This window comes from Ruditapes philippinarum, unplaced genomic scaffold (assembly GCF_026571515.1).
Source record: "Ruditapes philippinarum isolate M1 unplaced genomic scaffold, ASM2657151v2 ctg4648_1_1_1_1, whole genome shotgun sequence".
In the NCBI taxonomy this organism is placed as follows: domain Eukaryota; kingdom Metazoa; phylum Mollusca; class Bivalvia; order Venerida; family Veneridae; genus Ruditapes; species Ruditapes philippinarum.
In genome coordinates, this window is record NW_026867286.1 from 1 (window position 1) to 72089 (window position 72089).

Here is a 72089-nt window from a genome sequence, read left to right on the forward strand (position 1 = left end):
TTCTTGAAGAGGGGGAATGTTAGATAACAATTAATTAAAATAATTTTATTGACCATTTGGTTTTTCCCAATATTCATTGCCTATTTTAGAACATAAAACTACATTATTACTGAAGGTTTTTTAATGTTGTAGAAACCATGCTTATATTTAGATAAAAACTTCTGGAATATCTTTATTTTTGAGTTGCTAGATTATATTATTGGAAAAATAGCCCTTTCGGAAATTTCTTAGTTAATATTATAAGGAATTTTCATTAATTTATTTGAATCATAGTTATTTTTTTTTATCATTCAGTGATTTTTAAAAGTCATCAATAAATTTGGGTTTTGGGAAAATTAAGTGATTTATTGGGCTTGGGATTTTTAATTATTTTGGGATTTTATTGGGGGAATTTTATTCTAAAGTTCTTGGGTTTAAAATTGGTTTAACTGTGCTATTAAAAAAGGATCATTCCAGGATCAGACTAGACATTTGTAATTTTTATTTGGACTTCAGGTATTTGTAAATATAATTTGTTATTTTATTTTTTTTTTTCTTTAATAATTTTTCTGTAATAAATTTGTTATTGTTACAAGTTTGTTGCTGGCTTTTCTTTCTCGTTACGCCTGGCTCGTAACACTGGTAAAGTCATCATACATATGTGTTAAAGATATGATACCTGGCTGTAAATATTCACGTTTTGAACATAAATTAGACTGGCTTTATATATTCATGTGTAAAAATACAAAATGTATTAATACTATCAATAAGCATAATATTGTATGTGACCAGAAATGACAAAAATATTTACAACTTAATGCAAAGCTTTCATATAGATAGAAAGTAACCTATTTAGCAAAAAATATGAACATTGGTATGTGTTAATTTGCATAGAGTGTAATATGCAATAATTATCCTTAAAACAAAAGTTGATACAAATCTAGACATAACTCATTGTAAATGAGTACAGTTGAAGATCGTTTCCCAAAATAAAGGAAGATTTACTTATACAGTCAGCCCCATCAATACTTTTTGGTTTACTGTACATCTTTATATTGAATAAAATTACGGGAATTTAACGCATAAAATATCATTGGTGTTAAACGTGTTATATATATTTTAAACATTTAGTAATTTTACAACAATGATTTAAAAAAGTGCGACTACCAGTGAAATTTTTTGTGGCTTTTTTTTGAATTTGTTTAAAAAATTTTAACTCTTTGAAAGAGGGTGTTGTACAAGATCTGCAGACATTGTCACTGAAAATTAATATCAACTTTTTCTTGGAAATTTTTCCCAGGATAAAATTATTGTTAATCGGGGTTAAATAGCGTGTAATAGTGAACCAAAACGTTCGTCTAACACGGTTAACCATTGCAAAGTGACCAAAGCAGTTCTGATGAAATTTGATGAAATATCTAAAACCACATAAATGAAAAACAAATGTGAAATGCATTATATCAATGTAATAACCTTAACATATGAAATAAATTTATGATAAATACTCTGTTATTATGAGTGCAGTTCAAGTATTACCGCACCAAGTATTCGCTATAGTCAATGAATGTCTTACCTGTAAAACATAAGAGTGGTTCTAAATGGCTCGACTTATTGTGGTTCTAAAGAGCATGACTTTATAATTGTAAATGGGCTACCTAATATTTATAATCTTTCACACCATTAAGTAAAGTTACCTGTGGTTTTCACCACTTTAAAGAATCGAAATTTGTATATGGTGTGCAGCTAGAATTATTGAAATCATAATAAATGGTGTATTCAAATATATAAAGATTTTTGGCAGGCTATATTGCAAACAACTGTTAATAATACAGCCATAGAACCTTTTAATAACAAATTCATAATTCAGTAAACTTCCGTCATTAAAAAAATGACTTTATAAGTTAACAGCAGCAGTGTATATAGTTAACATAATTTTATTAACAAACTTGCAGTATTTAAGTATCATCAACAAATAAAACATGTACATTCTCATAATTATAGAAGAGCACTAAACACAACAGATAAGATTAAGATTAATGTACCAACAAGAGATACAATGCCACTGTAAGATGACACAAGGTCACTGTTACATTGATCTAGTGACCTCAAACAAGGTTAAAGCTCTCATTAATTGAGGCATGTGCAAATAAGAAATTTGAACATCCAACATAGGAGTGTTTCTATTTGTAGATCTTGTTGAAGGACATGTTGTAGAAACATTATAACTCATTTTATGAGCATTTAAAGGTTAAAGCTTTTTGTAACATTTGACTGAAATAACACATATTTTGAATTATGAACAGTTTTGTTGCATCCATTCTGCAGCATATGTGTTAAGATAGTTCATGTTTAATGCATCACAGATTTTTAATGGTTAGCACCTGACATTTATATTCCAAAAACTGTACGTACCGTCACAGTCAGTAAATGAAGATTTTACATAACCATCATCGCAGTAACACTTGTAGGAACCTTCTGTATTCACACAGTATTGCTCACAATCAGAGTTCTGACATTCATTAATGTCTAAAATTCAAAATATCAAAATTTGTTAAACATGTTCCTTTTTAAACACACATGCAGGCGCACACATTCACAGTCAGACACACACATGCGCGCTTGTGCACACATGCACGCACGCACACACACTCACACTTACAGAGTAGTAAAAGCGTAAAGAATTGTGACCCCTTTTAAATAATGTCCCCATAGTCAGTAGTCTTTTTTATAATTCTAATATACTGGTGAAGCTTATGATGATTTCCTAAAAAATGTATAAAATCAAACTTTTTCGAATTTAATCATGATTAAACATAAATGTTATGATTATTTTTACCATGCATCAACTGTAAGTGGACAAAACTTTTTTCTTATTTGGTATGGACTGTGAATTAAGTAGAGGAAAACATAACTTGTTATACTTCTAATGCATCTGTCTGTAGTTACATAGTTTAAAGGTTGGTAATTAATTGATAGACATAGGGTTGTACATGTATATTTGTCAGGAGAGGGAAACTTATATCTTAAATTTTTAATCCATGTCATTATTTCCAGGGGACTTGTTTAGGTAGGTGTCTATTTCTAAAACCTGTTAAAGTGGGTTTGAGCCTTTCTTTAGTCACAAATTTGTTTTTTCATATATGACAAAATGTAAGTTCCTGGAAACAGACGTTTAATACACAGTAGTGGTAAGGATCAAGCTTTCATCATGATTGCGCTAAAATAAACTCAGAAATGCCATTCTGTGTATTATTTTACAATGACAATGTTTTGCCTCTCTATCATAGTAAGAATGAATTGCCACCTTATGTCATTAATGAAATTTGACAACTGTAAACAACTCCATTTAAGTGTTGTATTTTTTTGTTTATTTTGGGATCACTGATTCCAATACTTTCAATTGTTTGTGATTGAAAACATCTTTAACAACATAGGAGATAGTGTGTATTAGATATGTTGTACCTTTTCATCATCTCTCATGTACAGTTTCAATCAAACAATAAAGCCAGTTGAAAATATGTAAAAGTAAATGTTTCAGTCTGCAAAAAGCTGACTTCTAAAAGGATAGAGAAGTCAATGTCACATTAATTTTAAGTCCAAGAGCATTTACTTCTAATGATGTGACAACAATTTCAGCTTTCAGTAATATATAATCAGTTAAAGATTGATTAGATGGGGTAAATATTCTACAAGTTTCTTAAGGGGGTCATTTTTCTTCAGAGGTAATCAGTATTTTACAGAAAAGGAGTAAATATTTTCTAGATGTAGAATAATAATCAGGATTTAAAAATTTCTTTTACAGGGATCAATTTTCCTTTATTTCATCGGCATTTCAATAAAAAAAGAAACATTGAAGCCTAAAAAATCAATACAAAAAAAACCAAACAACAAAACAAGAGAGATCAGTGATCACATGTGTCGCCTCATGATAGCCATAACTATGATAGCAAAAAATCATGCAACTAAAAAGCCTGTGTAATATGAACAAGAACTTGACCTACCAATCAATCCTGTAAAGTTTCATTGAAATTGTATTTGTGGTATAAGAGGACTAGACAGAACACACTTTAAAGATTAAAATTATCAAAGGGCCATAACTCAGACAAAAATCATTGAACCAGAAAATGCTCACAATATGCACAACTAGACTTGGTACTGATCATTCCTGTTTAAGTTTGGATGAAATTGCAGTAGTAATTTTTGGGTAGTCCGGAGTTTTGTGATGGCAAACAGGTCGACAGACAGTCAGACAACGGAGATGCAATCCCTCTATGTCGCCTCTACTCCGTAGAGTTTTTGAAGCATAATGTGCCTTTTATAATGCTAGAGGGTGAAAGAAATGTGGCATATTAACCTCTTATGAACAGACTCAATGTAACTGTGACTATATTTTCATAGGTTTAATGTTGTTTTTTTCATTGCCTCCTTAACTCAGGGGAGAAATATCATTTTTCGTTTAACAACATATTTTTTAGCTCTGATATAAATTTCATTTAAAGACTTGCCTACACATGTACACCCATCATCATCTAAAGAATAGCCATCTCCAGAACAACCACAGGAGTAGCCTCCGTCAGAATCGCTACAAGTATGTGTCGGACCAGAGCAGCAATGAGAACCTTCACTGCATTCATCAATATCTGAAATAACATTTATTGTGCTGATAACTAGAATTATTCGCAATATTTAGATTAATATGCTTTTTGTTAGAGTTTTATTAATTATTAATGTAGATGGTAAGGGTGGCGCCCCCTTATGTATTATTAACTTTGACATAATTAATGTTGTTACCAAGATCTTCCAGATGATATTTTGGCATAGGAAAAGATAATATAGAATTAATCATAGGTTTATTATCACAATTTAAATGACCTCTTTATTTTCTGTCTTTTGACATTTTGACTTAAGATACTATAAGGAATTGATATTAACTTTTGACCCTGAAAATTGAAATGAGGCTAGATGTAGTATGATATGCATTTGATATAGATATTTTGGACTCTGAAAATGAAAACAAGGTTATATGTGGTGCAATATGAATTTGATATAGATATATTGGACTCTGAAAATGAAAACAAGGCAATATGGGATGTGATATTGATTTGATGTGGATGTTTTGTAATCTGGAAATGGTCCAAATGCTGAAAGTTCATTGATTATGATTTTATTGGCTGGAAATTAATAAATGTATTTACCAACACATGTTGTAGGGTTAGACAATCTATATCCAGTTTGACAATAGCAGCTGAAACTTCCATGGGTGTTTTCACACCCATAGCCTACTCCACCACATGGATCATAATCACATTCATCTAAATCTGTATTATAATTATAAATAGTTATATTCGAATATATCACTTAACCAATTACAACCCCCTGATGTAGCTTTTGGATAAGGGGCAGTGTCAAAAAAGTGGTCACTTTTTAAAACAACATTTCTCAAACAAAAACAAGTGTTTGGGGCATAAATAAGGCATTTTTTTTGACCATTTGGGACAACAAAAGGGGGGGGGGGTGGTAGAAAAAGGCATGTATATCTGGTAATGGGTTAGGGAGAGAATTTAGTATTGAATTTACAGAATAACAAAATAAAATGAAATATATTCAGTCTTGTTAAGAGTAAAAGATCATTTCCTTGTTTAGCATTATATATGTTCTAGCCTTGCTATGAAATTTATTTCATGACTTGCCTATACATGTACAACCCTCATCAGCTAATTTATAGCCATCTTCTTCAGAACAACCACAGTCAAAGCCTCCATTTTTATTGGTACAATAATTTGTCGGACCAAAGCAGCAACGAGAACCTTCACTACATTCATCAATATCTGAAAATATATTGTGCTGATAACTAAAATAATTTTGAGAGTATTTATATTACTGCTTTTCGTGAGATTTGTGTTCTTTTCATGGGACAGGGGTGAAAAGTACATTGACAATGAAGTTTTAAAGCAAATATTGTTATATACAGCTGAAAGGTTCTTCATGCTCTTTCGTAAATGTTAAGATAACCATTAAGACTTAATTTATCATTCTGAGCGCTGTAACAGTAATAGTATCTGCTATTTAGCACCCCTATAGGATGTTGACCACTGAGGCATTATGCATATTTATCATGAGTAAATGCACAACATAATGCAATTTTTTTGTCCTGTCAATATTAAATTCATTATGGAACTCATTTAAATTTTGGATCTCACTTCGGTTCTGCCCGTGTAATTTATGAGAATTAATATGGAATATAACTAATTTTTTGAAAGTAACATATGCTTAATTGATAGGTTGTATCACATCTGCAATAGCTCAGTCAGTTACATGATCCCTGACATTAGATGGGTATGTAGTTTAATGGGCCCTTCACTCAGTGTTGTCTTTGATTTTTCTCTCTTTTTTACTTTTGATGGAATATCCAAGTGCAACATGTAAAGAAACTCACAAACACTGTTTTATTTTGTTTAGTATTGTAGTTTACCGTCACATCTATTGATTTTAATCCAGTTGAACTTTAAATATGAATTCTTTGAAACAAAACAACAACATAAAAACGATCATAGCTTCAATAACATTGAAAACAAAAATAAGATATAACATGGACCTACGCAGTCTTGATCTTACAACATGTGTAGAAATTACAAACTTGTATTTTACCCTATTATGCTATAATGCTCAGTAAAATTAATTCACAGACACAAATTAAATTTGAACACCTTACTGCGTACATCTCATACACCTTACCAAAGGTTAATAATTATTTTGTGCATTGATGGTACAATCAGTATGCAATCAACAGCTTGATAAAATCTAACAATATCTACAGTGCAAGGGGATAACAGAATATATATATATATATATATATATATATATATATATATATATATATATATATATATATATATATATTCTCTATTATAAAGATAGAAATAAATAAATTTTATTTACCAACACATGTTGTAGGGTTAGACAATCTATATCCAGTTTGACAATAGCAGCTGAAACTCCCATGGGTGTTTTCACACCCATAGCCTACTCCACCACATGGATCATAATCACATTCATCTAAATCTGTATTAAGATAAGAAAAAGTTGCGTATTGTCATTTTACAGCAAAAAAAGCACTGAAAGTGCAGCAAACCCCAAGAATTTTATCAAATGTATGTTTTTAAGTGAACAAGTATATTCAGTGGCTAATTAAGTTTCCAATTTGCCCTGGTGTTATCTGAAAGTAATCATAATCAAAACTAATCAAATTTTTTTTTTTTTTTTTTTTTTTTTTTTTTCAGGCCCCACATGGGGTAGCCCCATTTATTCGCTTCGTCATATAACCATTTGTGGGTCGAAGCACATCCCACAGTGGTTTTACAATTATTTGTTTTCATGCATATGAACGGTTATACCAGATGTGGAACCAATGTAATGAAAGAAAAAAAAACAACAATTACAAAAAGAAAATCAAAAAGAAAACACACACACACACACACACACACGCACACACACACACACACGCACACACACACACACACACACAAAATAACAACAACAACAACAAAAAACACAAAGAGACAGGGACGACACATGCATTCATACTCGCACTCATAACCGTATTTTTTTAAGAAATAGTTTCAAAAGCATCAACAGTATATAAAATCTATAGCATGCTATTTTGGCTTGAATTATTTCTTAATTACTTAAACTCAAAAACAGTACTTTTCAGTGTAGAAATAATATTTTCTCAGCTGACATTTTTCTTTCTTAAAATATAAAAATAAATTTTCTAAAAAGACTCCAAACATTTTCAAATTTCGGTAATCTATTATTTATGATTGCTACCTCTTTATCAGTCTTGAGCTTTTGTGTTATAAAGTTTTTGGCTGCAATCATTGATAAAGAAAGATCAAGCATTTTACACTGATAAATATACATTTTACAGTATACTAAAAATAAGTTTTTTGCGTTAGATAAATCATCCTTTGCATTATAGCCAAACATCATTTCTTTTATACCCAAAGATAAAAAAGGTGCTTCATTTATTTTAAGAAATTCCTTTATAAATTTTTTGACAATGGGACACATCCAGAATAGATGCTCAATGCTTTCAACATCATTACTACAAAAAGAACATAAAGGACTTTCTTTATACTTAATTTTGTATAAAAGATGATTGGTTCCAATAATCCTGTGTAAAATTCTTGTTTGGAACCATTGCAACTTAGCACATTTTGTAATTCTAAAAGGCATTTCGAATATAATTTTCCATTCGTTTTCACTAAAAGCTAAATTAAGGTTATTTGTCCATTTTTCGATACTTGTTGGCTTTGATTTGTTTTTATTTAATATATTATAGAAAGGTTTTGCTCCATTTATGTCTGATATAATATCTTTAAAGTATAGCGGTATGTCTGGGCCAATGCTTTTCTGTTGGATGTTATAGATTATATTATATTTATTTAAAAATTGCTTTACTGATAGAATCATACCGTTGAAAATTAAGATATTAGATTGGACATTGTATCTTTTTATAAATTCATTATAAGATAAAAACTTTCCATCAGATATAAGGTGTTCTATGTTACAAACTCCAGCATCGAACCATGATTTTAAATATACGCTTTTTGAACCAATTAATATGTTATTGTTATAAAATAAAGGATGTTTTCCGAAAGAATGATTTTCGATTGGAATTAATTCAATATAGCGTGAAAAAGCTGTAAAAGTGTCCTTCCAAAAAAGATTGTTTGTTTCTTTTGCAAGTTTATCAAAATAATGGTTTCCGCAGTGAAAAAACTTTTGCATATCTATTTTGTCGTAAAGAATACTTTTCCAACTAGCATTTGAGATTATTCTTTTAAACCATGTTATTTTTAATGACATGATAAAGGCAGAAATATTTATCATCTGCAAGCCGCCCTCATCATAGTTTTTTACAATAACGGAAGACTTAATTTTTACATTTCCTTGCCAAATAAAGTCATAAAACATTTTATTTAATACACTGATTACATTTTCAGATGGGTTTGGTAGTGAAATGAATAAATGATTAAGAGATGAAATCAAAAAAGATTTAATGACAGCAATTTTACCTATTGGTGTGGGAATTCTTCTTTTCCAATTTTGAATAACCTTTCGGATATTTTCTATTCTTTCGCTATAGTTTAAATCTATTATTTTACTTAAGTCAACATGAAAATTTATGCCTAACATTTTAAATTGATGTTGATTCCAAGACAATTTCCATCTTGTTTTTATACTGTTTTGAGAATATTTCATTTTTCCTATCCACACAACCTTAGTTTTATCAAAATTAACATTAAGTCCCGATAGTTGTGCAAAATCTGACAAGATTTCCAAAGATTTATTTAAAGACGCACTTGATCCATCTAAAATCATTGTTGTGTCATCTGCAAATTGTGACAATTTATGTTCTACATTGTTAATGTTTATTCCTTTAATAATCTTATCATTTCTTATTTTTAAAGCTAGAACTTCAGCACATAATATAAAAATATAACATGAAAGAGGATCTCCTTGTCGGCAGCCTCTACCTATTTTTACAAAATTTGATAAAAACCCACATTGATTAACAGCAGAAGTTGCATCCTTATATAAAATATCAAACCATTTTTTTATAGACGGACCAAAGTTAAAAAAGACAGAGTATTCTGTACAAATGACCAAGAGTGTGAATCAAAAGCTTTTTCAAAATCTATTAAAAGGAAAAGTCCAGGAATGTTATTTTCTTCAGTATACTGCATGATATCATAGATAAGACGGGTATTTTCTCCAATATATCTTCCTTTGATGAAACCTGTTTGATCTTTATTTATTAGTTTATCTAGAGTAAGTTTTATTCGATTCGCTATGCAACCTGCAGCAATTTTGTATACGGTATTTAGAAGTGTTATAGGTCTCCAATTTTTCACGAATTGTTTAGGTTTATTTTCTTTTGGAATACATGTTATTACACCTTGTGTTTGGGTCACTGACAATTTATTTGAAGTATAAGCATCATTGATAGCTCTTACCACCAAAAGGACCTAAATCTTTCCAGAATACCTTATAAAAATCTGCACTAAAGCCTGATGTCTACGGGCTTTTATTTTTGCCATATTTTGTAAAACTTTACTAGCTTCTTCATAATTTATATAGCCTTCTAATACATTGGATTCCGATTCACTTAAAACCGGTGCATCTATATTTTCCACAAATTGTAAAAATTAATCATTTGCATCATATGACATTTTGCTGAAAAGATTTCTATAAAAAATCACTTTCTTTTAAAATTAACTTTTGATCATTTAGAATATTACCGTCTTCTTTTTTAATCTTATATATAGTCTTAGTTATGTGACTATGTTTTACTTAACCGTAAAAACAAAATGTTGGAGGTTTTCCTCATTCTAACGTCCATTTTGCTCTTGACCTTATAAGATAACCTTGAAGCTGAATATTAAGATCCTTTTATTTTGCAATTTTTGAAATCGGTTACGTTTATCGTCTTACAAGTTTGATTCAATAGCATGTGTTTCATTTATTATACTTTTTTCATCATTTGTTTCTTTAGATAACTGCAGTAAGATATAGCTGTCCCTCTCAGTTCCATTAAAAGAGTTTCTAAAAACAACTGATCGTTTGTCGTAAGCTGAATTTCATTATTTGGTTTTTCCGATATATTTTCAATGTTACATATAGGTAAAGCATACTGTTGTTTAATACCAACTATTTTTGTCTGTATTTTATTCAAATAATCTAGATCTTTTAAAAGGGAACTATTATGTTTCCAAATACTTTTTGCGTGTATAAAATCATTAAACTTTATCTTTATTATAACAATTGAATAATCTGAGTGATAGCTTGTCTCAATATTAATATTTTCTACACGAGGAAAAATTGTTTCAGTTGAAAAAATCATGTCGTGCTTGTTGGAGTGGAGTCGGTTTACGCCATGTGTATCTGTTCAGATTTGGAAAAAAATCTCTGAATGAGTCAAAAAGATTACGGTGATCAATATTTTGTAATATAAAATTTCTTGCTTTATTATTATTTACAAATTTATAGTTGTAATAATCTTTTCAGGATCTAGAACTAAGTTAAAATCTCCACACAAAATATAAGAATCGTTCCTATTTTGTCAATGATATCAAACAGTTCACTGTAAAAAATTGGTTGATCTGTATTTGGACCGTAAAGATTTATAAGGGTTAATCTTTTTTCTTCAATTGTTAAATCTAAAACAATAAAGTTTCCTTTGTTATCAATATGTTTGCTATGAATATTATATTCAATATTTTTATTAAAAAGAATTGCAACTCCCCGTGAATTGGATGTCCCTTGGCTCAGGAAACATTCACTATTCCATTCACAGTATATATTTTTATTCATATTTAACGTTAAGTGTGTATCTTGTAGACAGTAAATACTGCAATTTTTCTGCTTCAAAAATCTAAATAACTCAATTCTCTTTTTTGAACCGTTAAGACCTCTACAATTCAAAGATAGGATATTTAGGCTACTTGAATTCATCTAAAACGTATATTTGAAAAAGAAAAAATACATGCTTCAAGGAAGGTAATGTGAACAAAGCACAAACAAATCAATAAATCATTCATACATACATAAACAGTTACAGACACACACACACATATATACAAAATAAACACAGAAAGGACAATTGTTCCCAGTATAACACTTGAGAAAAATAATACAAATTATTTTAATATTAAAATAATTTCATTTATTTTATTTAGAAAACATCGTCTGCTGTAAATATTAGTCGTCTGCTATACTGCCCCGTCAGCTTTATTAATCGTCTGCTATATTTTGTTGATACACAATTTACCTGGTTACGCTCGATAGTTTTTTCTTACTCGAGCATAACGTGTACCCGGTATGGTATATATAAGGCAAAACCCGTGCAGAAACTCACTCTTTACACGTCTGCAGTACAGATTGACTGGTTTAAAACATTTATCTGCTATCTACATTGCCAAATTATGCCACGTGGCCGCGGATGCGTACGTCCACAAAGACTGTCGCGGAACAACACCGCCAGGCAGCCCGAGCCAGCAAGTAGCGCAACAAGGAGCCAACAACCTTCAAACAGAGGGAGGAAACGAACGGCAGAGGTCCCGTTGGAAGATTTTGTTGACGAGAGGGTGTCGCAAACGAACGCTGGTGAGTCAAACGTAGTAGATTTTGAGCAGATAATAAGGGCTTCGAATATTATTCCACAAAATTTGACCGATAACGTTGGTTCTGCTGCAAATAATGTTTCTACGGGGTGTGGCAATATGTTACAATCTGTGGGTTTAGATAGTTCTACTGCAAATCATTCCAACGATATTTTAAATGTTTTGCCTGGAATACGTTTAGCCGATGATGATTTGGCGGCGCACGTGCCAACATCTCTTAAACAAAAAATTTGTAGAGGTGAATATGTAAATTTGATGTTATTATTGAAAGGGGCAGTCGAGCTTTCAGAATTTTGTAAAGGGACGGTGTTTAAGTTAGATAGTGAAGGTCACATAGAATCCGCTCAAAAAGAATGTAAAGAGCAGATCAATTGCATTGAGAAATGGACAAACGCATTTATTATATATGCGTCCATTTATTTATCATCACACGCTGACAAAATCTATGAAATTTTGCATTAAATGTTTAATATCAGAGATTGTGCCTCGCGCCAGGGTGGTCTTTCATGGAGGACTTACGACGAGCAATTTCGTCTAAGACAGGCTATTGCTCCTCAATCATGGTCGAAAATAAACAATGAGTTATGGTGGCGCTGTGTACAAGTCAGACCAGTTTTACGTGACCAATCTAATCCTTACAGGTTTACGTGTAATGACTTTAATGCGGGAAAATGTTCTTGGCCGAATTGCCGTTTTTCCCATGTTTGTGCCACGTGTTTTGCTCCCCACCCAGCAATCAACTGTCAAACTTCAAATTCTTCAAACAAAACAAAGCTTGACGAGCGGTCAATCTCAGTCGTCATTTCAAAACTCTCGGAGCAGACATTTTCAGCCACAACGGGCTAAAAGTGGACGGGGCTATTACAAAAAGTAAAATAAATAAAAGTCCGGTCATTTCATTTTCTGACACTAATGTTAACTCATTCGCTTTGGCAAAATCTCCTGTAAACGTTGAGGCTTTAAAGCTCTATTTAAAAGGATATAATGAGAAAGAAGCAAAATTCTTATTAGACGTTTTTATCAATGGCTTTCCAATTCAATACACAGGGCCACGTGTTGCACGTGAGTCAAAAAATTTACGGTCATCTCTATTAAGGCCTGATTTAATTAAAGAGCAAATAGAAAAAGAGAGAAATGCAGGTAGAGTTGCTGGCCCTTTCGACGAACGCCCTCTTCCAAATTTAATTGTGTCGCCGATCGGTTTAGTACCAAAGAAAACACCGGGGGAATTCAGGATGATCCATCATTTATCATATCCCTCCGGTAAATCTGTTACTGACTTCATTGATCCAAGTTTATGTTCAGTACAATACACAAGTTTTGATGAAGCAGTTAAAACGATTCAAGAATTAGGTCAACATTGCAAATTGTTTAAATCAGATATCAAGAGCGCATACCGTTTAATACCAATTTCCCCGAATGATTTTGAGCTACTTAGTTTTTGTTTTGATAATAAATATTATTTTGACAAGGTGCTCCCTTTCGGTGCTTCAGTCAGCTGTATTACTTTTGAACGATTTTCAAGATTTTTAGAATATAGTGTGAAATCGAAATTTACGTCAGCTAAATTGATACATTATTTAGATGATTTTTTGGGGGGTGACAAAACGTCAGAATCATGCAATCAGGCGTTAAATATCTTTCATAACACAATGACAGAGCTTGGAGTGCCTTTAGCATCGGAAAAAACTGAAGGCCCGACTGAAGTTTTAGTCTTTTTAGGTTTAGAGCTTGACACAAACCAAATGACAATCAGAATTCCGTCAGAAAAAATAGAGGAGATCAAAGAAAAAATTTTTGAGGTGTTATCACACTCGAAATCAACTCTTAAAAAATTACAATCTTTAATTGGTTCACTCCATTTTTGTTGTAGAGCTATTGTTATTGGTCGCCCTTTCATTAGACGTTTAATTAATTCAATTTGTGGGCTAACAAAGTCGTATCACCGCGTACGATTAAAGAAAGAGGTTCGACGGGACTTGAACATATGGCTTATATTTTTAAAGAAATATAATGGCGTGTCTGTGTTTCATGACAAATTTTGGGTTTCAAACGAAGATGTAGAATTATTTTCGGACAGCGCGGGTGGTGTCAATTGTGGTTTCGGAATTTACTTTCAAGGTCATTGGTGCCAAGGGAAATGGCCAGACGATTGGCACTCACGCGGTCTTACGGCCGATATCACTGTTTTGGAGTTATTCCAATTGTTGTGGCAATATTTATTTTTGGTTCTAAATTGATAAAAATAAAAAATAAGATTTAACTGCGATAACATGGCAGTGGTAGACATTTTGAATAAGGCTTCGTCTAGGTCTGAAACAGTAATGTGTCTTGTAAGACTTCTTGTATTGCATTGTATGAAACTTAATATTTTATTGAAAGCAGTTCATGTCCCAGGTCGTTATAATGTAATTTGTGATGCATTGTCACGTTTTCAGTTGAAAAAAATCAGAGAATTAGCTCCGGAAGCAGATCAGCAACCTCACCCAGTCCCAGAATTCCTCTGGAGCGTCTTCGATTTAGAGCTCGAACATTGTTACAAGGTGGATTAGCGCCAAATACTAGATAAACATACGATACAGCGTTGAACGCTTTTCGGATATTCTATCCGAATATAATCTGTCATTACAATGGCCAATTTCAATTCAGAATATTGTCTTTTTTATTTTGTATTGTTTTGAGAGGGGCATGGCTTCAAAAACTATAACCACATATGTTGCCGGCTTGAATTATTTTCATAAACTTTCTGAATTTTACGATATATCAAAAATATTCATGGTTAGCAAACTGCTTGAAGGTTGCAAAAAATCTCGTAAATCACATGATAATCGGGCTCCGATAACAAAACAGGTTTTGAAAATTTTATGTGACATGTTACCATTATGTTGCTACAATGCTTACGAGACTAGATTATTTACCACATTATTTATATTCGCATATTTTGGTTTATTTCGCATAAGTGAGCTGGTCGTTCCAAAAGTACTATGGAATTCGGACATATCAATTATAGATAATAGCAAGGTGCTTATTTGTCTCCGTCATTCAAAAAATAATAAAACCGGTGTTCCGGTATATCTAAAATTGCCTAAAGAAATGGACAATTTATGTCCAGTAAATGCCTTATCTAATTTCCTTTCTATGCGACCTAAAACACAGGGCCCTCTATTCATTCATAACGATAGTTCACCAGTAACGAGAACTCAATTTTCAGCAGTTTTGTCGAAATGCGTTTTAAGAGCCCGCTTGTCATTTGGATGTTGTCACAAAACTCATAGTTTTAGAATTGGCAGAGCTACTGATCTCGCCATTATGGGCGTTCCTGCAAAAGCTATAATGAAAGCCGGTAGATGGAATAGCGATTGTTACAAATTGTACATTAGATAAATATATATATATATATATATATCATTTGATAAAAAAATAACTTTTCATAAGCTATTTCGGGCAGTTTGTATTTTGATTTCATGACATGTTTATTCTATATTTAGACATCTGGGTCATCGGGGACTCGATCCCGTACTGGGCAGGCAATCATGCAATACAAACTGGGAAGAAAAATTTGAGACTACCAGGACAAACAATTGCATGGCTAGGGGTTCGAGGTCTGCGATGGTCCACACTAAGACGGGAAATTGAAGCTAAGGTTCTCCTATCACCTGCTCCATCGTTAATACTTATTCATTTAGGTGGTAATGATTTAGTTCACTCTCATGCCTATGATATTAAAGGGACAATACAGGATGAAGTATCTTACCTTCACGACGCATTTCCGTCCGCTTGCATTATTTGGATTGATATTTTACCCAGAAGAGTGTGGGGGAAATTTGATAACAAGTCTATGAATCTTAAACGTAAAAGAGTAAATCGTTTAGGTCGACACATAGTTAGTTCCTTAAGTAAGTTTGATATTGTCAAACCAGATATTGACATTGAAACGGCGTTTTATCGTGAGGACGGTGTCCATTTAAATTTAGTTGGTCTAGAGTTCTATCTTGACTATTTAAGAGATGCTATGCTAAAAAATCTATAATGGAATTTTTGGGTGATAAATTCGTTGAATTCATTGTGGCGGAAAAAATTCTGTCGATTGAGGGGTAGGCAGGCCTCGCAATTTAATGTATTCGCAATTCATGTTTTTCGAATATTTTAGCTGGTTAGGGTCACCTTGTTTTTGGGCTGGTCTAATCGCCTAAAGATAGGAACCTTGACCTTGTAGGTTAAATTTTAAATGCTCACACGGTACTTTCTAATTATTATACGGTCTAACAGTAATTGTGTTGACTCGTTAATAGGTTTTGCCCTTAGTACTCGGCAATTCCTAACTAGCCTTGCTTTATTGCCTTGCATTGCCTTGCCTTGCATTGTACAGCCTTTGCTGTTGCTGTTTAACATTAACTCGGATTGTGGAACCATTCATCTCTTGGTCTAATCATTGGTGAGTGGTTTTATTGTTCGTCGTTAATGGTACCGATGCTTGCGGTAGTATGTTACCAGTGGTATATACATGTAGGTTGCCGTTAATATTAGAAGTACAAAAAACAATAGAAATGTTAAAAATGAAGTCAATTACGCAATTTTTATTTGTGTACAGTTGCGTACAGTTTTTGTCGAGTTGTGTACAGTTGTGTACAGTTTGTAGAAAATACTGCCTCCCTTCGGTCGTCGGAATTTTTTCTCACAAGACTCGACATGGTCAAATCTGTCTTGTCTCGAGCGGCCAAATTATCCAACCAATAGTTTTTCGTATAATTCAAAAGTTTTTCATCTGTGTATATGTGATTAAGTTTCTTTTCACGTAGACTTATTAAAAGAATTATTAGTAATTTGATATTGTGTTTGTGTTTCATTTTCGAATATTTAAATAATACAAATTATTTTAATATTAAAATAATTTCATTTATTTTATTTAGAAAACATCGTCTGCTGTAAATATTAGTCGTCTGCTATACTGCCCCGTCAGCTTTATTAATCGTCTGCTATATTTTGTTGATACACAATTTACCTGGTTACGCTCGATAGTTTTTTTCTTACTCGAGCATAACGTGTACCCGGTATGGTATATATAAGGCAAAACCCGTGCAGAAACTCACTCTTTACACGTCTGAAGTACAGATTGACTGGTTTAAAACATTTACCCGCCCGCCACACCCCATTTGCTTAATTATAAATAACTGTCATTTTTTGAGTTATCATAGCGATCATAAAGGTGACGTCACAGGTGAAACATATTTTGGTAAACTGTATATAAGCGTGTGTTTGTCATTGTTTATTTGGATGTAGATACTGCTGTGACTTTTTATACTTTGCAGGCTGTTGTTATAGACATGTTTTTGTGGACTTCCAAGGAAAATAATTATGGGAGAATATGCCACTACATCTCAGACTATGGAGCCGCAAATACACACAAGGATGTTATCGACGTGTGAAGTTAGTTATAATAATAATGTGTTAAATATGGTTAAAATAAAACGTGCCAGATATGTGTTAAAGATAACTGTAAATTCGGAAGTGCAGGACTTGTAGCGCGGTGTTAGTGGTATAAACTGTTATGCTATAATTGTTGCTAAGTCTTCATGTCAGAGATTTTGATGAACATTGTTGACATTTTAAACTGAAATAACATTCTCCATATTATATTTTCCTTGGACGCATATAGTAATGCGATTGTAATTGTTGATGAGTTTAATCACTGTTGGCCACATTTGGCCATTGACTCAATTTATTCTTTGTCGCTCTAAAGCGGAAAAAATTCTGTCGATTGAGGGGTAGGCAGGCCTCGCAATTTAATGTATTCGCAATTCATGTTTTTCGAATATTTTAGCTGGTTAGGGTCACCTTGTTTTTTGGGCTGGTCTAATCGCCTAAAGATAGGAACCTTGACCTTGTAGGTTAAATTTTAAATGCTCACACGGTACTTCTAATTATTATACGGTCTAACAGTAATTGTGTTGACTCGTTAATAGGTTTTGCCCTTAGTACTCGGCAATTCCTAACTAGCCTTGCTTTATTGCCTTGCATTGCCTTGCCTTGCATTGTACAGCCTTTGCTGTTGCTGTTTAACATTAACTCGAATTGTGGAACCATTCATCTCTTGGTCTAATCATTGGTGAGTGGTTTTATTGTTCGTCGTTAATGGTACCGATGCTTGCGGTAGTATGTAACCAGTGGTATATACATGTAGGTTGCCGTTAATATTAGAAGTACAAAAACAATAGAAATGTTAAAAATGAAGTCAATTACGCAATTTTTATTTGTGTACAGTTGCGTACAGTTTTGTCGAGTTGTGTACAGTTTGTAGAAAATACTGCCTCCCTTCGGTCGTCGGAATTTTTTCTCACAAGACTCGACATGGTCAAATCTGTCTTGTCTCGAGCGGCCAAATTATCCAACCAATAGTTTTTTCGTATAATTCAAAAGTTTTTCATCTGTGTATATGTGATTAAGTTTCTTTTCACGTAGACTTATTAAAAGAATTATTAGTAATTTGATATTGTGTTTGTGTTTCATTTTCGAATATTTAAATAAATAAATCACTTATAGACTGGATATATTTTTCATTTTGTATAAATGCAAAAATGTGAGAGTAAAATGAACCCAGATGGCTGGACTATTCTTCTTTTTCTTCTATATATAAACAAGTGCTTGAAAGACACTGTCTTCTTTTAACCAGAATAATTCAGTTTAAATAAATATAGCTTAAATAAAAAAAGTAATTTGAAAAATCGAGCTAAAATTAAGATATAAGCGTCTGATATTTTCTTAAAAGCTTACATTTATTTCTTAGAAAAATAAAAAACATAAAAAGAAAAATGGTAGACAATTTACTTTGAGTAAAAAAAAAATATACAGAAAAATGCATAAAAAAGTTTCATTGTGAGAAAAAAAAAAAGAGAACAGTTCAAACCAATAGATATTAATTTTGGGCATCATATATATTTAAGCATACAGTAAATGCTAAGTGTTGATTCTTGCAGAGATATAACTTTAAGGCATAATATGCACTTTTATAAAACTGACTTCTAAGTATTTATGCATTTATTATGTGCTGCATGAATAGAGTGATGGAGAAAAAACAAAAACAAAATTTTTTAAAGCACAATGAATAGTGTATCACTAAATTAAAGTTATATTGAAAAAGAACCTCAAAGTAATGTCTTTGCGAAAAAGCGAAAAACAAAACGAAACAGAAAAGATCATTACAGAGAGATTAAAAAAAAACAACAACAAAAAAACATGTTTAAACATACTAAAAAAAATCTATCTTTGTGATTATTTTATTGATTATATTGCTTTTTATTAATATTATTGCTTTTATTATTGTTATTATTATTATTATTTATTATTATAAGTCACGCTAAACACAAAGATATGCATGAAAATATCTCTAGGGTAATGTCTTGGTAAAAAAGACAAGATCATTACAGAGACTATACCTAAAAAAGATTGAATAAATAAACAACAAAAGCAAAAGCAAACAAATTTTTTTGCTAAATGTCAAGTATATGTAGACATTTGTTATTTTAAAATCATTGTAACTTAAGTTTTAGCATTTTCATATTCCGTATAACTGTTTATTTAGGGAGAAAACAATTTAAAGTCAAAGGCTGTCCATATTATCATGTTTTATCTCTAAATAGTCTATTTGGGATTTCCTTTTCCTGGCCACGGAAGGTTCAACCAGTAATCAAAATCGACAAACTTGATTTCTTTTGTCTTAAATCGTTTTATTCCATTTTGGTCGTCCATGAATGTCGCAAAAATCTTTCCATCCGTACACCAGCATTTTTTTACTGCATTTGTATCTTTAAGGCGAAGAGAAGATAGCACCTGTTGATTCAACCACGTGAGATCATGGTTTATGAAAATATTTGTTGTTTTCAATCTCTTTATTTTTTCGAAAACTTCATTTTTAACTTGTCTTCGTACAAACTTTACAATAACAGGTCGATCTTTCCCTTTGTACTGCCCTAGCCTGTGTGCTATATCAATGTTCTCTTCTGTTATTGACATTGAAAGTTTTTCGTTCAAAAGGGACACGACCTTTGTAGTTGTTTCCTGAGAGGACTGTTTTTCTGAATCGCCAGGAACACCATATATTCTAATGTTGTTTCTGCGGCTGTACTGCTCTAGGTCATTTAAAACCCTGTCATTTGTTTCAGTTTCTCGTCTGACCCTATCACGAATACATTGCATTTTGTCCTTTATTTCATCTAATTCATTTTGTTTGTTTTTCAAATCTTTTTTAAGTTGATCTGTTTCAGACGCCTGGTCATGGACACTCCCCTCAAGTATTTCCAAACGCTTTACGAGTGAGCTGAGAAACTGCTCTTTCATTTCATTTACGGTGTCAATGACAACCTGTCTTATTAAAGAAATATCACTTTTTGTAATTACATTTGACAATTTTTCATTTATCGTGTCTAACATTTTTTCTACGGATTTATTACCTAGAAGATCTTGTTTATTAGATGTTTCCATAAAATCAGCCATTGTTTTTTGTTTTTCTGCTTTTGTTTTTCCTTCTTCTTTTTTTCGTCAATTGGCGAAAAATCTGAATCTTTAAAGACTGTTGAGTCTAAAGCGCTAGTACATTCTCCTTCACTGTTTGTTGATGAAAGCCCTCGCTTTGTCCGCGAGCTCATTTTCAATGATATATGTATATTATAATTATGTTACATAACTGCTTTTTAACTAAACAGTACTTTTCATAGCTAAAGTTCGATCAAGCGTGACGAATTTTTAATCAGGTGATGTGTACAGGTAAATTTTTTACCTGAGATATCCCACCCACTTAACGTTATACGTTAAACACCAGACACTCGAAATTTTCGATAAATTTTCATAAATATTTCAAAAAGTCATATCAGCATTCACCTTACGTAGCTTTATACATCATTTTGTCGGTATTTCTGCTTTCTATCCAGCGTATAAGTGATTTACTTGGCCTTTTTTACATCATAGAAAGATTGTTTACTTTTTACTCGAAAGCGGAACCGGAACCTAATCAAAATTAAATTGTGATTTTGTTGGTTCTATCAAGGACCAATGCCTTTAAAAGAAGTACAATTACCTGCCTATTAAAATCAACATCAAAGTTAATTAATTGAAATTCTTTCCTGTTTAATTTAAACAAAAAACTTTTTCCGCAAAAAATCTGACCATAACTGAGTACTTCAAAATTTAAAGGAATGCAACTATTTTTCTTCTTAAGAATAATTTTCAAGGGAAGATAACTCAAAACTGTGACAAGCAAAGTCTCATTTGATTTTTTCCTTTGTTTGTCTTTTTAATCCCAATTATGGTGCAAGATAATATGCTGCATAAAATAAAATTTTCAAAGTCTATAAATGGGAAAGATCTTTTTCAATTTAGCCCTTCTATAGCAGCCCCAGTCAAGTGGTTAAAGTCGTTGATTTCAAACAATTTGCCAATCACCACTGTGGGTTCGACTTCACCATGGCCATTGGATTCTTTCATCAGAGGAAGCTATCCAGCGTACATTTGGTTGGTCAGTGATTCTACTCATGTGCTCATTCTTGTCTGAAATAATGCAAGAAGGGGCACCTGAACACTTCCTCCATCAGTAAAGCTGGAAAGTCGACATAAAATCCAACATAAATGACTTGCCTACACATGTACAACCATTTTCATGAACTTCATAACCAGATCCAGCACAACCACAGGAGTAGTCTCCGATACTAATGTGTTGGACCATCACAACAATGAGAACCATCGCTACATTCATCAACATCTGAAATAAAATTAATGCTCTTCAATATATTTACTAATATCATTGATCTTATAAACAAGATTTTTATTTCTTTTCGCATGATTTTTTTTACTTTTTTTTTTACTTCATAGGTTTACCTTCATTTAATTAAGAAAGAACATTGGATTATTGACTTTTCATCATAGTAGGGAGTTAGATGTGTAGAAATTGACCACTTGAAGACCGTTATCATAATTATTGTGTATATTGGTGCATATCAAATATTCTAAAATTTCTAAATTTAAAATTTCACCATTTTTATGTTACACTGTTTTATTCCACCTACATGAGAGCTAGAGAGTAGGAACACTTGTTACTAACGTCTAAAATATACTCTTATATAAACTTTTGCTATTTAGGGCGTTCTGTATGTATTTCATTTCTACAAGATGTACATGATTACAAATATGTGGAAAGTATTTGGGTTTAAAATTCCGGAGTTTTACAATCTTAAGATTGTAAGATATTCAAATTAGTCGGAATCTTATTTCAATCTTCTGATACTTTTGACTCTATGTTTTACTCAGTTATGTATATGAAATTTATGCCCATCTGTGATAATGTTTGAATCAATAATTGTTATTATGCAATATTTCAATATGAAAATTCTGAAAGTAAACCAATTGGGCAATCAGCATAGAATCAGGTCTTAGTGTTCAAGTAGACACCCTGATGTATACAGCAGTCACCAGCATAGAACCAGGTCTTAGTGTTCATGTAGACACTCTGATGTATACAGCAGCCACCAGCATAGAATCAGGTCTTAGTGTTCATGTAGACACTCTGATGTATACAGCAGCCACCAGCATAGAATCAGGTCTTAGTGTTCATGTAGACACTCTGATGTATACAGCAGTCACCAGCATAGAATCAGGTCTTAGTGTTCATGTAGACACTCTGATGTATACAGTAGCAACCAGCATAGAATCAGGTTTTAGCGTTCATGTAGACACACTGATGTATACAGCAGCAACCAGCATAGAATCAGGTCTTAGTGTTCATGTAGACACTCTGGTGTATATACAGCAGCCACCAGCATAGAATCAGGTCTTAGTGTTCATGTAGACCCTCTGATGTTTACAGCAGCCACCAGCATAGAATCAAGTCTTAGTGTTCATGTAGACACTCTGATGTATACAGCAGCCACCAGCATAGAATCAGGTCTTAGTGTTCATGTAGACACTCTGATGTATACAGCAGTCACCAGCATAGAATCAGGTCTTAGTGTTCATGTAGACACTCTGATGTATACAGCAGCCACCAGCATAGAAGCAGTTCTAAGTGTTCATGTAGACACTCTGATGTATACAGCAGTCACCAGCATAGAATCAGGTCTTAGTGTTCATGTAGACACTCTGATGTATACAGCAGTCACCAGCATAGATGATAGAATCAGGTCTTAGTGTTCATGTAGACACTCTGATGTATACAGCAGCCACCAGCATAGAATCAGGTCTTAGTGTTCAAGTAGACACCCTGATGTATTCAGCAGTCAGCTGCATATAATAGGGTCTTAGTGTTCATGTAGACACTCTGATGTATAAAGCAGTCAGCTGCATATAATCAGGTCTTAGTGTTCATGTAGACACTCTGATGTATACAGCAGCCACCAGCATAGAATCAGGTCTTAGTGTTCATGTAGCCACTCTGGTGTATACAGCGGCCACCAGCATAGAATCAGGTATTGGTGTTCATGTAGACACTCTGATGTATACAGCAGTCACCAGCATAGAATCAGGTCTTAGTGTTCATGTAGACACTCTGATGTATACAGCAGTCAGCTGCATATAAAAAGGTCTTAGTGTTCATGTAGACACTCTGATGTATACCACAGACACAAGCATAGAATCAGGTCTTAGTGTTCATGTAGACAATCTGATGTATACAGCAGACACCAGCATAGAATCAGGTTTTAGTGTTCATGTAGACACTCTGATGTATACAGCAGTCACCAGCATAGAATCAGGCCTTAGTGTTCATGTAGACATTCTGATGTATACAGCAGCCACCAGCATAGAATCAGGTCTTAGTGTTCAAGTAGACACCCTGATGTATACAGCAGTCAGCTGCATATAATAGGGTCTTAGTGTTCATGCAGACACTCTGATGTATAGAGCAGTCAGCTGCATATAATAAGGTCTTAGTGTTCATGTAGACACTCTAATGTATACAGCAGACACCAGCATAGAATCAGGTCTTAGTGTTCATGTAGACACTCTGGTGTATACAGCAGCCACCAGCATAGAATCAGGTCTAACTGTTCATGTGACACTCTGATGTATAAAGCAGCCACCAGCATAGAATCAGGTCTTAGTGTTCATATAGACACTCTGATGTATACAGCAGACACCAGCATAGAATCAGGTCTTAGTGTTCATGTAGCCACTCTGGTGTATACAGCAGCCACCAGCATAGAATCAGGTATTGGTGTTCATGTAGACACTCTGATGTATACAGCAGTCACCAGCATAGAATCAGGTCTTAGTGTTCATGCAGACACTCTGATGTATACAGCAGTCAGCTGCATATAATAAAGTCTTAGTGTTCATGTAGACACTCTGATGTATACAACAGACACAAGCATAGAATCAGGTCTAAGTGTTCATGTAGACACTCTGATGTATACAGCAGCCACCAGCATAGAATCAGGTATTGGTGTTCATGTAGACAATCTGATGTATACAGCAGACACCAGCATAGAATCAGGTCTTAGTGTTCATGTAGACACTCTGATGTATACAGCAGTCACCAGCATAGAATCAGGTCTTAGTGTTCATGTAGACACTCTGATGTATACAGAAACCACCAGCATAGAATCAGGTCTTAGTGTTCATGTAGACACTCTGATGTATACAGCAGCCACCAGCATAGAATCAGGTCTTAGTGTTCATGTAGACACTCTGATGTATACAACAGACACAAGCATAGAATCAGGTCTTAGTGTTCATGTAGATAATCTGATGTATACAGCAGCCACCAGCATAGAATCAGGTCTTGGTGTTCATGTAGACACTCAGATGTATACAGCAGCCACCAGCATAGAAGCAGTTCTAAGTGTTCATGTAGACACTCTGATGTATACAGCAGTCACCAGCATAGAATCAGGTCTTAGTGTTCATGTAGACACTCTGATGTATACAGCAGTCACCAGCATAGATGATAGAATCAGGTCTTAGTGTTCATGTAGACAATCTGATGTATACAGCAGCCACCAGCATAGAATCAGGTCTTAGTGTTCAAGTAGACACCCTGATGTATACAGCAGTCAGCTGCATATAATAGGGTCTTAGTGTTCATGTAGACACTCTGATGTATAAAGCAGTCAGCTGCATATAATAAGGTCTTAGTGTTCATGTAGACACTCTGATGTATACAGCAGCCACCAGCATAGAATCAGGTCTTAGTGTTCATGTGACACTCTGATGTATAAAGCAGCCACCAGCATAGAATCAGGTCTTAGTGTTCATGTAGACACTCTGATGTATACAGCAGACACCAGCATAGAATCAGGTCTTAGTGTTCATGTAGCCACTCTGGTGTATACAGCAGCCACCAGCATAGAATCAGGTATTGGTGTTCATGTAGACACTCTGATGTATACAGCAGTCACCAGCATAGAATCAGGTCTTAGTGTTCATGTAGACACTCTGATGTATACAGCAGTCAGCTGCATATAATAAAGTCTTAGTGTTCATGTAGACACTCTGATGTATACAACAGACACAAGCATAGAATCAGGTCTAAGTGTTCATGTAGACACTCTGATGTATACAGCAGCCACCAGCATAGAATCAGGTATTGGTGTTCATGTAGACAATCTGATGTATACAGCAGACACCAGCATAGAATCAGGTCTTAGTGTTCATGTAGACACTCTGATGTATACAGCAGTCACCAGCATAGAATCAGGTCTTAGTGTTCATGTAGACACTCTGATGTATACAGCAACCACCAGCATAGAATCAGGTCTTAGTGTTCATGTAGACACTCTGATGTATACAGCAGACACAAGCATAGAATCAGGTCTTAGTGTTCATGTAGACACTCTGATGTATACAACAGACACAAGCATAGAATCAGGTCTTAGTGTTCATGTAGATAATCTGATGTATACAGCAGCCACCAGCATAGAATCAGGTCTTAGTGTTCATGTAGACACTCTGATGTATACAGCAGCCACCAGCATAGAATCAGGTCTTAGTGTTCATGTAGACACTCTGATGTATACAGCAGCCACCAGCATAGAAGCAGTTCTAAGTGTTCATGTAGACACTCTGATGTATACAGCAGTCACCAGCATAGAATCAGGTCTTAGTGTTCATGTAGACACTCTGATGTATACAGCAGTCACCAGCATAGATGATAGAATCAGGTCTTAGTGTTCATGTAGACAATCTGATGTATACAGCAGCCACCAGCATAGAATCAGGTCTTAGTGTTCAAGTAGACACCCTGATGTATACAGCAGTCAGCTGCATATAATAGGGTCTTAGTGTTCATGTAGACACTCTGATGTATAAAGCAGTCAGCTGCATATAATAAGGTCTTAGTGTTCATGTAGACACTCTGATGTATACAGCAGCCACCAGCATAGAATCAGGTCTTAGTGTTCATGTAAACACTCTGGTGTATACAGCAGCCACCAGCATAGAATCAGGTCTAACTGTTCATGTGACACTCTGATGTATAAAGCAGCCACCATCATAGAATCAGGTATTAGTGTTCATGTAGACACTCTGATGTATACAGCAGACACCAGCATAGAATCAGGTCTTAGTGTTCATGTAGCCACTCTGGTGTATACAGCAGCCACCAGCATAGAATCAGGTCTTGGTGTTCATGTAGACACTCTGATGTATACAGCAGTCATCAGCATAGAATCAGGTCTTAGTGTTCATGTAGACACTCTGATGTATACAGCAGTCAGCTGCATATAATAAGGTCTTAGTGTTCATGTAGACACTCTGATGTATACAGCAGCCACCAGCATAGAATCAGGTCTTAGTGTTCATGTAGACACTCTGATGTATACAGCAGCCACCAGCATAGAATCAGGTCTTGGTGTTCATGTAGACACTCTGATGTATACAGCAGTCATCAGCATAGAATCAGGTCTTAGTGTTCATGTAGACACTCTGATGTATACAGCAGTCAGCTGCATATAATAAGGTCTTAGTGTTCATGTAGACACTCTGATGTATACAACAGACACAAGCATAGAATCAGGTCTTAGTGTTCATGTAGACACTCTGGTGTATACAGCAGTCACCAGCATAGAATCAGGTCTTAGTGTTCATGTAGACACTCTGATGTATACAGCAGTCAGCTGCATATAATAAGGTCTTAGTGTTCATGTAGACACTCTGATGTATACAACAGACACAAGCATAGAATCAGGTCTAAGTGTTCATGTGACACTCTGATGTATACAGCAGCCACCAGCATAGAATCAGGTCTTAGTGTTCATGTAGACAATCTGATGTATACAGCAGACACCAGCATAGAATCAGGTTTTAGTGTTCATGTAGACACTCTGATGTATACAGCAGTCACCAGCATAGAATCAGGTCTTAGTGTTCATGTAGACACTCTGATGTATACAGCAGCCACCAGCATAGAATCAGGTCTTAGTGTTCATGTAGACACTCTGATGTATACAACAGACACAAGAATAGAATCAGGTCTTAGTGTTCATGTAGATAATCTGATGTATACAGCAGCCACCAGCATAGAATCAGGTCTTAGTGTTCATGTAGACACTCTGATGTATACAGCAGCCACCAGCATAGAATCAGGTCTTAGTGTTCATGTAGACACTCTGATGTATACAACAGACACAAGCATAGAATCAGGTCTTAGTGTTCATGTAGATAATCTGATGTATACAGCAGCCACCAGCATAGAATCAGGTCTTAGTGTTCATGTATTCACTCTGATGTATACAGCAGTCAGCTGCATAGAATCAGGTCTTAGTGTTCATGTAGACACTCTGATGTATACAACAGACACAAGCATAGAATCAGGTCTTAGTGTTCATGTAGACAATCTGATGTATACAGCAGTCAGCTGCATATAATAAGGTGTTAGTGTTCATGTAGACACTCTGATGTATACAGCAGCCACCAGCATAGAATCAGGTCTTAGTGTTCATGTAGACACTCTGATGTATACAGCAGCCACCAGCATAGAATCAGGTCTTAGTGTTCATGTAGACACTCTGATGTATACAGCAGCCACCAGCATAGAATCAGGTTTTAGTGTTCATGTAGACACTCTGATGTATACAGCAGCCACCATCATAGAATCAGGTCTTAGTGTTCATGTAGACACTCTCTGATGTATACAGCAGCCACCAGCATAGAAGCAGTTCTAAGTGTTCATGTACACACTCTGATGTATACAGCATTCACCAGCATAGAATCAGGTCTTAGTGTATAGCCCGGGGTTCTATGACATCATGTTCCTTTAATTCTATCGGAAAATATTTAAATTTAAATACCATATATGAATGAGATTTTTCAGCTATTTAATGTATGAACTTTTTCAAAACTGTTTGTCAAAGATTTATTATTAAAAATCCAACAAAAAATGTCATTTTCTAAATGTATGAACTTTTTCAAAAACTGTTAGTCAAAGATTTATTTTAAAAAATCCAATAAAAAATGTCATTTTCTAAACTATTTTTAGAAATTAAGTAACATGATATCATAGAACCCAGGCTATACACAGCAGCAGACAAAATTTAATTTACTGGCAATTGCTATGCAATTTAGAGTGACAATTAAAAAAAAAGAAATTGATTGATTGTAATTAATTGATAAACTTCTTAAGCAAGATTGTTTTTTTTTATTTTGGTATCAGATATACTAGTAGATATATTTTATTTCATACAGGTTTGGTGTCATTACATTGTGAGAAGTGAAATTTAATTGATAAGATAGTCTTATCAGATGACTCACTTTATAAACAATGTAAACTGATGTAATTACTTACCAACCAGAGACATGTACATTTTTTAAATTTTTAGAAATAGAAAGAAATGCTCAAACAGTTCTTAAAACTTTGTTTAAATTCATTTTTATAGAAAGAACATTTCATTCATGACACATCAATCTGAACTATTGGAATAAAGATCTGCATGGGACTGTAAGGTAAAAGGAACGTAATCTTGCTTCACCACAATATCCAGTCAAACTTGACCGATCCAGGTTTAATAATACCGCAAAATCCAGTCACACTTGACCTAAGCTAGCATGATCTAAGTTTAATAATACCACAATATCCATTCATAGTTGACCTAAGCTAGCATGATCTAAGTTTAATAATACCGCAAAATCCAGTCACACTTGACCTAAGCTAGCATGATCTAAGTTTAATAATACCACAATATCCATTCATAGTTGACCTAAGCTAGCATGAACTTTGTTTAATAATGCCACAATATCCAGTCACACTGGACCTTATCTAGCATGAACTTTGTTTTATAATGCCACAATATAGAGTCACACTGGACCTTAGCTAGCATGATCTAAGTTTAATAATGCAAGCAAGCATGATCTATGTTTAATAATGTTACAATATCCAGTCACACTTGACCTAAGCTAGCATGACCTATGTTTAATGATGCCACAATATCCAATCACACTTGACCTAAGCTAGCATGATCTAAGTTTAATAATGCCACAATATCCAGTCACACTTGATCTAAGCTAGCATGATCTAAGTTTAATAATGCCACAATATCTGGTCACACTTGATCTAAGCTAGCATGATCTAAGTTTAATAATGCCACAATATCCAGTCACACTAGACTTTAGCTAGCATGATCTATGTTTATTTATTTATTTTTTTTAATTGGGTTTTACGTCACATCAACACAGTATATGTCATATCGCGACATTCCAGCTTTATTGGTGGAGGAAGACCTCAGGTGCCCCTCCGTGCATTATTTCAGGCACGAACGGGCACCTGAGTAGAACCACCAACGTTCCCTAAGCTAGATCTATGTTTAATAATGCCACAATATCCAGTCACACTGGACCTTAGCTAGCATGATCTATATTTAATAATGCCACAATATCCAGTCACACTTGACAAAAGCTAGCATGATCTATGTTTAAATATGCCTAAAATATCCAGTCACACTGGACCTTAGCTAGCATGATCTATATTTAATAATGCCACAATATCCAGTCACACTTGACAAAAGCTAGCATGATCTATGTTTAAATATGCCTAAAATATCCAGTCACACTGAACCTAAGCTAGCATGATCTATGTTTAATAATGCCACAATATCCAGTCACACTGGACCTAAGCTAGCATGATCTATGTTTAATAATGCCACAATATCCAGTCACACTGAACCTAAGCTAGCATGATCTATGTTTAATAATGCCACAATATCCAGTCACACTGGACCTAAGCTAGCATGATCTATATTTAATAATGCCACAATATCCAGTCACACTTGACAAAAGCTAGCATGATCTATGTTTAAATATGCCTAAAATATCCAGTCACACTGAACCTAAGCGAGCATGATCTATGTTTAATAATGCCACAATGTCCAGTCACACTTGACCTAAGCTAGCATGATCTATGTTTAATAATGCCTAAAATATCCAGTCACACTGAACCTAAGCTAGCATGATCTATGTTTAATAATGCCACAATGTCCAGTCACACTGAACCTAAGCTAGCATGATCTATGTTTAATAATGCCACAATGTCCAGTCACACTTGACAAAAGCTAGCATGATCTATGTTTAATAATGCCTAAAATATCCAGTCACACTGAACCTAAGCTAGCATGATCTATGTTTAATCCCAGCAGGCACTCGACGTTGTTTCAACGTTGAAACAACGTTGAAATATGGTTGTGACGTTGTTCAACCAATATTCAACTATGGACGACCATACGGATATATTGCCAATGTATATACAACGTTGATTCAACGTTGTTTATGGTCGAAGTTTTACATTTAGTTTAATCAAAATATAAACTTTTATACCACTAATTTTGTGTTATTATTCTTTTATTGAATTAGTCTGTATTATAAGTGATTTTTGTTAGGAAAATTTGCGTTACAATCTTTTTCCGTATATTCAAAATTAGCGCTTAAACAAAGTTGGAAATAATTTTTCACTTTCTATTAACGCTTTAAATATTAGTAAATATGTTTTGTTGTTTTATTTTTTAGTTCTTTATGAATAATATTAATTAATAAATTGATATTAGTCAAAACCCCGTTTATAAAATAACGCTGATCAGGGGAAGTAATTGTTGCGGTCTATGATTTTGTTTCCCGTCTTTGATTATCGTTCGTGCAAATGGTGGCGCTGTTTGGAAAATTTGAAAACAAGACGATTGGCAATTTATTTGGATTTTCGAAGGTATTACTGTAATGTTTTACTTTAGTTTACTGATTTTTTTCTAAAATATTATTATTTATTCTTAAAATTCTACTTTAATTTACTTTATGAAATAAATGAGAGATGAAAACACATGATTGAGTTGATTTGACACGTTTTCGCGACCTAAATTTTGAATGATTTGGGTTCGATCGGTAGGCCTTGTAAACACGAAGTTATTGATGTCCTTGGCAATTTATGATTTTACAAATCTTGTCTTTCTTTAATTTATTTTTCATATTATTAAACATTTTTCTGTACTATATCCTAATTAAAATTTAATCAATTATAAAATTGAAACCTATAAAGTAGTTCGGCCCACATAATTTACGTCCCAAGACGATTCGTCAATATATATTTATAACTATGTTTATATTTTAGTGATAATATAATACAGTGTTAATTAGTTTGAAAAAAATACATTATTATTAAATTAAATAAAAAATTTGAGTGTTAAACTTTAAAGTTTAATAATAGTCGTAAATTTATGGGGAATAATGAATCTATTTCTATTTTATTATTTTTTTTTATATTCTAGATCCTGGTCCTAGCTGAAATTTAGAGTATTGCAGCTGTAGCCTGTATACCATACATTCAACATGAAAAGGACTGTCAGGTTTGTTAAATTGAAATTTATTCTTATTAATTTATATCTATTTGAATTTCTTTACAATACAAAGTATAAATTTTTCAACTACTGGATATTTATCTTGTCTTAAAACATATTTTTTTTCGGAATATTCCTGTATCATTATTAATATAAAATTTACATGTTTGTTGATTTCAGGATGCTGCATAAAATAGTCTTAGTTAGAGCCTAGAATGTTAATTTCTTGGGAATATGCTGCAAGGAACTGACGGGGAGCAGTTTTTCTTACCAATCATAGGTGAGACTTTTAAATAGCTTCTTTTAAAAAAGATTTTGTTGTCTTATATACAGTATTTGCTGTCAATATGAAACTTGGCTATGTTTCAATTTCTATGCTGTTTTATGATGTAAATCTTAGAGAAAAGCATTTTAAGATAAAAACAAATCACTACGTTGAGTAATTATATGTATAATTTGAGATTGACCAAGTCACTTTTTACTACAAACTTCTTATTTTTATTTGCAGAAGCAGTAAGAGACAGCCAAAGAAGTACTCAAACACTTGACATACCCAGAAAGATCTAGAAGAAAAGATTGGAACAGATTGTAGATTAATTGTTAAAACTATTAAAGTGTATTTAAGCTGCACTTGAACTGTATTTTTGAAATAAAATGTCTGAAGTATTTAATATTGTCTTGATATTTTGTTAAACTTGGTTACTTTGCTTTATATCCAAAAATTAAAGTATGGTGGGTTTTCAACGTTAAAATGACATTGAAACTTCAACGTTGTGCCAACGTTGTATCAACGTTGAAATTTCAACGTTGTTTCAACTTTCAAATCCGAATATAAATCCAACCTTATTTCAACGTTGAAATCTGACCATAATTCAACGTTGAAACAACGTTGATGTGCCTGCTGGGATAATGCCACAATATCCAGTCACACTGGACCTAAGCTAGCATGATCTATATTTAATAATGCCACAATATCCAGTCACACTTGACAAAAGCTAGCATGATCTATGTTTAATAATGCCTAAAATATCCATTCACACTTGACCTAAGCTAGCATGATCTATGTTTAATAATGCCACAATATCCAGTCACACTTGACCTAAGCTAGCATGATCTATGTTTAATATTGCCACAATATCCAGTCACACTGGACCTAAGCTAGCATGATCTATTGTTTAATAATGCCACAATATCCAGTCACACTGGACCTAAGCTAGCATGATCTATATTTAATAATGCCACAATATCCAGTCACACTTGACAAAAGCTAGCATGATCTATGTTTAATAATGCCTAAAATATACAGTCACACTGAACATAAGCTAGCATTATCTATGTTTAATAATGCCACAATATCCAGTCACACTTGACCTAAGCTAGCATGATCTATGTTTAATAATGCCACAATATCCAGTCACACTTGACCTTACCTAGCATGATCTATGTTTAATAATGCCACAATATCCAGTCACACTGGACCTAAGCTAGCATGATCTAAGTTTAATAATGTCACAATATCCAGTCACACTTGACCTAAGCTATCATGAACTATGTTTAATAGTGCCACAATATGCAGTCACACTGGACCTTAGCTAGCATGATCTAAGTTTAATTATGCCACAATATCCAGTCACACTTGACCTGAGCTATCATGAACTATGTTTAATAATGCCACAATATGCAGTCACACTGGACCTAAGCTAGCATGATCTAAGTTTAATAATGCCCACAATATCCAGTCACACTGAACCTAAGCTATCATGAACTTTGTTTTATAATGCCACAATATAGAGTCCACACTTGACCTTAGCTAGCATGATCTTTTGTTTTTATAATGCCACAATATAGAGTCACACTTGACCTTAGCTAGCATGATCTATGTTTAATAATGCCACAATATCCAGTTACACTTGACCTAAGCTAACATGATCTATATTTAACAATGCCACAATATCCAGTCACACTGGACCTAAGCTAGCATGATCTATGTTTAATAATGCCACAATATCCGGTCACACTGGACCTTACCTAGCATGATCTTTGTTTTATAATGCCACAATATAGAGTCACACTTGACCTTAGCTAGCATGACCTATGTTTAATAATGCAAGCAAGGATGATCTATGTTTAATAATGCCACAATATCCAGTCTAAATTGACCTAAGCTAGCATGATCTAAGTTTAAGAATGCCACAATATCCAGTCACACTGGACCTTACCTAGCATGATCTAAGTTTAATAATGCCACAATATCCAGTCACACTTGACCTAAGCTAGCATGATCTAAGTTTAAGAATGCCACAATATCCAGTCACACTGGACCTTACCTAGCATGATCTAAGTTTAAGAATGCCACAATATCCAGTCACACTTGACCTAAGCTAGCATGATCTATTGTTTAATAATGCCACAATATCCAGTCACACTGGACCTAAGCTAGCATGATCGATGTTTAATAATGCAACAATATCCAGTCACACTTGATCTAAGCTTAAACATGATCGATGTTTAATAATGCAACAATATCCAGTCACACTTGACCTAAGCTAGCATGTACTAAGTTTAAGAATGCCACAATATCCAGTCACACTTCACCTAAGCTTATAAGAATCTTACACTGGCTGCCGGTACAGACCGGAATATCTAGCTCGAGGATAACTGTTCATATATGGCACAAAAACACAATTATTTTTCACCCCCACATGATAAGGGATACAGGGATACAAGGGTTACACAAGGTTACAGTGGGATACAGTGAATTTCCATCATGTTACAGATATTTTTAAAACGAGTTTCCGCTAAACAGTTATCCGAGAGCTAGATATTCCCGTCTGCACTGACAGCCGGTGTTTGATTCTTTTTCTTGCATATTACATATCAATTATTTTCAGAACAGAAATTACAAAAACCGATATTCTCATAACGCACTTTTTTCTTATAGTAGCGTATGAACTTACAACTTCATTCATAACGGTTAAGTGACGTCATCCTAAGAACGCAATTCATTCATAAAAGGCTCGCGTCAATGACGTCATTTAAAACACGCGACTTGTCTTACATGGGGGGTGTAAGATAGAGTTTTCTAGCACCGGTGTAAACGGTAGATAATCCTGTCTGATATGCAAGAAAGCATGATCTATGTTTAATAATGCCACAATATCAAGTCATACTTGACCTAAGTTAGAAAGATCTTTGGTAAAAAATATATAACTTTTTAACAGTGTAACATACCAACATAAACGTTTCCATTCAATTCATATCCTGTCCCGCATGAACAGCTAAACCCACCATCAAAGTTATTACATGTACTAGTTGGTCCACTACAAGGGCTTGTGTCACATTCATCTATGTCTGCATTTATAAAATTATAAAAAATGAAATACATGTACTATAAATTCATTGTTAGGGTGAGACTCGCTGCAACACAAGAATGTACAATAAAAACTATATTTCATTTGATAACAAGTTTAAGTACATATATAAGGAATACTAGGATGTACAAAAGATTGTGATAGCTTTATTTTACAATTTGTATACCACTTTTAGTTGACAGTTGCCATATGCTTGAGTATGTGGATCTGCATCAGATTTTTGTGATAAATAAATTAGAATTAAAAATCAAACACTGCAATTTCTTTTGTTAAATGAACCCAGATTTTCAACAAACATGAAAATCACCTTCATTGAATACACATCTTACAATAATTACTTTCTGATGAAAACAAACACGCTGTCTTGTTGTTGTAGAAACAAAAAAAATGCATTTTACCTGAATTAAAGTTGAATATTCAAGTACTTCCACGCAAACAAATATTTCACTCTGTCAAATCTAAATACTACATTTAATTTTCACATTTTCATCTCTTTTAAGCAACAAGTCAATAATGAAATAATAGAATGACAGTTGCAATTAAATTATAAGTTTTCATTTAAAAGAAAACACAAGAGAAATTTTGAAATTGTTATAATATAATTAGGTAAACTGAGATCACATGTTTCACATTCATATAAATGATTCTTTTATCAAGTACCAAATAAGACAATTTGTTTCATGAAACTCAATCGGAATGGCTTTGTCTATCCATATGATAACCCAATAATCATTACAGTAGTATATATTCATAATCAAGTATTTAAATGACATGACTTATACAAATAACAATATTGTACAATATTGTACAATAAAATATACAAAAAACACACACAATTAGGACGGGTGAGGAGGGTAAATTCACAGACACTTGGGGTGTGGAGCTCATCATGCAGGAAGGCATTTTTCTAAGGGTGTGTACCTGTCATATAATCACATTCTGATACACATAACTTAAAATATGTTTACAACTGGAAGCAGGTTCAGTGACAGTTTGAATAAGATTAAGATGTGCGCTTCATTTTCAACCAGGGTGTTCAAAAATGTATGGAGAAATAAACAAAATTGAAAGTTATTTATCTTATAAATACATTTCTGAATTTTGTTAGTGGAGATTACATTCTTAAATTTCTAAACAATAAGTTTGAAAAATTGTCTTTGTATAAGAGGCAGCAATGTTCCTTTATTGAAAGACTTCGCATTTTCTTTTTTTTTAAAGTTTTACAAAAAAAAACAAAAACAAAAAACTTTTAATAAATATGTGAAATTTTACACAATTACTCCAATGGAAATCTTCTTCATTTAAAGCTGAAGAAATTTTAGACATTGCTTTCCTTAGTGGTGAGTTATTTGCCCTTGTAACATGCAATTATAAAAGCAGAAAACTCACAAATGAGATAGGCGGTCTCCAAGTTCTGTTTTCTCCTCATGTTTCTATAATGGTAATTATCATGTTCCCAGATCATGCTTAGTTGAAATAAATCCTAAGTATGATTTATTTACATTTTAAAAGTAACATACCAACACAAACGTTTCCATTCAATTCATATCCTGTCCCGCATGAACAGCTAAACCCACCATCAAAGTTATTACATGTACTAGTTGGTCCACTACAAGGGCTTGTGTCACATTCATCTATGTCTGCATTTATAAAATTATAAAAAATGAAATACATGTACTATAAATACATTGTTAGGGTGAGAGCAACACAAGAATGTACAATAAAAACTATATTTCATTTGATAACAAGTTTAAGTACATATATAAGGAATACTAGGATGTACAAAAGATTGTGATAGCTTTATTTTACAATTTGTATACCACTTTTAGTTGACAGTTGCCATATGCTTGAGTATGTGGATCTGCATCAGATTTTTGTGATAAATAAATTAGAATTAAAAATCAAACACTGCAATTTCTTTTGTTAAATGAACCCAGATTTTCAACAAACATGAAAATCACCTTCATTGAATACACATCTTACAATAATTACTTTCTGATGAAAACAAACACGCTGTCTTGTTGTTGTAGAAACAAAAAAAATGCATTTTACCTGAATTAAAGTTGAATATTCAAGTACTTCCACGCAAACAAATATTTCACTCTGTCAAATCTTACTACATGTACATTTAATTTTCACATTTTTATCTCTTTTAAGCGACAAGTCTTTTTTTCATTTAAAAGAAAACTATTCATCCATGGGAGTTTCAACACATTTCTACAATACAAAGAGTGTGACATATCATACAAGATATGGCTTATTGATTCTTGTTTACTACTTAAAATCTTATTCCAAAAGCACAAAACTCTACCTTTTATATGAATAGATAAAGGTAATATCCCTAAATCTCCATAAAGCATACAATTTGGAGTAGTTTGTTTCAAATTTAATATGTGTTTATAAAATTTTAATTGAAATCTATCTATTATATTCAGATTTCCACACTTCCCACACTTCGATACCATATAACAATATAGGAGCTACCATGCTATCAAATATACTGATAGGTAGATCCAATTTTCTAGCCTTTTTGGTTTGTTTTTTGTTGTTTTTTTTCTATTTGTGTATATATGTTATTTAAAATGTGTAATGTATACATTGTTATGTACATGCTATGTATATGCTGAGGCCCGCATGGAAGATTGGGAAACCGAATGTGTTAGCCTCATTAAATAAAGTCGTTACTTACTATAATTAAAAACAAAGCCTTTCTTGCCTGTTCTAATAAACAATTCTTTGTTTTAGCAAATTTACCATTATGAGAGAATTTAACACCCAGATATGAAAAATCATCAACAATTTCAAGCAAATTACCTTCAAAACTAAAGGCTGGAATATTACATACACCCTCTTTACTTTAACAAAAATACAACAATTTTACTCTTACTAGGATTAACTTGTAAATGCCATAATTGACAATAATTTGACATTGCATCTAGTGCTTTTTGCAGTTCTTCAGCACATTCAGCAAATAAAATTGTGTCATCAGCATATAAAAGAATGTATCAACGTTTGATAGTAGATCCAGACAATTAAAATGTTGTGACAATGAAAACAATATGGGAGATAAATTTTCACCCTGACAAACGCCTGTATGACTTGTAAAAAAATCTGACATATGACTAAAAGAATTGATTTTAACACAAGATTTAGCTTGTAAATACATTTTATAAATGATCTTTATACATTTACCATTAACATTATTGCTAATAAATTTCTGCCAAAGTGCAGCTCTATTTATGCTATCAAAAGCCTTTCTATATGTCGTAGGGTTCCTCTTTCCTAATAAAGGAGGGGCTGTTTCTGCCTGTAATGGCACAGAAACAAATAAAACAATTTACTAAGGATGAAAGAAGACGCAAACACAGCTACTTCGTGGCGCAAACCAATGGAAGTATATTCAATGTGCAAAATACAAAATGCAACACGCATGTCATTTCAATAATTGAATGAATACATTACGAGTAAAAAATAACAACCAAAATTACCTGTAATGGCACGGAAACAAATAAAACAATTTACTAAGGATGAAAGAAGACGCAAACACAGCTACTTCGTGGCGCAAACCAATGGAAGTGTATTCAATGTGCGCATGCGTGACTTCCTATCCGGGTGAGTAAATGTTAGGAGGCCCGTCCAGAAGAAATTAGTTGTTATGCATTATATAGAATGACATTAAGTGTTACATGTTGCAATAAATGAAAAGGATGAATGAAAATGAGAAAAATATGGGGAATGAATAGGACAAATATATAGGACATGTACATATATGATATAACAAAATGACAAACGTACAGGGAATATATAACGACACAATATATAAGACATACATACAAACAATAGATTATACATGTCGGTATATTACCCTCGTGACATATAATTAATAAAAGAACAGTATAACTTTTTACCTTTAGACAGATATAAATCAATCAAAGTTTTCAGAGAAAATATATATGATCAGTGGTGCTATACTTTTTCCTAAATCCAGCTTGTTCTTCGCAGAGAATGTTATTACTTTCTAAAAAATTATTGAGTCTAGAGTTAAGAACATTTGTGAAAAGTTTCCCAAAACAACTTAGTATAGTGATTCCCCTATAATTATCTGGATCATCTATGTTACCCTTGTTTTTATATATTGGTAACTCAAAACTTCAGGAAAAATTCCAGAATCTAAAATAATATTTATATCCTTAAATTTCTGCTAATAAGCTTACGTTACAGAACCATCCAATACAATACAAGAAAAGCATTTATGCAAAGCATCAAAGGCGACGCCAAAAAGAATTTGATCCAAGTTTTGCATCTAAATACTTAACAAAAGATTTGTTTGATATAGCAGTACCATTACATGTGACCTGGAGGCTAGGACCCTGTTTAAGTTGAACCAAAAAGAATAGACTCTGTCTTGCCAAGATGCAAAGATAATTTATAGTCAATTAACCAATCTTATAAGACTCATGCCATAAGAGAGAATTTCATCAGATTTACTAAACCAGATACAAGGATACCTGAGTCATCAGCATATAATAAAAGCTTATTGCTTAGGGTTGCAGACATGTCATTGACATATATTAGACATAAAAGAGGACCTAAAATGAACCTCAGGGGGACACCATAGGTACTCGGAGTAGTAGTAGAATGAGTACCAGCCACATCCACCAGCTGCTGTCTATCAGAGATAAGACTTGAACCATGTAAGAATGTCATTACCTATGGTAGATGCATGAAGTTTCATGAAGAAGAAGAACTTCTTCATGTGCAGTATAGTGTGATCAACTGTATCAAATGCCTTTTGTAGATCTAAAAGTATCATGCAATACTGCCTTTGTCCATTTCAAATTTAATACAATCTGTTACATGAATCAAACATGTGTCAGTTGAAAAACCACTTCTAAACCCTGACTGAAACTGCCTGACCATGACTCGAACCCATGACTGTCAGAAGACCAACTGAGCTATCAGGCCGGCTACACATTTTCTCTTTAATAATGAAACAGTTATAAACCACAACATATTTCCCACTATATTGATTTGTGTCCTTAAATTTCTGATGTTTACAGAGCATAGTGAATTAAACTCAGGGTTATATGCAGTCATAGGATGAGAGTAACTTTCAGCTTGACCAGAACTCAAACCTGTGACCCACAGAATAATGTACCGTGGCTGTAGTGATAGAGCTATCTGGCCGCTTACACATTATCTCCCCTAAATTGTTAACAGTTCTAAACCGTGACAGATACTTTTAGAATTTTAAATTAACAAGTAGATTAATTCTTAATTAAACAAATAAGAAAAAAACCTTACATACTCATAGTCTTAATCAAAATAACAATTTATATATTGTATCATTATTTTTACTAAAAAGGGCTTAGACAGTTATTGGTTTTGCCATTATTTATAACAGGTCAATTCGAAAGTAAACATAACTGTACTAATACATGTACAATATCTATTTTTTATACAGATAAAAAACTAACCTTTTTTCTATGATCATGATGATAAGAAATTTTATGAAGGCTGATTTGTATTTTGCATCAGGGGCATCAGGCAAAAACATGAAAATGTATGGAAAGCCTTAACTGTCTTATAATTATAAACCTAAATGTTGTTATGTCCATATAGCAATATATTGAGTCAACCTTTCCTTATACAATGTGCACTCATTAATATATTATGTGGATCCATCTTTATATGTAGTCAACTGAACAATATATGATGTCAACGTGTTTTTATATGATGTCAATCCATCATTATACGTTGTGCATTTTTGAATATATTATGTAGAGCCATCCTTATATAAGGTCAAAATAACAATATATAATGTCAATCTGTCCTTATATGATGTCAGTCTGCCATTATATGATGTGAAGTTATGAATATATTATGTGGAATAATTCTTATATAGAGTCAGCATTATATGATGTCAACACGTCCTTATATGATGTCAATCTATCATTATACGATGTGCATTTTTTAGTATATTATGTGAAACCATCCTTATATAGAGTCATAATAACAATATATTATGTCAATATGTCCTTATATGATGTCAGTCTTTCATTCTATGATGTGCAATTACGAATATATTATGTGGAACCATTCTTATATAGAGTCAAAACAACATTATATTATGTATAACCGTCTTTATATAGAGTCAACTTAACATTATATGATGTCAACATGTCCTTATATGATGTCAGTCTTTCATTATACGATGTGCATTAATGAATATAATTATTATGTGGAACCATCTTTATATAGAGTCAACTTAACATTACATGATGTCAACATGTCCTTATATGATGTCAGTCTTTCATTATATGATGTGCATTAATGAATATATTATGTGGAACCGTCTTTATATAGAGTCAACTTAACATTATATGATGTCAACATGTCCTTATATGATGTCAGTCTTTCAATATACGATGTGCATTAATGAATATATTATGTGAAACCATCTTTATATAGAGTCAACTTAACATTATATGATGTCAGCATGTGCTTATATGATGTCAGTCTTTCATTATACGATGTGCATTAATGAATATATTATGTGAAACCATCTTTATATAGAGTCAAATTAACATTATATGATGTCAACATGTCCTTATATGATGTCAGTCTTTCATTATACGATGTGCATTAATGAATATATTATGTGGAACCGTCTTTATATAGAGTCAACTTAACATTATATGATGTCAACATGTCCTTATATGATGTCAGTCTTTCATTATACGATGTGCATTAATGAATATATTATGTGGAACCGTCTTTATATAGAGTCAACTTAACATTATATGATGTCAACATGTCCTTATATGATGTCAGTCTTTCATTATACGATGTGCATTAATGAATATATTATGTGGAACCGTCTTTATATAGAGTCAACTTAACATTATATGATGTCAGCATGTGCTTATATGATGTCAGTCTTTCATTATACGATGTGCATTGATTAATGAATATATTATGTGGACTCATCCTTATATAGAGTCAACTTAACAATATATGATGTGAATTTGTCCTTATATGATGCCATGCAGTCTTTCATTATATGATGTGCAATTACGAATATATTATGTGGAATCATTCTTATATAGAGTCAAAACAACACTACATTATGTAGAATTGTCTTTATATAGAGTCAGCTTACCACTATATGATATAGGGGGGCAGGGGACATATTCGAATGATGGCCCCGGTCAAATTTTTTAATAACTCAGACATGGTGTTTTGAAGGTACTGAGAACTTCTGATATTTCTCTGTCATTGTAATTCTTTCTTGTTTGTGTGTAGGAAATGAGATATATTTTTGGGTTTTTACCCGAAACTAAGCATTTTGGTAGCTTTGTATGTATTTCTGACTCTCCGAATGGAGGTGTAAAAGTTAAAAATCAAGCTTTGACAGTTGGCACCAAACAAGTAAGAAATTTCAGATAAATTTTGTGAAAAATCTAAACGTATGACAGACACTTTATTGGTCATTTTTGAAAATGCCATTGATTGCACTTTGTGTTTGTGATATTTTGAAAGGAATCGGGCGAATTCTGAAGTATGCTACACCTTCATGAAGATTGCCTATATTTGACGGGGTAAATATAAATTGCCGTCAGTCATTATTTCTAGGAGCAATGCATGCAAACTATTATTTTCTTCCATGAATGTCATATAATCTTAAATAATGCCATGCAATTGGTTATCTGCCTTTGTAACATATTTTGAAATGTTTTGAATTGTGTTTCTGGTCACACTGAAATACAAAAATTTTTCATTTTTAGGTCCGCCCCCTTAAGGAAATTTTCAAATTTATAAAATGTGTTGGAATTGACCCAAATGTGCCCATAAACATTCCTTCTACATTTGTTAGTCAAAATTTGAAGTGACTGGTAGGATTTATCAAGTTATGTAGAGTAAGTAGACTGTCAAGTCAAGGGAGGTAATAAAAATTTGGAATTTTGGCAAACACTGTACTTCACAGAATGTGCACATTTCTCCAGATTTAACAGTTTTATATTGTGCAAATTGACATAATAATGCATAATTGAGCACTTTTAATTGTTACAAATGTATATAATGTCATATAAGTCAACAGTGGTATCTTTACTGCACTTTTTAGGTGTATGCCAGAATAAATGGGGTCTGGTTTCCTGTAAAATTCATTTTGGGACATTAAATGTGGCTGTAATATTGTTTTTCTTGCTATAATCTCCTTCCAAAAGACTTTGAATACTCTGAAAATACTTTATGGTATTTAAATGAAGGTGGAATACAGAAAAATAACCATCTCACAGGTTCCTGGCACTTGATATTAAGTAAATCATATAACAGGCATGGTCATTGTACTAGTTACTTCCCCTGAAATAGGGTCTTTTTTAAATATTTGATTAAATACAAAGTAATCGCAGTATTCACTTTTCGAAGTTAACGTTTAATGCGAAATACTCCATATTTTAAGCACAGGCACGCCTGTGCTTCGTACACATTTTAATACACTTTGTTCTATTCGTGCTGGTCAAAACTTTTGTATCAAATTTCATTTGTTTTAGTTATGGCATGGAAAAAATGTTATAATGATAGCAGTAAACAATACCACGTTAAATTCATCTTTGGTATTTTGGTATCACATCAACGTAAATAGATGAAAACCATACCAATGATCAAAATCATTACATATTTATCAGAATGAAAAAAAGATAATATATATGTATTGGTCACTTATATTATATACTTGTAAAGTAACAGAATCAATAATGAAAAAATATAATAAAAATAAATACACTGCTAGAAGACTGTTAGTTACCAATGAATGAAAAATATCAATGCGATTATCAATTCAGAGAGCAAATTAAATCATATTATTCCCCTATTTAAGATATTTACTTAGTATCGCACGTAGTAATTATATAAGTTTTTCTATGTCCCGTTCATGCCACCATATATTACTGCAAACTTCGCGCCCGTAATACAACAGTAAAATTAAATAACATGAGTATTTTATACATTAGTTTTAATTTGAATTATTTATTATATTATTTCCTGTTATTGAATTATTCTCAGCTTACCTTTGATTAAATAAAAGTATGCTTTCAATCCACTAAAAGAAAATAGAAAAGAACTAAGTACTTACCAATAAGCATTCTAAAAACTTCATATTTTCTTTTCTCACTGCTCCTCTTTCCTCGTTCCTCTGTTGACAGTCGTGTATGTTTATATCCTCACTATATATATTTTTATTTGATCCAGATGTTGATGGAACGCGTCAAGTAACCATTAGTTAACATTTTCATACAAGTCTGTCATTCTTTCCACCTTCCATCCCCACCCGAACCGCCCCTATTCTATGGCTTATGTATAATTTGTTATAACTTTCAAAAAGTTCTCGTTATTGTAAAATCAATACAGACATAATAATGAAGACGGCGAGAAAACACGCCTTCATCAAATATCTCCCACCTCTTGCTTGAATGTTAACACCTTTTTTAATTTAAATTATACGATTTTGTAAATTTCATTGGCTCTATCTATAAGATAAATGATTGGAAACAAACATCAGCATTTAAAAGTGTAACAAGAGGTGACATTGTTTTAAATTTTTATCCAGTTTGTAAATGGGCTGTTACCAGGCAAGATGCGAGACGATGTTTCGCGAAACACGTATCGATTTGCAAAACAACTTCATATATATTGACAAACAGTAATATATATTGCATATCTCACTTTTATTTAATATGAAATACATGACCCACAGACTAGTAGATATAATACAGATTCACAAATTTAAAATTGAATCATTAAGAGGATATTTAATGCCAAAATTACATTTTGTGTAATGAAAAATCAGGATGTGCTTTTTCATTTTCATAATTAAATCATTAATTAAATCATTAAACTGAGATACTGCTAGCTTTGGACATACATGTATCATATATTTGCTACAAATAACAATAAACTCAAATGAATACTATTGATTATGCAGATATTGTTTAAGATATGTTTTTAATATTGTAATTTATCAAATAATTACTTTAAGAATAAAATTTCAAAAGTTTGCGAATCTGACGATACAAGAGCAGGCGATCTGTATCCGATTAACGAACCCGCGAGATTTTGATGGTCTGTTAATTATAGCCCTAGTTTGTAAACATATTATAAAACTAACTGCTCAAAAGTCAAGTGCCATTCTTCTTACCGAATACAACCATGTTCACCGGAAAGCAAAGGGTCAATTGTTAACCTTCAATCTGCTGCCACCGATAAACAACTTTATTGACACTAGTCTTGATGGTATACCGTATGCTTTTCATATATGTAAAAATTGTTTGAAAACAAGTTTTATCGTTATAACAGATGTCCTATTCGTGTTTAGATATTAAAATATGTTTGATATACGTGTAAAGTGTTTACAGGAACGTATGACGTTGGGGGCAGGATATGACCCGGCCCCCGAGCGTCTGTGGTAAAGTCTGAACCTGCTATATATTAATAAACGTTGGTAGCGCAATTATGTACTTTGATATTGAAATTCCTTCAACCCTTTGGATCGTTTCAAATGCAAAGCTGGGCTATTGTGTATGCGGAACTAAAACTGAATTAAATTACTTAAAATGTAAAAAAATCGGTTATGACTTATGTTGTTTAATGTAAACAGAATGACGCGGTTTGTCTAACTAAAACATTTAACATATGCTACAACAGATCAATATTGTTCATATCACCTTCCGTGCTATGAGTTATATTATAAGAATATATCATATTATATTGAGACGGTTTTATATTGCCACCTTCTATGCGCATGTTTCGGTCACTTGGAACCATTCTATACGAATCTGGGCTCCTAGACGCTTGTAAATCTGTATATAAGGTGCGACCTGTTGCATGCGTCAGTTTATGCTTCAGATCACTAGTGTCTGTTGAGACACTTTCAACAGATTCATTACTACTTGTAACGCTCGTCTCCCGACTTCCATACATGTTATTTTTACGTGGTATTACAAATTTCATATTTGATGGCCCATAAGATGTTTTTGATTTATATTTGAAATTGAACGCTTGTAGAACGTCTGGAGTTGATATTTGTGCAGCCATCGTCGCCTCAACGGTGGATTGTGTAATGTTTTCATCTGATGTTTCTGACTGACTTAAACACGATGAACGTCCCGTACCCTGGCACGAGTTTTCTGTATTTTCCAAGTTTATAGGAGTAACCTTCATTACACAGATTGCACCAGATAATTTTAGAAGTAAAATGCCGATTGCAACAGCGGATGAAACTAAGAGTAGTCCACCACCCATACGGAAAGAATTCTTCCATTGTAGTTCAGCTGAAATGAAAATATAGAGAATTATTTAAGAACCTTAACAAAATGACTCTCTAGTCACTTTTATATTTTTATTACGGCATGTATTGGCAAAAAAAGAAATCTAGAAAAGGTGAATAAATTAAGAAAAATCATTTAAATGATAATCTGCCATTTGCATGCTTGGAAATCGACAGGATGTACATATACTTAGTGTCAAATCATAATTACAAATTTTAAGAAAAAAAAAACAACAAACAAAAAAGAGAGAGAGAGAGAGCCATGGTGGCCCTGAAATCGCTCACCTGTATATAGGCCCACCCAGGCGGGGCCGATTTTAACCCAAGTGCTTTTATTAGAACAAACTTGGTATACACTAATTAGAAGATGTTTCATGATAAATATCTAAGCTCTAGCTCTTTAGGGTTTTTAAAAGAAGATTTTTTTAAAAGTTTTTACTATACACATAAAGGGAGAAACAATGACCCCCCCCCCCCCTGGTGGGGCCAATTTGACCCCAGGGGTTTTATTTGAACAAACTTGGTAGACACTTACTAGAAGATATGTCATGCTTAATATCTAAGTTCTAGCTCTTTGGGTTTTAATATAAGATTTTTAAAGTTTTTACCAAAGACATATAAGGAAAATCAATGACCCCCGGGGCGGGGCCAATTTTGTCCCTTGGGCTTTTATTTGAACAAACTTGGTAGACACCCATTTGAAGATGCTTCATGCAAAATATCTCAGCTCTAGCTCTTTGGGTTTTTAAAGAAGATTTTTTTTAAAATTTTACCATATACATATAAGGAAAATCAATGACCCCCGGGGCGGAGCCAATTTTAACCCTAAGGCTTTTATTTGAAGAAACTTGGTAGACACTTACTAGAAGATGCTTCATGCAAAATATCTCAGCTCTAGCTCTTTCGGTTTTTAAGAGAAGAAATTTTAAGTTAAGAATTAAACGCAATAATATTAGATTGTTGTAACTCTCCTGTACGGAACAGTTACGTAACAATTATAGTTTTGATAATACGTACTTTACATTTTGTCTCTTAAAATATCGTTTAATCAAGAATTATAAATCTTGGCCTTAATTTCATATCTGCTGCTCTATTAAGCAATGGTAAGTAATCTTATTAATTTATCGTGTATGTGAAACTAGTACTGGTTCTTAACAAAGGTGCTAGTGGCATTGATTTGACCTAAAATGTGTTTAACCTTGTTATTTATGCGCTAAAACATCAATATATTAAAAAAAAAAAAAAAATTTCACTGTTATATTATTATAGTCTATAATAATATAACAGTGAAAAAAAACTATTTTTTTTTTTTTTTTTTTTTTTTTAATATATTGATGTTTTAGTGCATAAATAACAAGGTTAAACACATTTTAGGTCAAATCAATGCCACTAGCACCTTTGGTTCTTATTAACATCACTAACTAAAAGGAAAGTACAGTTTGTAAAACTAAATGTTGATACAATTTCATTTGTTGCAATCTTAAAAAAGTTCAATAAGACTTCGACTTCATCTATCATTACATTACATTGATATAACATTGCTACACAAACCTGCACTTTCACTTGAGACGACTCCCCCTATTCCTACAAACATCTGTATGAGTCCTTCTACCAACTTCACATTTACTTGACCAAATACGTCCGGTAACATATCATCCCGCAGCTCTTCTATAAATGCTAAAAATAGCTCAAACACTTCAATTGGAGTACAAATAATTACTTTAGCGAAATATTACATGACCTGCAACTTTAATTGGACATCATATGGGATAAATATTCCTACGATGCTATAAATTCGCTTTCAAGTTTGTATATTTTTTCAGTTGTCTTGGAAACCTGACAGTGTTATCCTACACTATAAACAATCGCCTTACAATAATTTACCGTTCATATTTTTTTTTATCTACTGTTGTGTTTTACATACTTGAGCTTATTTTATAGACTTATTGCATAACTCATACATGTATAATAAATTTTGGGACCTTTCAGTCTATTATATCCGATCAAAAGTATAGAATTGATAAAGTTAACGTCATAACTAGCTCATTTTGATTGAGCATGTTCAGGAACCTACTGATGCATACATGCTTTCGCGTCTGTTTGCTTGCACCGGTTTAAAAAATACTTGACATTTTAAAAATAAATGGTGTTTTAGAATTTAAAAATATAAATAAATCAACATATGTGTTAATATGGCAGTTATCATCAAGCATTCGAGGTTGCTATTCCTGTAGGTTGTTTTAACTAACCAAATACTTGCCAAACTAAATAACTTTAAAGATGTAAAACAAAATAAATAATGTTAACAACAATTCAATATTAAATCTGGTATGAATATAAACTTTCATTTTGGAAATAATCTTATAGCAAAGATTTAAACGATATTTAAATCCCTTTAAATTCCTTATTTAAACAGCACAAATAGAATAGAGATAATAAGAATTCCTAAAGAAAGTCCAAAACGGCAAAATTGAAATTTCGCAGGCTCGGTTTGATTGAGCCCGTTTATGGACGGTATGTCAAGTGCAAACTATAATCCACGCCACTAGCACCGACTTAAGTTAAACACGAAAATGGTGAAATTTAGAATTAAGAAACATTCACAGATGTGTTCATACGGCGGTTATCATGGAAACTTCATGCAGTGAGACACGGTATTGCCATTCCATGAAAAACGACGTATGATCCCCAAGTAAAAGAATGCGTGTGCCCTAAACGAGCATACAAGAGTTGCATTGACTATGTGTAAGTGATAATTTGCGATTGAAAAATCTTAAACCATATGATATTGGCAGCAATTGGTCGAAGTGAAATCACAAACAAAACTCACCTAGATGTGCGAAGAATAATATCACAAATATGAAAAAGTAGGGAAAATTTGGAGATTCTGGCGCTATAAAACACATAATCGCCATGAGTACTGGTATGCCAACCATTAACACCATGACAATATGAAACATTTCCTTCGTGGTTGGTTTCTGTTTCACACAACTGCAATATTATAGTAAATGACGATTTGTGATATTAGTAAATATTTACTTATAATATGATTGCAATGCCTTGAAAATACATGCATATGTGTGTTTGTCAAAAATAATTACGTTTATTATTTTATGTCAGTTTTAACTTTGAAAGCTCTCTGATTTAATAAAACAAATAAAAGATAAATAGCGATAACCTACATGTATCAAACAGATGAGATAACTATCTTTGACACAATACGCTATTTACAAACCAAAAAAAAACAAAAAAAAAAAACCAAAAAAAAAAACAACAACAAACAAAAAAACAAAAACAAAAAAAACTAAAAGCATGATTCCTCCCTTAACCTGCTAGCAGCCAAAGAAATCCGCCTTTGCCATCAGCCAGAACAACCTGCACTACTGTTTTGACCTGCTCTATACTGTTGCTAGCTCAATTTTTACATTTTGTTATTTAATCCTTTTACTTTAAATGGATTGTTCTAATTTAAAGCAAGGTTAAGGGTAGAGTCTTGTTGGGAATACCTGTAGAATTTTCTGTTAACGGAAAATTTAAATAGCCAGCCAAGTACTGCACCAATCATTAAACCAATGCCTGAAGATAAACTGTATACTGTAGTTTTAACTTCGGATTCAATACCTAATCGTTCAGACATGCGAACGTCCAAAACCTCTACTTGTGGAGGGACGACGCCTGGAATACAATAGAAAAGAAAACAACTATTATTTGTTATGATACCTGTAAAACGTGCAGACTATTTGACTTTTAAGACTTATGTTAATCCATATTATTAAAACTATTGATCTTTAAAACGTATGCTTACTATTTTCAAATATAGAACTGTAAAAATCGTTGTAAAATATACCAGCGAGTGTTTATAACTTACCAATTTGGTAAATGAAAAAGAGAGTACACACTATCCAAAGCAAGATATTTTTGAACACTTTCAAATAATTATGAACTCTATCGATGAAGGATGTCGACGTTGTCTTCAGGTTTGATAACAGAGTAGGTATTGTAAGCCCAATTACCCCGATAGGAATGCTCACTCCCATACAAATTCTGTAAAATAACAGTAGAGCATGATTTACAAACAGTTTGGTGAATGAGAGTTGTACAAATTTTTACAGACCGTTAACTTGCTTGGATCTAAAGCGACCAGCCTTTGCCATGAGTATAGAGCAAGGCCAGTCCTGCAAGTTCGTGCAGTCTGACTAGATTCTGTACTGTTTGTAGGTCAGCTTTTGTATTCCCTCAAGCTTCCAATGAATTGTTCCAAACAATTATAAAAACAATTGTTAAGGGTACAATTTTATTTATTAATTTATTTAAAAAAAATGAAGCATAAATTTTGGATGGAAACCAGAAAGAGCGAATCTTTACCTATATAATGACTGCCATGTTGTTTTTTCACCAGATAAAACAATACTTAGTGTAATAAACTGTCCACAGTATCTACAAACTTTAGTGATCATCAGTGCAAGTATTCTCTTTGAGGTAAAGTACTCCAAAATGGGAATTAAAGAACCAAGCTGAACTAAACTCGAACCGATACCTAAATAAATATGGAGAAAAAATATATGTGAAAACATAATGCGTGAGTAGTTTATTAAAATAGTGCATTTGAATATGATGAACATTTGTCATGTATAAGAGACGAATTGATGGCGTTATATGTAATAATCATGCAATATTTATATATGCTTCATACCATTAGATACATGTTCTAAAGGTCTCTAGTATTTAACTTAATCTTAAACTTTCGGATAAGCTTTGATTATATATAGGGAATCATTTTTACAATTTTACTAACCTGTCATAACGTAAAGTAGAAATTTTATGGCATGAACATTTTTGACGAACGACAGTATAATAAATGAAACAGCTAAGCACCATGAACCTATATGAACGGTCCACTTATATCCTAGTACAAGCATAGAAACAGATGCTATAGGTGCTGAAATATATAAAAGCAAAATATATACATGGGTAGACCTAAGATATTAATAAGGAGATATGAAAAAATAAATATATATGTATTATAACTATATATAAAATTTAAAAAAGGCATAAAAAATAGCTTTTATAGAATTACAAAAGGTTGCATAAACTTTTTGAAACATTTAATAGATTATGCAAAATTAATACCAAAGCCTCATTTTAGTTATCAGTGAAAATAGTTGCAATCTAAAGGTTTCTATATTATAACAATAGTTCATTTTGTATAGCTTTTGTTTCAATAAACCACTCACCATAAACTCCTGCAAGGCTATTATAAACGTTGTACATCTCTACGAGCGTTTCCTCATTTATTCCTGTATCATCCTTGGACCTTAACAAAGCTAGAACTACACCAGGTTCCAATATTCCTATCAGTAAGTTAATTGCTGAACACGATGCTACAACAAGCCAAGCGCGAATACCTCCATCTGGTGGATCTTCTACTGAATACATCTTTACTAAATCTGAATCTGCCGGATTAGTTCCTTCCTTAACATTATCTCCGTTTTTCATTTTGCGTTAAAAATGCTAATATTACATGACCATGTGATGATTTTGGATAGAATTTCTTACAGATATGTCATGTTATCTTTATTTTCAATATAAAATAAAATCAATTAATTATTTAAACATATATATATTATAAAAGAAAAAGTATGTATCACGAGTCTTTTCATGTAAATAAAGTAAATAACAAATCCATACATCTGCTATTGACATCTTTAATTAGTTAACATTAATAATATCCGTACACTATACTTTAACAAGATGGTTTATAGCCAGACAATCATGAAATCTTTAAGTAATCTTTTGTGCATGAAGTCTTTAGGTATTTAACAAATGATATAAAACAATACCATATTGGAATAACGATGGTATTATAAAACAATTAAATAGTTTATGACAATGGAATTCCTATAGGAATTGTATGAACCACAGCTTTATAATTTATAGCCCTTGAAAGGTCTGGCTTTTTTGACAAAATGTTATCAGATTTGTGTTCTTTGGTGGTAATTTTGTTCGCTGAGACCAATTTTTCTCCTTAGAAATAAAAAGTGAAACACTTTTAATCAATATTTCAAGGCTCATTTTATTTTTATATAATTCAAATACAATGTATTAAGAATACATCACGATTACATTTTGTATACAATATAACAATGGTTATTTCATATCATCATACAACTGGCTCAATGACACACACCTATAAACTTGGCAAATAATCTTTATACAAATTATCTATCTATTCTATGATTAAGTACAGTGTTTGACCTCTTAGATCAATATTATGAATCAACTTTGAGTTTAATATTTCTATGATCCATGCAGTCATGCCAATTATTTACAGATAATTGTTCAGATATAACACTGGTTAGCCATTTATTTCATTTCTAAAATGCTTCTTTTCAATTTCACCATGCATAAACAATCGATTAGAAAATATACAATGTACGGTATAAACGATTCAATGCACGAATACCAGTACTTCAAAAATCGAAAGTTTGCTAGTGTATGTCAGGTTATTGGCAAATACTAGTATGATTCGATGTTGAAAGTACTATTATAGACGAATTTATATCTTCAAAGAATGGTTGCTGGACAGATTCCATAATACTAAACAATGCAATACTTTAAAAAAAATATGAACATAACTCTTTTTACACCAAATTACCGTTGCAATTTTGGTGTACAATAAAATCAAGTCCATGCTCATATACAGCGATTTCAGATATTTGAACAGAATTTAAAATGCACTTTAATCCAATAAAATCAGTTGGTACATATTTATTCTCTTCAAACAAAAGATCACGCAAAATTAATAAGTTATTGAAGTACAATATTGTAGCTTAAATTACTAATTAATATGTGGGTGGTAATCGGAATAGCTCAGTCTTTGCAAATATTGTTTAAAGATAAAAACAACCTGCTAGATTTTCATGCAATATGTATCTTTATAATTATGGCTTAACATTAATATTTTTTCTGACAACTTAGAAAATTATTATCAAGTAAAACATAAATATTGTATACTCAGGCAATTTTAACCCTAAACGTGCGATTAACCTTGTTGCCATTAGTTTCCTGCATCTTCATACCACTAAAATGATTATGAAGCGGGACTAGGCAATTTAAGAAATTTAGCAGGTTTATGGTTGAATGTTACTGATGGCCATTATTATTATTATAATAAAGATACATATGGTCTATAAACACATTGTATCATAGTTTGGGACCTTTCTGTTGAAAATGTGTTAAATCCTAAACATATACATGTATAGTGCATTAACTAGAGTGTAGGTATAAAAAACCCGCACTCTAGAACATGCCCATTGATTGGCTCATTTTTCTGGTGATTACTTATTGTGACGATAGAGAAAGGAATCCCGCCAGGGACTTAAAATGAGCGTCGACCATGGTGTGTCCGGGTGTTCGCGGGTATAGGTGTGTCCGTCGGGAATACTCTGGTATTTTGCCGACGTTGAGCCAAGAATCGTACTACACAGCTCATATCTGGCAAATTCCGGCTGGCCTCTGTGGGGACCAGACTCAATTACGCAGAACCCCTAGGGTGAGATGGTTAGGGGGTCTGACCGGGTGTCCGCGATTATAGGTGTGTCCGTCGGGAATACTCTGGTATTTTGCCGACGTTGAGCCGAAAATCGTACTACACAGCTCATATCTGGGCAATTCCGGCTGGCCCCTGTGGGTACCAGACTCAATTACGCAGAACCCCATATGGTGGGATGGTTAGGGGTCTGACCGGGTGTCCGCGGATATAGGTGTGTCCGTCGGGAATACTCTGGTATTTTGCCGACGTTGAGCCGAAAATCGCACTACACAGCTCATAACTGGCCAATTCCGGCTGGCCCCTGTGGGGACCAGACTCAATTACGCAGAACCCCATATGGTGGGATGGTTAGGGGGTCTGACCGAGTGTCCGCGGGTATAGGTGTGTCCGTCGGGAATACTCTGGTATCAAAAGGGGTCATCTACTAATCATGACTAACCTCCATGCCAAATATGAAGACTGGGTCAAAGGAATCTAAAGTTATTAACAGAGAAGCTTTTTATAGTCAATGCCCCTGTTACCTTGACCTTTGACCTCAAAATCAATAGGGATCATCTACTAATCATGACTAACCTCCATGCCAAATATGAAGACTGTGTGTCAAAGGAATCTAAAGTTATTGGGCGGACAAGCTTTTTATAGTCAAGGCCCCTGTGACCTTGACCTGGTGACCTCAAAATCAATAGGGATCATCTACTAAACATGACTAACCTCCATGCCAAATATTAAGACTGTGGGTCAAAGGAATCTTAAGTTATTTGGCGGACAAGCTTTTTGAAGTCAAGGCCCCTGTGACCTTGGCCTTTGACAGGGTGACCTCAAAATCAATAGGGGTCATCTACTAATCATGACTAACCCTCCATGCCAAATATAAAGACTGTGGGTCAAAGGAATCTTAAGTTATTGGGCAGACAAGCTTTTTGAAGTCAAGGCCCCTGTGACCTTGACCTTTGATCTTGCAACCTCAAAATCAATAGGGGTCATCTACTAATCATGACTAACCTCCATGCCAAATATTAAGACTGTGGGTCAAAGGAATCTTAAATTATTGGGCGGACAAGCTTTTTGAAGTCAAGGCCCCTGTGACATTGACCTTTGACCTGGTGACCTCAAAATCAATAGGGGTCATCTACTAATCATGACTAACCCTCATGCCAAATATAAAGACTGTGGGTCAAAGGAATCTAAGTTATTGGGCAGACAAGCTTTTTGAAATCAAGGCCCCAGTGACCTTGACCTTTGACCTGGTGACCTCAAATCAATAGGGGTCATCTACTAATCATGACTAACCTCCATGCCAAATATGAAGACTGTGGGTCAAAGGAATCTTTAGTTATTGGGCGGACAAGCTTTTTGAAGTCAAGGCCCCTGTGACTTTGACCTTTGACGTGGTGACCTCAAAGTCAATAGGGGTCATCTACTTATCATGACTAACCTCCATGCCAAATATGAAGACTGTGGGTCAAAGGAATCTTAAGTTATTGGGCGGACAAGCTTTTTGAAGTCAAGGAACCTGTGACCTTGACCTTTGACCTGGTAACCTTAAAATCAATAGGGGTCATCTACTTACCATGACTAACCTCCATGCCAAATATGAAGACTGTGGGTCAAAGGAATCTTTAGTTATTGGGCGGACAAGAAAAAACCGGCGGACGGCCGGACGGACAAGCTGATTCCAGTATACCCCTCTTATAACTTTGTTGTGCGGGGTATAAAAATACCATGGAAAAGTTTTACACTAACAGATCAAATGGAGGACAGTAAGTATCAAATTTGGAGTAAATCAAACTTATTAGCTTCTTAGCCCTTGACTCACATTATTGGTACTTTTGTTAGAGAAACTTGCCATAAATGGGTACATGGAAGTGTTCAATTATGGAAAAAAGAAAAGCAAAAAATGTCGAACGACACATATATCCCCTTTCTAGCCCTTGACTCACAATATTGGTAATTTTGTAAGAGATCTTGCCATAAATGGGTACATGGAAAAGTTCAAGTATGGATAAAAAGAAAAATAATGAAGACTTTGTGATAAATAGTTTTCAAGATAATGAGACATTTAAGGTCCCTGTGACCTAGACTGTGGGTCAAAGGAATCTTTAGTTATTGGGTGGACAAGCTTTTTGAAGAAAAGGCCCCTGTGACTTTGACCTTTGACCTGGTGACCCAAAATCAATAGGGGTCATCTAATAGTTATGACCAATCAATATTAGAAATATGAAGATTTTGTGATAAATAGCTTTCAAGATAATGAGCGGAAACCATACTAACATTCAAGAACCCTGTTACCTTGACCTTTGACCTAGTGACCCAAAAATCAATAGGGGTTACTAACTAGTTATGACCAATCAGTATGTGAAATATGAAGACTTTGGGATAAATAGTTTTCAAGATAATCAGCGGAAACCATTCTCACAATTAAAGCCCCTGTAACCTTGACCTTTGATCTAGTGACCCCTAAAGCAATACGGATCATCTGTTGGTTATGACCAATCGCTATGAAATATGAAGACTTTGTGATAATCATCTTTCAAGATAATGAGCTGAAATCATACTACCATTCAACAAGAAACATATGGCAATGCCATGAAACCAGGTTTTCAATTATCACCATTGTAGATAAATATGTTGTATTTGAAATACAAATACAAGCAACAAACAATGTAACTATGTGCAATGTAAAACATGAATAATGTAGGAGGAATTGCCACAGAGGAAGTGTTCACTATAATTATATTCTGTATAAGGAAAAAAAACAAAGTGCCATGATTAAATAAACAAGCAATTATCATAGTATTGCAAGCAATCCATAAGTCCCCTACCGGTTAGAACCCCAGCAGCATTCTGATGGGCCATTGGCCATTCAATTTTACCAGTGGATGAATGACATGAATGAACTTAAATCTTTTGAGTATTAAGTTTGTCTATATCACAGTAATGTGTTAAGTTTCCCTGCCTAGTAAGGAAATTCTGTTTATACAACCTTGTCATATTATTATGATGTGGGATTTTAAAGTAAATCCTATAAGGAATGAAGAAGTTGGAGTGAAAAATACCAATTTCTCGAAAAAAAATCTAAGTTCAAGGGGGAGATAATTCTGGAAATAGTCTTGCTAGAGTATTTAACCTTCTCAAAAATGTTGAGTGATAATAAGAAACATATATATGAAGTTTGAAGTAGATACATTAGGAAATAAAGAAGTTTTTAAAAAAAGACAACTTTTTTTTTCATAAAAATTCTAAGTTCAAGGGAGGTAATACTGATAATTTTTATGCTAGAGTTGTAAACCTTGTCACATATGATGTGGGTTGATGGCCAGAAACTTATATTTAAAGTTTTGAAGTAAACACCTTAAGAAATAAAGAACTTATAGTGAAAAAGCTGAAAAATTTAAATCAAGAAATCTTGAAATTCAGGCTATTTGTTGCCATAGCAACCAGAATTTTCAACCATAGGAAGAAAAGAAAAAGATGTGCATAATCTCCAGACTGCCATCTACCCATATTTTCAAGTTTCATAAAAATATTTTCAGTACTTATTGAGTTATCACTGGATCCAGTTTATGTGTTAAATTTGCCATATTTTCAGACTATTTGTTGCCATAGCAACCAGAATTTTCAACATAGGAAGAAAAAAAAAAGACGTGCATAATGTCCATACTGCTATCTATCCATATATCAAGTTTCATAAAAATATTTTCAGTACTTTTTGCGTTATCGCGGGATCCAGTTTTGTGGATGGACGGACTGACGGACTGACAGACAGACAGACAGACGGACAGACAGACAGACGGACGGAGGGTAAACCTAAAGTCCCCTCCGGTTAAACTGGTAGGGGACTAAAAATTATTCAATCACAAAACCCCGACAATATGCGCCAGGGCACTGGATGACAAAGCTACTGTGAAAGTTTGAACAAAATCCGTTGAGAAATGTAGGAGTTCAGCTAAGAATATTTTTTTCACTTTATATTCTGTATAAGGAAAAATAACAAAGGGCCACAATTAGGTCAAATATTATCCAATCACAAAATCCCGATAATGTGCGCCAGGGCATTTGATAACAAAGCTTCTGTGAAAGTTTGGTCAAAATCTGTTGAGGAATGTAGGAGAAGTTGCGCATGGTAAAAATTGTTCACTATATAATCTGTATAAGGAAAAAGAACAAAGGGCCATAATTAGGTCAAATATTATACAATCACAAAACCCAGACAATATGCCCTAAGGCACTTGATGACAAAGCCTCTGTGAAAGTTTGGTCAAATTCCGTTGAGAAATGTAGGAGGAGTTGCGCACAGAAAATTGTTCACTATATATCCTATATTGGGGAAAAAAAACAAAGGGCCATAATTAGGTCAAATATTATCCAATCACAAAACCCGACAAATATGCGCCAGGGCACTTGATGACAAAGCCTCTGTGAAAGTTTTGGTCAAAATCCATTGAGAAATGTAGGAACAGTTGGGCACAGAAGAAATTATTCACTATTATATTCTATATAAGGAAAAAAAACAAAGGGCCATAATTAGGTCAAATATTATCCAATCACAAAAACCCCGACAATATGCGCCAGGGCACTTGATGACAAAAGCTCTGTGAAAGTTTGGTCAAAATCCATTGAGAATGTAGGAACAGTTGGGCACAGAAGAAATTTATATTCACTATATATTCTATATAAGGAAAAAAAACAAAGGGCCATAATTAGGTCAATATTATCCAATCACAAAAACCCCGACCAATATGCGCCAGGTCACTTGTTGACAAAGCTTCTGTGAAAGTTTGGTCAAAATCCGTTGAAAAATGTAGGAGGAGTTGCGCACAGAAGAAATTGTTTACGCCCGCCCGCCGCCCGCCGACATACCTCAATCTAATAACCAGTTTTTTCCTTCGGAAAACCTGGTTAAAAACCTGTGACCTTGACCTTTGACCTGGTGACCCCAAAACCAATGGGGGTCATCTACTAGTTATGACCAATCAATATGCAAAATACTTGAATTATCACTGAATGCGATTCATACCCCCCCCCCCCCCACCAATGTCCTTGACAGAAGACCCACTTGGAAAGGTGGTTAAGGGAATAACTTTAGTGGCACAAGTCCAAAATTATGATCAATGCTAGATCTGCAAATGCAACTATAAATTTATTAAAGAAATAAAATGAAACACAGAATTTAAAAATCTATCATGTTAAGCTTTGACCGCTAAGTGTGACATTGACCTTGGAGGTACGGGTGCAGGTGTTGTTCATGTCATATCGTCTAATTATTGTAACTATTTGTGCCAAGTATTTTCAAAATCCCTTGAGCTATGAAAAAGTTATGGACTTGACACAAAATATACCCTATAACAGACTATGTAAATCTTTGACCTCTACATGTGACCTTGACCTTGGAGGTAGGGACACATGTGTTACGCATGACATATCATTTTATCATTGTGACTATTTGTACCAAGTATTTTTAAAATCCCTTGATCTATAAAGAAGTTATGGACGGGACACAAAATATACCAAATAACAGACTCTGTTAATCTTTGACCTCTAAGTGTGACCTTGACCTTGGAGGTAGGGGTGCAGGTGTTGTACTTGACATATCGTCTTATTATTGTGACTATTTATGCCAAGTTATTTCAAAATCCCTTGAACTATGAAGAAATTCTAGATCCGACACCAAATATACCCTATAACAGACTATGTTAATTTTTGACCTCTAAGTGTGACCTTGACCTTGGAGGTAGGGATGCAGGTGTTGCGCATGACACATCCTCTTATTATAGTGACTATTTGTGCGAAGTATTTTCAAAATCCTTTGATCTATGAAAAAGTTATGGATCGGACACAAAATATACCCTGTAACAGACTATGTTAATCTTTGACCTCCAAGTGTGACCTTGACCTTGGAGGTAGGTGACTGGTTTTTGCTCATGACACATCGTCTGATTATCATGAACAATTATGGCAAGTATTTACAAAATCCCTTCATAGATAAGAAAGTTATGGACTGGACACGACATATACCCTCAAATAGACAATGTTGACCTTGAATGAAGAAGTGCTACCTTGACCCTGGAGGTAGGGGTCTGGTTTTTGCGCATGACACATCGTCTTATTATAATAAACATTTGTGCCAAGTTATTTCAAATTCCTTTCATAAATGACAAAGTTATGGACTGAACACGAAAGTGTGACGGACGGATGGACGGACATACGGACGGAGCCTATTTCTATATCCCCCTATTTTCTTCGAAAAGGCAGGGGACAAATATCTTTACTCTAGGCCCTGCCAGTCTTTATAAGATGATTTTTTAAAAATTTATTCTTAAAATTCCTTTTGGTTGCCAGGGCAACCAGATTTCTGCATGAAATCAAATTCTTTGAATAACAGTTAAAGCCCTTCATCCAAAGAACAATCCTGCCAAGTTTGATTGAAATTGGACAAGTGGTTTTTCACAAGAAGTTTTTTTTCAAGTTCAATTTATGATGTATATCACACACACTCTAATTGACCCCTTACTAAACCTAAAGCAAGAGGACCTCCCTTTGCATGTTTGAATTAAACATGAAATACATCAACTTAAAAATAAAAACCCCATGAGCAAAAATGTTTAAATATATTTTTTACACCAGTGACCTTGACCCTAGAGACCCCTTACTCCACAAAAGACCATAAAAAGTATCCACCTACCAAATGTGAAAGATATCATTAATTAAATGAAGTAATTAGGGGAAATTTAAAATACATACTTGCCGAAATAGGTTTACCATACAAGGCCCTACTTTCAGTGATAAAAAGGAAAATGACTGGGAAAACAGTTATATAACTTTGCAATATCATGCACTTTGTATTAATAATTCAGTGTGGAATTTATGAAGCCATTAGATAAGCTAGAACTTAAGAAATATCCAACTTGCCAGTTAAGGTTAACAATATCCATTTTCAAAGTGCAGAAAAGGGCAATAACTTTGTAAAAATGGAAGCCATACTTTTGTAACTTACTTTGTATTGATAAGTGTGTGAATTATGAAGCCATTGGTACAGGTAGAACTTAAGAAAAGTCTAACTTGCTATTTCACGTTAACCTCAAACAGACAGACGAAGGGACAGTTCAATTAATATATGTCCGGGGGCATAATAAAAAGAGGGCACTGGATCGCTCACCTGAGAAATAGGTCAAAAGGTCAAATTTGCACAATTTGAAAACAAGGGACAACTAAATCTGAAAAAATTTTGTACACTGTCACCAAAGAAATGATTGTGAAAAATTATTTCAAAACTGAACCAGTGGTTAAGATGTTCTTTAGATGTCTTTAGGATTTCACAAGAAGATTTTTATAAATTTTTACTATATACATGTATATATAAGGAAAATCAATGATCCCTGGGGTGGGGTCAGTTTTGACCCTAGGGCTTTTATTTGAAAAAAAAAAATATTTTCTTTAGTTTCTACTATATATTTATAAAGAAAATCAATGACCCCTGGCGCCAGGCCAACTTTGATCCAAGGGCATTTATTTAAACAAACCTGGAAGACATCTATTAGAAGATGTTTCATGCCAAATACCTTATCTATAGCGGTTTTGGATTGTCACAAGAAGATTTTTAAGTTTTTACTATATGCATATAAGGAAAATCAATGACACCCTTGGGCAGGGGTCAATTTTGACCCTGGGGCTTTCATTTAAACAAACTCTGTGGACATCCACTAGCCAAATATCTAAGCTCTACCTTTTTTTGATTTTCACAAGAAGTATTTTTAAGTTTTTACTACAGTGTATAATTATATCATATTAGGAAAATCAATGACCCTGGGGCGGGGTCAATTTTGACCCCAAGGTTTAGTATCAGAACAAACTTGGTAGACATCCACTAAACGATTTTTTATGCAAAATATCTAAGCTCTAGCTCTTTTGGATTGTCACAAGAAGATTTTGTTAAGTTTTTACTATATACATATATATCAATGACCCCTTAGGTGGGGCCAATTTTAAGATGTGTCATGCTAAATATCTTATCTATAGTGCTTTTGGATTGTCACAAGAAGATTTTTTAGGTTTTTACTATATACATATAAGGAAATCAATGACCCCCTTGGGCAGGACCCCAGGGATTTTATTTGAACAAACTAGACATCTATTAGAAGATGTTTCATGCAAATATCCAAGCTCTACCTTTTTTAGATTTTTACAAGAAGATTTTTTAAGTTTTTACTATATACATATAAGGTAAATCAATGACGCCTGAGGCGGGCCAATTTTGACCTAAGGGCTTTTATTTAAACAAACTTGGTAGACATTTCATGCCTAAGCTCTAGCTCTTTTGTTTTATTACAAGAAGATTTTTTGCAACCAGAGCTCTTTTTGGAAATTAATTCTTTGAACAACTTTGGTAGATCGTTATGCAAGAATCATCCCTGCAAAGTTTCAACAAATTTAGCCATGTGGTTAAGGAGAAGTTGTTTTCAGAAATTGTTTAAGCACACACAGACGCATGGATGGATGGACATACCAACATTTGATATTTAAGAGGCAAATAAGCTCATTAACTACACCTGGAGTGGACATAAGTCCATAAGCTCATACAAGAGCACCGCTAGGCGGAGCATTATATGCCCGAAAGTGTTTTTTTTTTTTTAGTAAAGATGAAGCATTTGTAAGACATGGGACTAAAATAAAGTATTACCTCCTTCAAATAACAATCCTCCTTTGAAGTTTCAATATTGTGGTCCAAAATGGAAACTTTAAGTTATGTCCCAGAAAACTGTTTTCAATTCTAAGGTAAAAGTGACCTTGACCTTTGACCTTGTGACCCCAAAATCATTTAGGGGTCTTTTATCCAATATGGACAATCATACTATGAAGTTTTTGAATATTGTGGGCTAAATGGAACTAAAGTTATGCTCAAGAAACTGTTTTCAATTTCTAAGTAATAGTGACCTTGACCTTTGACCTTGTGACCCCAAAATCAATAGGGGTCTTCTACCCAATATGGACAATCTTCCTATGAAGTTTGAACACTGTGGGCCAAATAGAACTTAAGTTATGCTCCGGAAACTGTTTTTCAGTTCTAAGGTAATAGTGACCTTGACCTTTGACCTTGTGACCCCAAAATCAATAGGGGTCTTCTACCCAATATCGTCAATCATCCTATGAAGTTTGAACACTGTGGGCCAAATGGAACTTAAGTTATGCTCCGGAAACTGTTTTCAGTTTTAAGGTCATAGTGACCTTGACCTTTGACCCCAAAATCTAAAGGGGTCTTCTACCAAATATGGACAATCATCCTATGAAGTTGAACACTGTAGGACAAATGGAACTTAAGTTATGCTCCGGAAACTGTTTTCAGTTTTAAGGTCATAGTGACCTTGACCTTTGACCTTGTGACCCCAAAATCAATAGGGGTCTTCTACCAAATATGGACAATCATCCTATGAAGTTTGAACACTGTGGGCCAAATGGAACTTAAGTTATGCTGCAAAAACTGTTTTCAGTTTTAAGGTCATAGTGACCTTGACCTTATGACCCCAATATCAATAGGGGTCTTCTACCCAATATGGACAATCATGCTATGAAGTTTGAATATTGTGGGCCAAATGGAACTTCAGTTATGCTCCGGAAACCAAATTGCTAACGGACGGACGGACAGACGGACGGACGGACGCCAGGGGGTATAACGTAATATGTCCGAAATTTTTTCGGGCATATAAAAAACAAAAAATAGCTCACAATATGAATTTTATGAGTTTTTGTTCTTTATTTAACAACAGAATGAAGCTCATTACTCTCATATGTTAGTTCGAACAGACAATGGCCAACGGACAACGGGCCATCACAAAAGCTCACCTTGAGGACATCGTCCAAATGTTTCTTCAGACTGGAAGATGGATGGAGAGTAAACCTAAAGTCCCCACCAATTAAACCAGTAGGGGACATATAAACATTTTGCTTTATAAAAACTTATATGTCTAACTAGCTCATAAGAGAGATAATTTTTCAAACACAGTAACCAGGGTTATCATTTATTTTATGAATTACTTGTATAAAAGCAAGCATAATGGACCACTGAATTTCCAAATAATTTGTTTAAAATGTCTAAAGCACTACCTACAGATTAGTTCCAACTTTGTACCCTTCATGACTTTTGCTAATAAGCAATACAGGGCTTTTGGAAAGTGTGTTTTAAAGATAAAATTAATCTTCATTTTTCTTACATTTCAAAGGATGTGAAGTAATATGTGTCTCCTTCTTGACAACCAAAGAAATAAACAAAAAGAGTAAAACTACTGTCAAATCACAATTATCAAACAAATTATACAAAAGATCATATCACAATAAAATAATTTTATTTCAAAGTTATACAAAAGTGTTTCAGCTACACAAACTCTTATCAATCAAACAATTTCTTTTGAAGAGAAAAGATAAAGCAAGAATCAAAAGTCTCAAGGATGAATGAAATTTTATCTTTCATTTCTTAATAAAAAGAGAAGGGTTCAACAACTGTGATTTTATTATTTTCAAGGCTATTCATATGTTTTTGTAAGATTAAAAATGAAAATTAACCTTTTTCTTATAAAGACTGTTAATATAAATTATTAATAATATAGATTGTTCACCTTTATTTATGAAAAGTTTATGCTACATGCACTACAGGATTTCTTCAGAACAGACTTATTATTACCAAATGAAGCTGTTAATTCTTTTCTTTATCTTAAATTAATAATAGTTTTCTAATTATTTCAATCAACTTATTATTTCAATCAACTTTGAACATTGCAATTTTAATAAGATGAAATGTTTGCAGTATTCTAAGTTTCATGTTGAGACCTTTTTATAATGTTTAACAAGAGCACCACTAGGCGGAGCATTATATGCCCGAAAGTGCTTTTTTTTGTTAGTAAGGATGAAACATTTGTAAGACATGGGAATTAAATACAGTATTACCTCCTTCAAAAAAGCAATCCTCCTTTATAGCTGAAAAACCTTCATATATATATATACAGTTGCTGTTTTCAAAGCACCACCATCAAGTTGTATTTATGCTCCAGAAACCACAACTTCAGAGTAAAGATTATTGTGACCCTGACCTTTGACCTTATTACCCTAAAATCAATAGGGGTCATGTATTGGACATGGCTGTTCATCCTATAAAATTTTACAGCTGAAGGTTAATTAATACTTTAGTTATTGAGTGGAACTGTTTTCAGTTTTAAGGTAATAGTGACCTTGACCTTTGACCTTGTGACCCAAAAATCAATAGGGGTCTTCTACCCAAACAGACAATCATATATGAAGTTTGAATACTGTGGGCCAAATGGAACTTAAGTCATGCTCAGGAGACCATTTTCAGTTTTAAGGTAATAGTGACCTTGACCTCTGACCTTGTGATCCCAAAATCGATAGGGGTCACCCAATATGGACAATCATCCTATGAAGTTTGAATACTGTGGGCCAAATGGAACTTAAGTTATGCTCTGCAAACCATTTTCAGTTTTAAGGTAATAGTGACCTTTGACCTTTGACCTTGTGACCCCAAAATCAATAGGGCTTTTCTACCCAATATGGACAATCATCCTATGAAGTTTGAATACTGTGGGTCAAATTGCTAACAGACAGATGAACAGACAGACGGCAGGGGGTATAACAAAATATGCCCAAAATTCTTTCGGGCATATAAAAATTGGGCAAACATGAAAGTTTTTGCACAAAGACAAAAACAACAATGTCACAGAGATCATAAAAGCTTGACTTTTTCTACAAAACAAACCAGCTAATAATATGATTCAATTAAACTGTACTTCTGAAAATGGTACATTTAATATTTATATTAGAAGTGTGCATAAAATAACCTAAAATACAAAAATGAAAAGCCTCAATGGGAGAAAACATCCTTGTCAATTTTCACCAATACTGGGCAGCAGCATCAAGGGCAACATTTAATATTTGAAGGAAAAATGTTTGATATACTAGGACCAGAGACATAGATAACAGAGATAAGCAGCTCCTATATACACAATTGAAATATCACTCATGCCTATCAAAAAGTGACAAATTAGGTATTTTGCAGCATAATAGTACATGTATATACCATTTGAAAGGTAAATCTTTTATCTATTGCTGCATGTTAAAGGTTAAAAAACTTTCCTTGCCTTTCACTTAGAAAAACATGGCAGAACATATCCATTGAGCCAGTTTGTTGTCATATGAATAGTTTTGTAACAAAAATTATTAAGGAGTTCTCTTTACAAATTGATGTAACATTTATTTAAATGGGAACTGTAAATATTAATAATACCTGCAGCCATAGACAAATGCATAAGCTTTCAGAAAATGCATTATTTTACTGATTTTGATATCTGGTTTATAAGTATTACTTGCTACAAGTTTAGCAGGCACACCTGATATTTTAACTGGCTAGGAAGTTGCCTTTCTCTGTTACCTATGTCTCTGACTAGGACAGTGAACTTCTTAAATGACTTACTCCAGAGCTTGTGCTATTTGAGTTTTTTTTTTGAGAAATGTTTACACCATTTTGAAACTCAAGTTCTATATTTTTATTATAGCTTAACAAGCTTTAAAGTGTATCAGTTAAATCTTATTAATTTTTTCTTGTATAGCATTAGTTGTTTTAAACTTCTCAAAAGTCTGTGTAATCTAGATTAATTCTGCAAGTTTTTTTCTCTTCTAAAATCATGCATTCAAACCTAACATATCTGTCCAGTGTTTATTATTAATGTCATTTATTGATTTCAGAACAATCACTATAAAATCACACAAATATTTGGTCCAGCAGCTATGTTTGAATAGCCAGTGTTCACAGTCATAAATCTTGTACACTTTCTCTAATTGAACTTGCATTTGGAGAAATCCATCTCTGGGTGAGCTTTCATAAACCTGAAAAAAGTACAGAAGGTGTAAAATTATTATTTACTTAAAAGTTTAAGTATAACGAAATAATAATACAAGCAAGAGCTGTTAGAAGAGACAGCATACTTAACTAATATTTAAGGTATGACCACCCTAACAGGCACTAGTATTAAAGGAACTGAAAAATAGACAACATAGGTCAGTTATATGCCTTAAAGTACACCTACTTGCAAAATTTAAGCAAACTTTACATATGGAAATTGAGTTATGGCCACTTTTCTGAACTTAAGCTTGGATGTTAGAAGGACCCTTTTTCAGAAATAATGATCCTTTAAATAACCTACTATATCATCCTTATTAAAAATGTTTTCCCATTAATTATGGGTAAGAAACAAATAATATCATTCAGCTAACAATCCAAACAAGCAAAATGAATGTTTCTACTTAAAATTTATGAAATATGTACAAAATGTTACGCTACCCCACCCACTTTTAACATATTATCTTTAAAAAAATTAAATAAAATATTCCTAAAATTTTTACCAAAATGAGGGACTTTTTTAAAACTTTCACTCATTTTTTTTTTCAAAAGTGTATTGGTTGATCTTAAAACATTAAATACTTTGTACTTTTAGTTTTGATTTTATCAGACTTTGAAAATCTCAGGTACCATATTTGTTATTAGATTTAACATTATTTAGTCAATAAATACCTATATTAACAAGAGCCATGTCAACATGGCCATCCCCCACCGAATGTGTTTGCTCATTGGAAGAATGTATATGTAGTAGAGCAGAATAATTCCATTTTAAGAGGTCTTTTGGTAATGAAAACTGATGGCTATAGTGATTACAGATTTGAAACCTATGTGAATACTGATGGCTGAAAATAACAAAGGGCAATAACTGAAAAATAATGCAGGGTAGGTTATCATTCTTGTGTGCTGCATCCCTCCTCAGTAAAATCTATCCACCTATGAAGTTTCAAGTTGATACCTCAAATACTTTTTGAGAAAAAAATTGAATTGAAAAATTAAGTATGAAAAATAAGAAAGGGCAATAACTCAAAAATTATAAAGGTAGAGTTATCATTCTTGTGCACTGCACACCTCCTGAGTGAGATCTATGCACCTATGAAGTTTCATAATGATATCTCAAAGGCTTTTTGAGTTATGCTCTGGACAAAAATTAATTTTGAAAAATAAAAAAAAGGGCAATAACTTAACAATTATGCAGGGTAGAGTTATCGTTCTTGTGCACTGCACTCTTCCTCAATGAGATTCATCCACCTATGAAGTTTCAAGTTGATACCTCAAATACTTTTTGAGATAAGCTCAGGACAAAATAGTATGAAAAAGAACAAAGGGCAATAACTCAACAATTGTACAGGGAAGAGTTATCGTTCTTGTGCACAGCATTCCTCCTCAATAAAATCTATCCACCTATGACATTTTATGTTGACATCTCAAACACTTTTGAGTTATGCTCCACTCGGGTGAAAAATTAGGTATGAAAAATAACAAAGGGCAATAACTCAAAAATTATGAAAGGTAGAGTTATCATTCTTGTGCACTGCACACCTCCTGAGTGAGATCTATGCACCTATGAAGTTTCATTTTGATATCTCAAAGGCTTTTGGAGTTATGCTCTGGACAAAAATTAATTTTGAAAAATAACAAAGGGCAATAACTCAAAAATAATGCAGGGTAGAGTTATCATTCTTGTGCAATGCACTCCTCCTCAATAAGATCCATCCACCTATGAAGTTTCAAGTTGATACCTCAAATACTTTTTGAGATAAGCTCTGGACAAAATAGCATGAAAAAGAACAAAGGGCAATAACTCAAAAATTGTATAGGGAAGAGTTATCATTCTTGCGCACAACATTCCTCGTCAATAAGATCTATCCAACAATGACATTTCATGTTGATATCTCAAAAACTTTTTGAGTTTTGCTCCACTCAGTTGAAAAATTAAGTATGAAAAATAACAAAGGGCAATAACTCAAAAAAATGAAAGGTAGAGTTATCATTCTTGTGCACTGCACACCTCCTGAGTGAGATATATGCACCTATGAAGTTTCATGTTGATATCTCATAGGCTTTTGGAGTTATGCTCTGGACAAAAATCAGTTTTGAAAAATAACAAAGGGCAATAACTCAAAAATTATGCAGGGTAGAGTTATCATTCTTGTGCACTGCACTCCTCCTCAATGAGGTCTATCCACCTATGAAGTTTCAAGTTGATAACTCAAACACTTTTAGAGACATGCTCCGGACAAAAATGTTGGATGGAAGGTCGGACGGACGGAGACTATTTCTATATCCCCCGCCGCCTTTTCGGCGGGGGATAATTAAATAATTAAATTAAAACACTTTTTTCTTTCCAAAAGGGATACAAGAGATATATAAATAATGTTAATAGGAAAAAAATGTTAACCCTTCCGGGGTTTGAACCCACGGGCCTATGTTTCAATGCTGTTAACAGTAATTCTAGCCTTTTTGAATACTCTTCAAAGCAAAGGTAATGCATTAGGATGGTCATAATATTCTATAATACTAAATACAGTAAAGAAAATCAAAACTATGACAAAAGCTATCAGTGATCACATGTGTTGCATCAGAATAACCAATTGCATGTTGCAGCTATTGTGAAACAGGAGACACAAAAATCATTAACAGGGCAAAACAAGACTTACATCAGTTCTTAGGTCCATAACTCAGCTAAACAAGATTGCATTTGTGAAAAATGCTATGCCACCGCATTAATACAACACTTAAAAGTAATGTAGGAACAGAATTTTTTTTGTTTCTATACAATTGAAGATTGTCATAATGCATAGATCACTGACCAATCTAATTCTTATTTTCAGATTAGTGGTTAAATATATTGTTATTCAAATAAAAGATCAGAGTAGGAATATATCAATTCAGTTGAGTCTAGTGAATTTGGTGGTGAAGGTCATATTTCACATGGCCAAAATTCCATGACTGTACATCAAAGGACAACACAGTAAGACACTTACAAAAAATCTCAAAATCTAGGCCAGCTGATATCAAAGTTCACTTTACATCTTAATCTGTGCACATGGTTCAAATTTCATAGCTGCACATCAACTGACAGGAAAGTAGGTCACATCATCAAAATCTAGGTCACCTGATATCAAAGTTGAATTTTACAACTAAAACTGTGCACATAGTCCAAATTTTATGGCTGTACATCAAAAGATAAAAAAGAAGGTCACTGTCCCCTTGGGCAAGGCAAAATTTTGACCCAAGGGTTTAATTCAAACAATCTTGATACAGGTCCACCAAACAACATTTCATGTCAAATATCTTAGCTGTAGCTTTCTCCAATTCAGAATTGTTTTAGTTTCTGTTTTTACTATGTGTACATAATGAAAAGCAATGCCCCCCGGCAGGGCCAATTTTGACACCAGGGGAAAAATTTGAACAACTTTGGTAGAGAACCTATGGATGATATTATAAAGCAAACATCAAAGCTCTAAGTCTTGTACCTTCAAACAAGAGAATTTTTAAGTTTTTACTATATGTACATAGTGAAAATCAATGACCCCGTGGAGGGGCCAATTTTGGCACCAGGGCTTATAATTAGAGCAATCTGGTAGAGGTTCACTACACAAAGTCTCATGCCAAATATCTAACCTCTAGCCGTTGTCAATCGAGGAGAAGCTTTTCAAGTTTTACTATATATATATATACACAGTATATATATATATATATATATAATATATATATATATATATATATATATATATAATATATATATATATATATATATATAAAATATATATATAATTATATATAATATATATATATATAAGGAAAACTATCACCTCTAGGGCAGAGCAATTTTAACACTAGGGGCATAATTTAATCAACTTTGACAGTGTAGGCAAAATTTGAACAACTTTGGTAGAGTACCTATAGATGATGTCATATACCAAATATCAAAGCTCTAAGCCTTGTACCTTCAGACAAGAAGGTATTTTAAGTTTTTACTATATGTACATAATTATAGTGAAAATCAATGACCCCCGGGCGGGGCCAATTTTGACCCCAGGGCTATAATTTGAACAATCTTGGTAGAGGTCTACCAGACAATGCCTTATGCAAAATATCTATGCTCTAGACCTTGTGGGTCTTTACAAGAAGATTTTTTTATATATTATAATTCCTTGTGGTTGCCATGGCAACCAGATTTCTGCATGGAATGAAATTCTTTGAACAATTTGGAAGCCCTTCACCCAAGGATCAATCCTGCCAAGTTTGGTTACAAGAGGGCCATCATGGCCCTGAGGTCGCTCACCTGTATTTAGGCCCCCGAAGCGGGGCTAGTTTAAACCCCAGGGCTTTTATTTGAACAAACTTAGAAGACACTCATTAGGAGATGTTTCAAGATGTTAAGTTTTTACTACACACATATAATGAAAAAAAATGACCCCCCCCTTTGGCAGGGCCAATTTTAACCCAAGGGCTTTTATTTGAACAAACTTTGGTAGACACCCACAAAAAGATGTTTCCTGCAAATCTAACCTCTGGGCTCATTGGGTTTTTAAAAAAGAAGATTTTTTAAGTTTTACTATAACACATTTACAGTTAAAAACAATGACACCTCTGGGGCGGGGCCAGTTTTAGCCACAGGGCTGTTATTTGAACAAACTTTGTAGACACTTACTAGAAGATGTTTCATGCTTAATATCTAAACTCTAGCTATTTGTTTTTTTTTCAAAGAAGATTTTTTAAGTTTTTGCTATACACATATAAGGAAAATCAATGACCCCCGGGGCGGGCCAATTTTGACCCCAGGGCTTTTACTTGAACAAACTTTGTAGACACCCATTAGCACATGATTCATGCTAAATATCTTAGCTCTAGCTCTTTGGTTCTTTAAAAGAAGATTTTTTAAGTTTTTACTATAATTGCATATAGGGAAAATCAATGACTCCCTGGGGCGGGGCCAATTTTGACCCCAGGGCGTTTATTTGAACAAACTTGGTAGACACTCA

The 72089-nt window shown here is 33.4% G+C and overlaps 4 protein-coding genes and 1 long non-coding RNA gene across 7 annotated transcripts; 2 read left to right on the forward strand and 3 right to left on the reverse strand.

The window, feature by feature from the left end:
* Positions 1 to 4221: 4221 nt before the first annotated feature.
* Positions 4222 to 42838, reverse strand: LOC132735518 (fibulin-1-like). 3 transcript variants are annotated; one of them, XM_060722474.1, is made up of 4 exons: positions 36846 to 42838; positions 21792 to 21915; positions 5175 to 5297; positions 4222 to 4619 (listed from the first exon to the last, which is right to left on the reverse strand). In XM_060722474.1, the coding sequence occupies exons 1-4, from the start codon at positions 36861 to 36863 to the stop codon at positions 4411 to 4413; spliced, it is 474 nt and encodes a 157-aa protein (XP_060578457.1). In that variant the 5' UTR covers positions 36864 to 42838; the 3' UTR covers positions 4222 to 4410. The 3 variants fall into 3 exon arrangements, with proteins under 3 accessions (XP_060578457.1, XP_060578458.1, XP_060578460.1); XM_060722475.1 differs by lacking the exon at positions 36846 to 42838 and adding an exon at positions 35186 to 35312; XM_060722477.1 differs by lacking the exons at positions 4222 to 4619; positions 5175 to 5297 and adding exons at positions 5644 to 5807; positions 6919 to 7041 and having other exon boundaries at positions 36846 to 42831.
* On the forward strand, positions 11674 to 17871 carry LOC132735519 (uncharacterized). The gene is made up of 2 exons (XM_060722478.1): positions 11674 to 12147; positions 15653 to 17871. The coding sequence occupies exons 1-2, from the start codon at positions 11967 to 11969 to the stop codon at positions 16192 to 16194; spliced, it is 723 nt and encodes a 240-aa protein (XP_060578461.1). The 5' UTR covers positions 11674 to 11966; the 3' UTR covers positions 16195 to 17871.
* Positions 18131 to 21165, reverse strand: LOC132735517 (uncharacterized). Its single transcript, XM_060722473.1, has one exon. It carries the CDS (start codon positions 20652 to 20654, stop codon positions 19803 to 19805), a length of 852 nt encoding a protein of 283 aa, XP_060578456.1. The 5' UTR covers positions 20655 to 21165; the 3' UTR covers positions 18131 to 19802.
* Positions 31085 to 33071, forward strand: LOC132735521 (uncharacterized). Its single transcript, XR_009626462.1, has 4 exons — positions 31085 to 31329; positions 31886 to 31963; positions 32135 to 32234; positions 32463 to 33071. It is a non-coding gene; the product is annotated as an uncharacterized LOC132735521 (long non-coding RNA).
* A 1765-nt stretch (positions 42839 to 44603) lies between the features above and the next one.
* LOC132735520 (monocarboxylate transporter 12-like) lies at positions 44604 to 52396 on the reverse strand. The gene is made up of 8 exons (XM_060722479.1): positions 51886 to 52396; positions 51447 to 51590; positions 51017 to 51188; positions 50520 to 50695; positions 50158 to 50326; positions 49482 to 49642; positions 48203 to 48328; positions 44604 to 46655 (listed from the first exon to the last, which is right to left on the reverse strand). Exons 1-8 carry the CDS (start codon positions 52145 to 52147, stop codon positions 46021 to 46023), a joined length of 1845 nt encoding a protein of 614 aa, XP_060578462.1. The 5' UTR covers positions 52148 to 52396; the 3' UTR covers positions 44604 to 46020.
* Positions 52397 to 72089: the final 19693 nt, after the last annotated feature.

Coding starts and splice junctions, on each gene's coding strand:
- LOC132735517 (XM_060722473.1), bottom strand. CDS start 20,654: ATGGCTGATTTTATGGAAACATCTAATAAACAAGATCTTCTAGGTAAT.
- LOC132735520 (XM_060722479.1), bottom strand. CDS start 52,147: ATGAAAAACGGAGATAATGTTAAGGAAGGAACTAATCCGGCAGATTCA. Junction 50,327..50,519: donor CTTTTTCATTTACCAAATTG/GTAAGTTATAAA, acceptor ATTGTATTCCAG/GCGTCGTCCCTCCACAAGTA. Junction 49,643..50,157: donor GTTAACAGAAAATTCTACAG/GTATTCCCAACA, acceptor ATAATATTGCAG/TTGTGTGAAACAGAAACCAA.
- LOC132735518 (XM_060722474.1), bottom strand. Junction 5,298..21,791: donor AAATGGTTGTACATGTGTAG/GCAAGTCATTTA, acceptor ATTATAATACAG/ATTTAGATGAATGTGATTAT. Junction 4,620..5,174: donor TAACCCTACAACATGTGTTG/GTAAATACATTT, acceptor ATGTTATTTCAG/ATATTGATGAATGCAGTGAA.
- LOC132735519 (XM_060722478.1), top strand. CDS start 11,967: ATGCCACGTGGCCGCGGATGCGTACGTCCACAAAGACTGTCGCGGAAC. Junction 12,148..15,652: donor GGTGTCGCAAACGAACGCTG/GTGAGTCAAACG, acceptor TTCTATATTTAG/ACATCTGGGTCATCGGGGAC.